At 66.4% G+C, this 60,948-nt stretch overlaps 1 protein-coding gene across 5 annotated transcripts; it reads right to left on the minus strand.

Moving 5' to 3' along the window:
* Positions 1 to 18,212: 18,212 nt before the first annotated feature.
* Positions 18,213 to 60,544, minus strand: KIF26A (kinesin family member 26A). 5 transcript variants are annotated; one of them, XM_082449947.1, is made up of 16 exons: positions 60,382 to 60,544; positions 57,577 to 57,822; positions 44,979 to 45,422; positions 38,212 to 38,402; positions 31,651 to 31,840; positions 27,254 to 27,466; positions 26,620 to 26,713; positions 26,063 to 26,325; positions 25,767 to 25,950; positions 25,469 to 25,631; positions 24,965 to 25,127; positions 21,428 to 24,341; positions 20,272 to 20,477; positions 20,145 to 20,165; positions 19,632 to 19,782; positions 18,213 to 19,457 (listed from the first exon to the last, which is right to left on the minus strand). In XM_082449947.1, exons 1-16 carry the CDS (start codon positions 60,517 to 60,519, stop codon positions 19,282 to 19,284), a joined length of 5,757 nt encoding a protein of 1,918 aa, XP_082306073.1. In that variant the 5' UTR covers positions 60,520 to 60,544; the 3' UTR covers positions 18,213 to 19,281. The 5 variants fall into 5 exon arrangements, with proteins under 5 accessions (XP_082306073.1, XP_082306074.1, XP_082306075.1 ...); XM_082449948.1 differs by lacking the exon at positions 60,382 to 60,544 and adding an exon at positions 58,176 to 58,335; XM_082449949.1 differs by lacking the exon at positions 60,382 to 60,544 and adding an exon at positions 57,964 to 58,013.
* Between the last annotated feature and the right edge of the window lie 404 nt (positions 60,545 to 60,948).

Below are 60,948 nucleotides of genomic sequence, written 5' to 3' on the forward strand. Positions count from 1 at the left end.
TGCCTTGGGGCGCAGACAGCCAGGAGCCCACACTCCCCCCCACCCAGGGCTCCACTCAAGCCCCCGCCCCGCAGTTGCTGATCTGGAAAAGCGTGGCTCCGGCGGGCCCAGTGTTTATATACTTAGCGTTTCACACACAGTTCTCAGCCCGGGCGGCTTATGGCGTGCCATGTGCCGCTCGTGGGACCCCCAGGACGCCCACCCGGCCCCCCGGCCCCGCAGAGGCCTGAGCTCCCCACCCGCCCTTCAGGAGGAGTGGCCCCTTCCTCCACCATCCAGCAGCTTCCATAGCCCGAGTGTCCCAGACCCCTGGCCTCCGCCGTGAGTTCAGGGTCCCGCGTTGTCGGTGCCCCTGCGCTTGACGTGAGCCCCGGGCAGAACGCAGGGACTGGAGGACTGTGGGCCCCTCCTCCGCCCCAGGACTCGTGGATTTTCCCCACAGCTCAGGCCAGCATTACCCACTCGCTCGCCCATCCACTCACCCCACGGCAGCAACAGGGACCCCTCCCGAGGGCGCGCCTCCCCACGAGGGTTCTGGGGGGCAGGGTGGGCCCAAGCCCCCCTCGGCTCCCCCCACCGAGGGCCTGCTCTCCAGCGAGGGCCCCGCCTGTGCGGGAGGGTGCAGAGGAGGGCTCCCCAGGAAAGCCCGCAGCCTAAGAGCCCTGCCAACTGCCGCTCATTATCGATTTGACGAGTGCTAACAGCTTTCCTGGGCAGCCTCTGCAGGGCCAGTTCCAGGAGCAATTAACTGTCATTATCCCCGGGCCCCGCGCCCCCAGCCTGGCCCCAGGCCCACGAAGGAGAAGTCGAGGCTGGGTTACGTGAGGTCCCGCAGGTGGCAGCAGGGGCCTGGTCCGCAGCCTGGCTCCTGCAGGTCCCTGCCCTCTGGGGCCTCAGACAGCCTGTCTGTGGGGGGGGAAAGGGGGGAGGGAGCGGGGTTCCAGAAGGTTCAGGCTAGCTCCCCCCCCCGCCCTTCGCACACCCCCAGCCGGCTCCGCCCAGCACCCCGCCCACGGACCACACGCGGTGCCACACGCGGTGCCAGCTCCCGCCCCACAACCGCCAGTGCTTTCTGTGTCTCAGGGTCCTCCCGCGCCCTCCCTGACCTTGGACTACCTGGAGGGAGGGGGACCTGTTCCCATCTCAGGGAGAATCTGAGGTTGAGGGGCAGCTCCAGGGTGGGGTGGAGCTGGGAGCCAAGCCCTGGCCAAGGTGGCATCAGGCCCGGCCAGGGCTGACCTAGAGGTGGGTCTCTGACTCCCACCCTGACCCAACCCAAAGCGAGAGCTTCTGCCGCCCTGGCACCGCTCAGGGGCCATGGGGGTGGAGGGGGGTCAAGAAGAGAGGCACCCGGTGACCCGGGCTTCCTGGCCTGGACCACGGGTAAACGGTGACCCCTCCGCTGGCACCGGGATCCCAGGCAAAGGATGGGGCAGGCCGGGGGCAGCAATGGTCCTCTTTGGGGTGTGTCGAAACAGAGGGGTGTCCAGGGGACACAGGCAAAGGGCAGCTGGACACCTGATCTGGAGTTTAAACATCAGGACCAGCTGGAGGTGGAGGTGTGGACAGAGGGCACGGGTGAGGCTGTCCCAGCCACGGCAGGCCACGGCGCTGTGTGGGGCAGCACAGGTGGGTGAGGGCAGCAGCAGGGACAGCCGAGGGGACAGTCCGGGGCTGGCCGGACAGGGCTGCGGAAGCTGCTTCCCAGGAAGCCCGGGGCCCGCCCGCCTGTGCTGTCCGCAGAGTGCCCAGGGGTGTGGGGAGATGCCCCCACGTGTCCTGCTTCCCCTCAGACTGCGGGCCGAGGGCAGGGACGCAGGAGACACTGGGGTGGGGCACAGGCTGAGTGAGTGGCGGGGGGGAGCCAGGCCCCTGGGGACGGGGTGGGACCCTCCCCTCGGTCTCCTGTGCAGAAGCAGCTGAGGAGGCTGGAGGCTGGGAGAAGCCAGCTGGACCCAGACACCAAGGCCGGTCAGAGGACCAAGCTGGCCACGAGGATACTGGCATGAGCTGAACTGTGTCCCCCAAGTTCCCATGTCAAAGCCGACCCCCGGCACCTCAGAATGTGACTGCATTTGGAGACAGGGCCTTGAAAGGGGGATTAGGTGAAAACGAGGCCCTTAGGGCAGGTCCTAAACCAGTCTGACTGGTTATAAGAGGAGATTTGGACGCACAGGGAAACACCAGGGGTTCGCAGGCACACAGGAAAGCACAGGGAAACACCAGGGGTTCGCAGGCACACAGGAAAGCCGTGTGAGGACAAAGCAGGAAGACAACCATCCGCAAGCCACGGGGAGAGGCCTCGGGAGAAGCCAGCCCTGCCCACACCTTGATCTCGGACTTCAGCCTCCAGGACTGCGAGAGGATAAATGTCTAAGTCGCCCGGGCTGCGTACTTGGTTCCGGCCGCCCTGAGAAGGCGAACACAGATGTTTTATCCTGAGAAACAAAGCCGAGGCCACAGCGGGGCAGAGGGCAGACAGGTGACCACTCTCAGCCCCTCTCCAGGGCTGCAGAGACACCAGCCCCAGGCCCTGAGCCTGGACTGCCCCCTCCCTTCCCTCACCTCCTGAAAGCCACCCAGGTCCAGGCCTCCTCCTCAGAGCCTCCCCAAGGACCTCACTGTCACTGCTCTGTGTCCTGCCCACCCCACAGCCCAAGAGCCCCTCGGGGAGGAGAAGGTAACCCCTGGAGCCCCCAGCTCAGACCGGCCTCCGCAAGCTGGGGACCAAATCCCCTCCGTTCCCTGACCCACCCCAGACCAGACTCTTGCCAAACAGTCAATAAATTATTCAGTTTGCAAAATGCCATTATGTGCGAGTTTACTTAATTGAATAGAATAATTTATGGTAAAACCTGGGGAAAGGAAGATCGATGAGGAATGGCACAGAAGAATGATTGAGTTTCAGTGAAGGCAATTTGATTTTTATCCCTCATTATAATAATGTTAAGGGGAAAACATCAACTTGGGTCAGAATCAATATTTGCCCATGGCCGGACCATGAATTTTAACTGGAGGTGGCGAGGAGGTGGGCTGGCGCATCAATAATTAATGTCTCCTCGTCTGCCGCCACAAATAATGGCGGGCTTTGCGTCCAGACGCCCGCTGCCCGCAGAGTCATGGGAGATCACAAAAGACAATTTAGGAACCAGTCTGTTCGCGATACGCATGTAACACCCCCGACATGATTCAGGACGCAGCTCCTTGCCGGCTTCACAGCAAATCACCCAGAGACGGATGGCGCGAAGTTTCAGCGCTTTTCCTCGGTGCCCAGCCTCGGTCATCATGATGCCCTCAGCCAGGGCCAGGCCTGGCTCAGCCTGCGTCTGGGCCAGGACCGCCCTGCACCCCTGATGCCCAGGACTAGGCCAGCCCGTCCTGGAGGGCAGCTCAGGGGGACACTCGTGCCGGCCACGAGAGGCACAGGCCAGAGGCTCCGCCACCTGCCACCTGCGGGGACCCCAAGCGCGTCACCCCCGCTAGGAACCTCAGTGCCCTCGCCTGGAAAGCAGAAACGGGGATCCCCGGGTCTGCACAAATGATTGTTCCTGACGCTGCTTCCCCCCACACTGAAAAGAGGTTCCTGATCTGACGTACTCAACCCAGACACCTGCCCCATCCCTGCCCACAGGCGCGTGTGTCGACGCACCCACGGCCCACACCCTCTGCAGGAAACCTCTGGCTTCAGTCCTGCAGGTCCAGGGAGCAGCAGAGAGTTCCGAGGCCCGCAGGAGGGGTTCCCTGAGCGAGAGACCCCAGGGCTTCCTGCCTCTTGGCTCTGGAGCCCCCCGAGCCCCCGGTGGCCCTCCTGTGTCGTCCCCACCACACACACCCATGCGGTCAGCTCCAGCGAGCCCGGGCCGGTGCGCGCACAGGTCCAGAATCGCTGTCCCCAGTTTATAGAGGAGAAAACTGAAGCTCAGGGAGGTCGAGGGACTTGCCAGGGGCCACACACCCGGGTGGCAGAGCCCTCCCTCTTCAGACCACCTGACCACTGCTAGGGGCTGGCCTCGCGCAGGGCTCTGCAGCGGGGACAGGGTGAGACAGACCCGGCACCACGGCCCAGCATAATGACGTATATGCTTCACAAATGGCTCACGAAAGCCCTGAAAACTTAGCAGCTCTCACTGGCCAAGAGGAGCCGGCTCCCAGCATGGTCCCTGCCTCCATACCTGCCTGACATAAATGAATGAACGACTGAACGAACGGACGAATTCTGTGTCTCAGCCCAAAGCTTCCTTCTGGAGCTGCCTGTGGGTCCCCTGGACTGTCTAAAGCATTTCAGACTAAACAGGTTCCCAAAGCCATGTTGGCAATCCTGTAGTCCCGGGGCTCCCACCTCACCAGCCTCCTAAACCAGAAGGGCTGTGGGTGAGGCCGTGGCCAGAGGCCCAGCACGCCGAACACCAGCAGCGTGCTGGGTCCAGCTCCCCATCCACCGGTGGAGGGTCTACGGAGAGACCTGGAGCTGCAGGGCAGGGATGCTGCGAGGGCTGAACGAGGTCTCGGGTGCTCAGTGGACCGCAAGGGAGGTGGCCAGCACTCCGCTTTCCTCCCGAGACCCCATCTCAGCCTGGCCACCCCAGATGGGCCTCCCCTCCCCTGGCAGCCAAGACAGCAATGGAACTGAACTGCCCACCTCGCCATGCACATCCCCTGCAATTACACCTACCATCCTTTCTGCCAGTAGGACACTCACCCCTGCCTGTCTAGTCCTCTCTGCCTTCCAGGATCTCACTAAGTGTCTCCTCTTCCAGGAAGCCTTCCCTGACTACCCCTGCCCCAGAACCTCCCTTCCTCCGAGCCCCCCCACATACGTTCTCTGACTTCTTTCCTGGCCTAGATTGCCTCCCAGACTGCAGGTCACTTGCTAGACCGTATGTCCTGCTTCTGGGGCCTACAGGAGCTCAGCCTGAGCAGCGGTGGGACAGGCACCTCTCCACAAAGGCACAGCATCGCTCCCGTGTTGATTGGGTTTGTGGGGCGGAGGCTGGGTCTCTGTGGAAGGCGCCCCCACCACCCTAGCCTTAGCCCGACCTTGACTGCTCACCGCACAGGGTATGGCGTCCCCCTCGGCCACAGAGCTCCCGGGGGCTGAGCTGAGCAACAGAGGATTCCATGCAAATATTTGTTTCGAGAAAGAGCAGGAGACCCTCAGGTGCGTCCACGAGGAACACATCAGACGGACTGCGAAATCCACTGCAGGATTGGTCGGCTCGACCACGTCAGGAAGCAGCTCAGCAAACAAAGCAATGACCAAAAGCAGACTAAAAAGAGCAGACCAGATTTCACGGGAAATACATGTTGTCTTTTTGAGTGAAATGCTGAGTTGCGAGTACAGAGTACCTTCTGGCCTGTCACTGAGAGACGCCCCCCCTTCCTCCCTCCCCAGGATGGAGACACCTGGGTCTCTCCCGGTCATGCCTGAGAGCCGAGGGTCAGGACTGGTGTGGCCATGGGGTTGGGTTGGAGGTCTCAGGGGGCAGTGGGGAGCCCAGGTCACCCCAGGTTCTGGGAGGAGGATGGAGTTCCCACAGTGGGGCGGAGGGCAGGGTGAGGGGTGGGTTTGAGGGAAGAGAAAACACTGGTTTTGATCCCGCAGGCCTGGGGAGTCCAAGGGGCACAGGGCAGAGGCCAGGGGTGGGGGGTAGGGGCGACAGAATCACAGATCTGGGGGCATGAAGCCACAGGGCGGGGCAAGGTGGTCCTGGGGGAGAGGGGAGAGGGAGGAGGGCCACCAAAAGGACAGAGCAAGGACACCCACAGGGTGGGGCGGCTGAAGAACATCCAGGGAGGAGGGGAAGCACCAAGGGGAGGGGCCCAGATGGCAGGAGGAGTGGCAGCACGTGGCACCTTCCTCTGCAGCCTGTCTGTGACCTCAGAGTGGGGAGGGGAGGCCGGCCGGCCCTGAGCAAGGGGCCCCAACCCCTCCTCAATCTCCCCCGCCGGCCTTGCACTGGGGTGACCTCCGCTAGCAGGGCTGGGTCTCACCCTAGGCCCCGCTCCAGGGCTGTGGGGCCATTTGCAAGTCTAATTGCCCTGCTCCTGCTCTGCCTTTCACACCCCATATATTGGCACCGGAGCCAGAGCCGAGATGCCTGCCTGGGTGAGCTGTGTCTATAAGCTCACAAGTATGGGGGCCCCCTCCTCCCCCGACTTACAGCACAGGAGCCAGGAGGGAGAGCCCCCAAGGGGCATGCAGGAAGGTGTGGGGAGAGGACCTAGGCCAGGCTGGGGCCCAGGGGCCTTCCCGGAGGAGGGGGTTGGGAACACGCAAGGACAGGGCTCTCTCCCCACTCTACTTCCCCACCTCCCGCAGCTCACATTGGGGCCACGCTCCACCCCGCCACCCCCCTTCCCACCCCCTTCCCCATCCCGGCCCCCCCCCAGGCTCCTTCCTGCAGCATCAGCAGGGGAGCGGGGAGAAGAGTCAGAATGTAGGGACTGGGGTTCAGGCAGGGAGCGGGGAGCAGGTGGGGCCTCACTCCCCCAGGGCTAGGAATTGAGAACTTCAAGGTGGCCACAGCTGAGCAAGCGCACAGTGGGGACCCCGAGAGTGGCTCTGGGACCGCATAGGTCTCAGCCCTGCCCCCTCTCCTCCATCCTGCCCGCTCCACCCTGACTTCAGCCCTAGAAGCTTCCCCGCCCCTCCCTCACTGCCCCCTCCCGAGCCCCACACCTGCTGCCTCCATGGGGACCCCTGGCCCACCGCCTTTAGGGATGCCCTTGGGGTCTGGGCCAGTCTGCCCAGAACTCTAGACTGGGAGGCCAGGGGCCCCTGGAGGCCCACCTGCCCCTTGCATGGCCAGCTGGGGCCAATAGAAGCTTCAAACAGAAAATCCTTGTACCAAACTCCAGCTTCCTTCAAGGGAAACTCCAAAGCAGCCCAAAGACCTGAGCTAGACCCTCAGATCCCCAGACCCTCAGATTCCTAAATCCTCCCACCCTCAGATCACAGACCCTGAGACACCTAGAGCCTCATTGCCCCAGACCCCCAGACCCTCAGGCCCCCAGGCCCCCAGGCCCCCATACCTGCGGGCCCTGAGACCCTCAGACCCCCAGACCCCCAGACCGTCACAGGCACAGAGTGCCCCCAGGCCGAGGCAGGAAGGTCTCACTACCCCAGGCGCCACCGAGGAGCAGCTGGGACAGGAGTTGACGGTTTGGGCAGAGCTCAAGCTGAAGGCCTGGAGGAGATGAAAAACTTCTGGAAGCTGCCATCAGCCACCCAAAGGAAAGGCCCCCTCATCTGTGCCTCACTCAGGCCTCACCTACACCTTCCTCCCTGCAAGGCAGGCTGTCCTGACCCCTGCACTGGGCGGGGGGACACAGGGCGCCTGCCAGTCAGGGGGCAGGAGACACTGCCCTGCTGCCCGGGGCCCCGTGTCACGAGGGGGTGCTGATGGGGTTGAGAGGGAGGCACGGAGGCCAGAGCCTCCCAGAGAGCATGGCAGGTGGAGGCTGGCTCTGAGGGGGCGAGGGAGGCAGCCTGAGCCAGAGCAGCCCCCCGACCCCCCCCACCACTGCCCCGACCCCTCCCCTCCTCCCCCTGCCCCATTCCTGGTGCCTGGGGACCTCCAGGAAAGGGGGCCTCCTGGGGAGAAGCCACCTGGTGATCTAAGTGATCTAAGACGCATGGGTCCTGGCTCATGGCACCCAGGGAGGGCCGGGGCCGGTGACCATGGCTTGTGAGGGCACTAAACGGGCCGGGGACAGAGCCCATCATGAGGGACAAAGAGGGAGGGCAGAGGAAGCAGACAAGGGCGGCGGGACAGACAGGACAGGAGAGGGAGGCGATGGAGACCTTCGGGCCTCGGCCCAGTCCTGACCCCGCTAACTGCCTGGGAGACCTTGGCACGACCCCGCCCCCCCCGCCTCAGCTGCCCTCCCCTTGCTGAATGAGGCTGTCCAGACTCTGCCGTTCGGAGCCGACAGCTGGCCCCCCGCCTCCACCAGACCCCAGGAAAGGAGCAGGAACTACAGGAACTGGGGGGCAGCCAGGAGCCAGGCCCCTCTCTGCCGTGGAGCCACAGGGGCTCTGGAGATGAACATTTCTGGAGAAACAAACCCAGAGAAAGGATGAAGAAATCATCATTTTTCAAAGGTGCGTGCCCCGCAAACGGCAACCACCCAGCCCGCCAGATGGCTGCCCTCGCCCTGGACGGTCCTGGGGCCCGAGCGCCCACACCCATCTCCCGCAGCCTCCTTGACCCCTGCTCCTCCCAGCCCCGGGCCCCCAGCCCCTGGGGGGCTCCAAGAAGGAGGGGTTCCCCTGCAGAGCTTCGTCACCTCAGCTTTGACTGCCAGGAGCCTGGACCCCCGCCGGCCCCCACGGGAGACGGAAGGAGGGCTTCTCATCCCACCCGGCCCAGGACCAGCTCAGCTGCTGTCAGCCAGTGTGCCTAACTGGGGGAATTCTTAAATTACACTTAAAGACCCCCATGCAACCCAGCGGGGAGGCTGGTGAGGGGGCAGCTGGTCCACCAGCCCCCACAGACCAAGGTGCCCACTGGGCCCTGCTCTCTCAACCCCAGCGTCAGCCAAGGGCACCTGCCCAGCCGGGCTGCAGCACAGAGTCCCACCCTCTTCCCGGCAGCAGCTCAGGGGCCCTCCTGCTGCCCTGTTGGTCCAGAATCTGGACTCTTCATCCCAACAGCCCCAGGCATCCAGCAGTGCCAAGTTTGGGACACCAGCCCGCCCATCCTCTGCTCAAGTGTCACATGCTCACTGCTTGGACGGTCACCACTCCTGCCACTGAGCCCCTGAGCTGGCCAGCCAGCTGTCCCTCCAGGACCAGGGGCGGTGGGGAAAGAGGCCGAGAGCCGGGCTCCTGGTGGGAAAGACTCCCCCAGCATCGGGATTCCAAGAACTTTGACGTGACAAGCACAGAGCGTTGCGGCCAAACTCCCACGTGTGTGTGTGCACCTGCATGTGTGTGCGTGCATTTAAGTGTGCCCGTGCACGCCAAGTAATAAATCTGTCCTTCTGGGGGAGGCGTGCTTCCCACCAAGCTCATTATCTTCCTCAGCTTATTAACAAATCGCATGGCCTGACACACGTTTCCCCCGGGACTAAATCTCCCCATCCGATCAGCATAATGTGAAATAAGTAAACACTGCGACGCTCCAGCCGCGCTCGGCCAGCGGCCACCTCCCCGCCTGCCACCCACCCGCCCCAGCCCTGGGCCCTGCCCAGGACTGGCTGAGTCTGGACCTTCCCCCGAGGGCTCAGAGCCGTGCCAGATCCCCAGCCCTCTCTGCCTGTCATGGCCCATGGAGGGGCCTGGGGTCCCCGGGACTGTCCCCAGGGCCTCCTGGTTCCCCTCGCACATCTGCCAGCCCTGGGAAACTGTCCCCCCGCCCCTGCGTGAAGCTAACTGGGGGTCTTCAGGGCAGGTCCTCGGGGTCACCGTGGTGTTTATAGGGAAACAGTGAACTGTGGGTAGAAGGGCCCACCCTCGGCTCACACAGGGCTGGAACATGAGGCCAGCCTTGCCCTCCCAGGCCAGGCAGGGGCACCAGCGCACTTGTCCCGCTGCCACTGCTTCCCAGATTCCCGATTCCCTTCTGGCTGATGGAGGAGAAGATGGTTTTCTCTCCAAGGAGGAAAGAGCATGGCAGGGGGGCCAGCAGGGAGATGGTACCGTGAGATGCACCCCCCCACACACACCGGGTGCCTGGGACTCGGAGGAGGGGTCACCTGCCGGGCCGCCCAGCTCACAGCCATCTGCTTTGCTGCTCTGAGCCAACCCCACCCCAGACCTGGGGACCAGGAGGCGTGATTTCGGGGCCTCCCTCAGGCTGGGGTTTCCGGGCCCAAAGGGCTCGAGAACGGGAGTCCCCAGCTGGAGCTCACCAGGCCCTGGGGGCACCTCGGCATCCCCCCAGCACGACACAGCCCAGAACAGTCCATCCTTGGGAGATCCCAGGCCTCCCACTGCCCGGTGCTCCCCTCTGAGTGGACCAGTGCAGGGTCCGGAGGCTTGAGAGACACGTGAACATCTAGGCTCACGTCCCTGAAAGGGTCGGTCCTGCCCGGCCTCCAGGAAAGCCGGGAAACCCCCAGAAGGCCCCAGAAACCCGAGCCCAGAAGCGGATGCAGGGAGCAGAGATGCCAGCCCACAGCTGCCTGAGTGTGGCCCTGAAGCCCAGGCAGGGCTGGGAGGTGCCTGACCTCGAAGGACAGGCTCTGGGTCGCTGAGTGCTGCCTCGGTCCCCCTCACTGCCACCCTGAGGGACGGCCTGTTTGTCCCCTTCACCTTCCCTGTGAGGAGACTGAAGCTCAGGGAGGTGAGGCCACACCCTGCCCAGCAGCACACGGCAGGAAGTGCAGGGACCAGGCCGCAGACCTGGCTCTGTCCTGCTCCAGAAACGGAACTGGGGCAGCACTGTGCTTCCTGGCTGTGGGAGGGATGCCCGCCAGCCCGTGCCTGAGACCAGCCTTTTGTGAAAGGCTCAGCAGATGAGGGTGCTGGCTGAGCCTGGATTCCCCCGGAGGAAAGTCTCAGGCTCAGCCAGAAAGAGCCACCGGCAGACTATCACTTACAGAGGCAAGAGCAGCGCCCCCCTGTCTGCAGGGCGGTTTAGGGACCAGGACCCCAGAATGGGCCACACATGTAGGCAGCGGGTGGTCTTGAAGTCGGGAATGGCCAGCAGGCCTGGGGGCACAGTGGGCCCTGGTCAGCGATCTTCCCTGCAGCCCATCCAGGCAACGGCCACCCAGGTACCCAAAGGGGCTGAGGCTCTTGTCGGGGTTGGAGGCTGGGGGCTTGGTGGGAGCTCAAGGAGGGGTTGGTGAGACAGGCATGGAAGCTCAGGGGATTCCAAATGTGTCCTGCTAGGACAGTCACCGATGCGTGGTGACCAGCAGGGACCGGCAGGTGACATCACAGCTAAGCGGGCCCCCAGGCGGGTCAGTTTCCCATCCCAGGGCTGCCACTGCGCAGCCCCTCGGGAGACCCGCAGGGCCCTCGTCCGAGGCTGACCCTCACGCTGGACCCACCACCCTGCCTCTAGCGCGGCCCCCTCCCTCCACGGGCTGCCCCTCCCCCTCGGCTCCACTCATCCCTGTAGGAGCCCCGGAGCTCGGCACGTCATTAGAACTGTGTCCACTTCTGGGCAAATCAAATCACCCAAAGATGAGCGGCGAGAAATGGAGCCGGGACCTTTGCTCCTGGGAAGGAGGCTGCAGGCTCCCCGGGGGCTGGAGCGACACGGGCAACCCCCCGGGGGAGCCTGGCTTTCGGGGTGTGCTGCGCACCCCGGGTGGATGGGGGCGGGACCGTGAGTCAGCCCTGCCCTGATGTTAGAACAACAGAGGCGGGCGCTTGCTGACACAGGTGAAGAATTGTGCACATGGAGCCCCCGTGACCCGCACTATGGCCTTGTTGCCCTGTTTTGGAGATGGTGAAACCCCAGGTGCAGAGCTGGGATTCACACCCAGGCGTGGCGCCAGAGCCCACCTGTACCCTTGACGCTCTGCCGGCAGCCTTGGGAAGCACAGTGCAGGACGGCCTCCTCACGTCTCCAGGCTCCAGGCCACCACCCACAGATCCCTCCTGCCCCCGCGCCCAGAAAGCCCTGGTTCCCTGCTGCAGGACCTGGGTCCCCATCTTCTGTCCCCCTTGGCTCAGCCCAGCCCAGGGCTGGGCACACAGGGCTTGGAAGTCCCCACCACTGACTGTGTCCCACGCGAATTCCTTCCTGAAGCCACATTGCAAGGACGTGGAGCAAGCACCAGCCTCTTCCCGACCTCAGTCTGGGGCCCAGATGGTGGCTGATCCGGGCCCGGCTCAGGGGACACAGTGTGGCTGGTGGATGGGCAGGCGGGCCCGCCTCAGGGGGCACAGTGTGGCTGGAGGATGGGCAGGCGGGGCCGGCTCAGGGGACACAGTGAGGCTGGTGGATGGGCAGGCGGGGCTGGCTCAGGGGACACAGTGTGGCTGGAGGATGGGCAGGCGGGGCCGGCTCAGGGGACACAGTGTGGCTGCTGGATGGGCAGGCGGGGCCGGCTCAGGGGACACAGTGAGGCTGGTGGATGGGCAGGCGGGGCCGGCTCAGGCTGTAGATCATCCCCGTCCAGCCCCGAGTCCTCAGCCGAGGCTCATCCTGCCTCGTAAAGATGCCAGCGAGCCCGGGGCCAGCACAGGCAGGCCCACAAATCAGCACCAGGCGCTGGATTTAGAGCATCACCCCTCTGCCAGGCGGAACAGCCTCCCCAGGTGGCCACCGAGGCTGCAAGAAATACGGCCCCACGTCTCAGCTGCTGGAGAAACAGGAGAGATTTATTCCAAACCAAAGAGGTCTGTGTCCGCTGTCTGGGAGTCTCAGACGCAGCCCGGCAGTGGCTCCCTCCACTGGAGGGGAAATCAAGGCACAGGAGGGGACCTGCCCGGGGCCCACAGTGCCACGTCTGTCTCAGGCCCCATACCCAGGGGTCCATTCTGGGGGGTGCTCGGGTCACCAGCTGCCCCCAGGTTGGGAGTTTTCTCTCGGTGGAGCACCTAGGTCGTCTTCAGAGGACATTTGAAACCATTTATTAACCTGGACCATGTTTTCCCAAATAGCTGAGAAAAGCAGGAGCCAATGGGGGGAGAGGCTGCCTTCCTCCAGATTGGGGGTGTGGGCAAATGGCTGTCCCTGGAGATGGCTGGAGGCGGTGGGCAGACCAGGTGACCAATGGCAGGAGGCCTGGCTGCCCAGGGGGTGGGGGGCATGTCCCAGCTCACCTCACATTCCCCAAGTGATGAGACCGTGAAGGCGGGTATAGGGTGACCTCACCCTGGAGCCGCCCTGTGGGTCCTCAGGGACGTCACTGCCCCTTCTCCAGCCCCGGGGCCGGGCCGGGTGGCCAGGTCACACCAGCTATTAGACCAGCATCACCGGCACTGAGGCTGCAGCCCCAAGCCCTCGAGCCAGCAGGCCGCCTCCTGGGTCAGCCACTGAGTCCACTGTGAGGCCCAGAGCCTGGCACCCGGCCTTGGAGGAGACGGACCCAGCCTCGGGAACCCCCAAGGACGCCATCACCACTCCCAGGTCTCCAGGGCTGCTCAGAGTTGGGGCCTGGGTGCCTCTGCCTGTCCCCCGGAGCTCCCCTCCGCTCCGGGAGCCCCAGGAGGGGGCCTAGGCTGACTGTTCCCCCCACCTGGGCACTCAGAGACTGCAGCGCCCCCAGGGCCTCAGCCCTCACAGCTGTCATTTCAGGGGCTCGGGGCCTCCCAGTGCTGGAGACCCAGGCCCACGGGCACAGGATGTCCAGTGGGAGGCTGGTGAGGACACTGTGGCCACCGACACAGAGTCAGCAGAAAGGCCAGGCCAGGCGGGGCGGGGCGGGGAGGGCGCCCCGAATTTGCCACTGGATGTCTGGCGGGCCGCCCATTCCAGCCTGGGCCACCTGGGGAGGGCACAAGGGCCTCCATGCAACCATCGAGGACTTTAAAAATGACTCTGGCCAAATGCAAGGGCTCCCAGCGGCCAAAGCTGGAGGGATTTTAGTAACAAAATTAAGTAGTATTGGATTATAACCCAAAGTATAAAATAAATATCCGCAAGTCCATACCAGTAGACGTAAGTGATGGTATAATTAACAGCTCACTTGTGTAGGATAATTCCAAATCATTTACGTAGGTGCCACCGCCCTACCACGGTGTTACCCTGGGTGGGACCCTGGACCAGAAAAAGGACATTAGGGAAAATCTGAACAAAGAATGGACTTCAGTTAATAATAATTATCATTATAACAAACGTACAACACCACATTAATGTAAGATGTTAATATTAGAGGAACCTGCGTATGGGGTATATGGGAACTCTCTCTACTATCTTCTGAATTTTTCTATAAATCTAAGATAAAGTTTATTTTCGAAAGGTGATTCTGAAACAAATACAGGATAGCAGGAGGCTAAGGTTTGGTGCAGCTGGGTGGTGGGTACATAATGAAACTCTGTGCTTGTCTCTGTGGGGGTTGTTTCTCCAAGTAAAGAGGGGGGAGGGGGAGGGGAGAGGAAGGGGGAGGGGAGAGGTGGGGAGGGGGAGGGGAGGGAGGAAGATATACATTCATGAAGGTCTCCAGGTCCGGCTACCAGGTCCGGCTACCAGGCCCGCCTTTGTTTGGAAGGCTGAGCAGAGCATTGGTGGTTTTTAATCTGGGATGAAGTAACCTGGTCAGAAGGAAGTTGGAGGAGGACCCTCTGGCTGCCCAAGGCTGGAGTGGGGCGTGGAGGCAGGTGGCCCCCGGGCAGGGCGGCGGAAACAGAGGGAGGGTCCACAGGGCAGGCTCCAGGTACAGGGTCTGCGGAGGCCCCACCCTGGCTCCCACCCCCTCCCGGAAGACCCCTCCCCGAGACTTCCAACGTCCCTGTGTGCCCATCTGCCCCTGTGCCAGGCCACGCTGGGCTCTGGGGAGGGGGAGACGCAATGCCCCTTGGCCCTTTGCCCCGCTGGCAGGGTGATAGTCCCTGGGCCTGGCCTTAGTGTCCCCAGCCACAAGGGGCTGGGGGAGCACAGGCCTTCCAGGGTCCCCAGCCCTGAGTTCCGAGTGGGGAGGGGCCTCCCTGAGCTCTTGGCTGCTCCATCCCCACCCCCACCCCCACCCCCCACTCTACAGACCTGACCCACAGGAAGCCGGGCTTCTTGGCCAGCCCAGGGAATTCCTTCCCGGCCCCCTCCCAGCCTCCTGGGTTTCCTGTGTGGAAACGGGCCCTGGATCCCGCCTTGGTAAACACAATATCAGGAGGGAGAAGTCACCCTTCGAGCTTCCTGTTTGCTGGGAGCAGACTCCAGGGCCAAGCCCCGGTCCCCAGGGGCTCCGGGCACCCTGTTGGGGCAAGTAGCGGGGTCTCCACCCGTGAGACAAACCCTCCCCCACCCAGGGCTGCAGGGAGATCCCACTGGGGTCCTCGAACTCCCCTGGGACCATGGGGCCAGGGATCCCAAGCGAGTGTCATGCACCCCAAGACAGGTTGTGCATGCACCCCTGGATGGCACCGTGCACCAGGAGGCCGGCCAGGGGTTTTGGCACTGGGGGGAGACCCAGGGGTGGGACAGACGCCCAGCCATGAGCACACAAACGGTGGCATAAACAGAGGCGGGAACCGAGGCCGCTGCGCTCTGCTGCCCCTGCCCCAGACCTCAGGAGAGCACCAGGTGCCCCCCAAGGGGCGGGCGGGCGGCAGGTCACTGCTGTTTATTTAGGACCCATCACTCCACCCCCGCCAGGCCACAGGGCTCAGGCCCAGTGGGAGCCCCACGGGGGCGGCTGACATGACCTCACCCCCATTTCCCAGGGAGGACACAGGTCAGGAGGGGACAAGGCCCCACAGCTGGCGTCACTGGGGCCAGAGCCCAGGAGACAGATGGCCCCACGGGCAGAGAAGGGCCCGAGGCAGGCAAGAAGCCTGCTGCAGCCCGGGCTCCAGAAGGCCCTGGGCCGTCTGCCAGGCTCCCACACCTCTGCTGTCACTGCTCTGACCCCTCCCGCCACCGTCCCCACTGCTGCCACCCTCCCCAGGGCCACGGCTTGGGTGACCACAGGAGGCGGCTCAGAGGACCGGACGCTCGCTCTCGAGAATCCAGACTCTTCCCCTGGCACCTGAAGCACTGGGCGGGGCTCAGCACTCCCCTTGGTCCAGATGAGGCCCAGGAAGGAGGGGGCAAGTCTCTCCCGGGGGCCGCGGGCCCGGTGCTCAGTTCCCGCCCCGCCAGCCCGCCCACCCTCCCTGGCTCAGGCCTGTTCCCAGCCACCGCTGGGCCTGGTGAGCCCCCCGCCCCTGGTCACCCAGCCCAGCCCGACCCCCCCGCCAGCCCCACCTCCCCACGTGGCCTCCTGGTGCTCAGGGCTGGGGCGGGGGGCGGGCAGAGCAGGCCTGAACTCACAGAGTGAGTCAGGCGGGCACCTCGGAGGCCGCAAGAGACCTCGTCTGGGTGGGCTCATGCCCCTGTCCCGAGCGGCCCAGGCAGCCCCCCGCCCTCTGCTTCCACCCCAGACTCGGCTGATCCGGCCCTCCACCGGGCACGCCCCTCTTCCTCCCCTCCCAGGAGGAGGGACCTGCCCACGCTGGGTGTTGGCTTCCCCAGATGTTGAATGAGAAGGATGCCCACAGACCCCTGCCTGCAGCATGACAGGGGGCGGCCCGGGCTTTGCTCAAGGAGCTGGGTCCTGTGCCGCTGCAGCTTTCCCATCCATAAAATGGGCATTCTCGTCCTCACAGCTGCTCCCCCAGCCCGAGTTCCCAGCCTGTAATGACAGGGCTGAGGGCTTTGATGGTCCCGAGGAAAGACCGCCCAGGCTCCCAGGCTAGCCCCAGGACAGGGGCTTCCCGTCCAGAAGAGCAGGCGCTGCCCTCCCGAGCCTCCCCTGGACTGTGGGAAGAGGGCTCTGCTGGCCCCGAAGGTCAACTGCCCCAGCCTGGGCCTGCTCCACAGAGAACCCCCACCCAGGACAGGTGCTGGGGCGGGGGTCCAGGAGGACCAAGGGCAGGAGGGGCCTCCTCGGGGAGAAGCAGGCTCTGGGCCCCTCAGTGACTGGGGGTCAGGTAGGGGAGCAGGGGTTTCTATGCGGAAGAAAGGGACCCACCCAGCATGCCCCACGCACCATCCAATCCCCCGCACGGCCCAGGTGAGATGGTGCAGGGCATGCTGGGAGCAACAGCACAGCCGTCAGAATGGATCCCGGGCTCACAGGCCAGCCCTGGTCCCTGAGCATGGAGCCCTGACCCACCCAGACCCCAGCACCGCCCTGGTCCCTCAGGATGGAAGGGCCACCTAGCCGGGCCAGCACCTCCACACAGCAAGGTCAGACCCTGGATCACCGGATCCACAGACCAGGGGGGCTTCTCAGCCCCTCCTTTCAGATAACAGGCCCTGAAAGGAACTATCTCCCTATCCCACCCTAAGTCCCACCACACCTGTCCCAACCCCCGAGAGCCCCCCAAATTCAGTGACAGAGAAGAAGGCTTGGGAGGCATCAGGCTGGCCTCAGAACAGAGAGGGAGAGCCTGCAGGGTGGGGTGGGGGGTCCAGGGTCCCGGTGCCTCTCGGCCGACGTGCGACCCCGATCCCAGGGGCCCCAAATGCCATCGACAGCAGAGAGCAAGGAGGCAGCCCGGGGCGGGGGTCTCGGTATGGGCGACCCTGGGGCTGGACCACGGGGGCCACACGGCCACACAAAGGACCGGGCCTGCTTGAGGACAGGGAGGGTCCAGGGAAGCATCTTGCAAACTGTTAAGTGCTCTCGGTCTTGGACCTGCTCTGTCCCAGAGGGACGCTCCTTGAGGCAAGGCCTCGTTCACTTGTTCGCTCGTTCATTCATCCAGCATGTGCCCCCGGGGCCCCACTGGGGTCCAGCCCTGTGCCCGATGAGGGGGTGCAGCCATGAATCAGACCCCACCACGCCCCCGAGGGGCCCCTTCGAGGCCGGGAGACGAGCTAAGACCAAACAGGGTGTGACGTGCCGGGTGGATGCAGCACCGGGCAGCCAGGCCACCAAGGAGGGGCCCTGACACTCGCCGCCCGGAGGGGAAGTCCCAGGCATACGTAGAGGCTGCGAGAGGCCCGGCTGGCTGGGAGGGGCCTCGAGGTGCCCGCGTGGGTGCCTGTGGTGGGGACACCCAGATGGGGCGGGGCGGCAGCCAGGGAGTATCCAGGGCCATCGGGCAGGGCGGCCTGAGCACAGCAGAGAGGGGCGGAGTGGGGAGGGTGGCTGTGCTAGGTGGGGACCCCCTCCAGCTCAGGGGGTCCTGAACCTTGACGTGCCCGTGGAGTGTCTGCTCATCTACCTCCTGGAAAGGCAGGTGGGGGTCTCCCGAGGGGTCACCATGGCCGCTGCCAGGATTTCCCCAGCTAACATAACCTCTGGGAAGGGGGCCAGGAGCCCACCAGAAAATGCTGCTTCCCATCAGCCCAGCCCCTGCCCCTGGCTCCCTGCCTCAGGACCCCGAGAGCCGGGCAACTCAAGACAGAGTGGCTGGGGAGGGGGACAGAGAGGAGGTGGGGGCTTGAATCCCAGCCTGCAGGAGGACCTCCTCCCGGTCAGTGCCTTCTCGCCTACAACGCTGGTCCCTGCAGGGGCTGCCGTAGGGTTTGTGGGCAGAGGGAGCGTCCCCTGCTGACCCCGAAGCCCCCGGATCCCGTGGACGCATCCCTCCAACGTCCTGCAGCCCCCTCGCCCCAGGACCCTCAGAGGACTGCACGCCCAGTGAACTCAGGAGCCGCGTGAACAATGGATGCATCTTTTATTCACAAATAAAAGCTGTAGCAAGATATTATCTACACATTTGTACAAAGGTTTGGACAACCCTAGAAAATACATGACGATCAGAACACAGAACCCGTAGTGACGGGAATGTCCCGCTCGTCAGCAAGCTCACCCCTGGTCTACATTTGGCAAGAAGCGCCTCCCGAGGACCCGCGCCCTGCTTGGGGAACCCCCAGAAAGAGTCCGGCCGGAGTGACACCTTCCATAGAAAACCATAAAAACATAGATCATTTGTCTTCAAATTTCGACTGCAAATACCTCATTTATAGGCAAAACGATATAAAAATACAAACCTAACAGAACCTTTACAAAACCCTCCCCCTCCCCCTCCCCCCCATTTCTGTGTGTGTTGGTTTGTTTTTTGCTTGTGGTTTTGGTAAGAATTCCTGCCGTGGAAGAAGGCGCCAGGTGCCTTCAGCTCAGCCCTTGGGCGCCGCCCTCCCGGTGACCTCAGAACAGAACAGGTCCTGGGGAGAGGAGGGTCGGCCATCCCCGCCTGGAAGACCCCACCGGCTCAGTCTGCGCAGAGAACACATGCAGGCCGAGGGTCTGGAGACCACCAAGGCGGGCTCTGCTGAGAGGAAACAGCTATGAAAGAAAAGCAACCCTGAATCCTAAACCAGAGCCCGGCGAGCCCGGGGCTGTCTTGCTACATGGAACTGCTTGGCTGTAAAGAAGGCGCGATCAGATCAAACAGTCGGGCCGGCGGCCCCAGCGCACCGTCTGCTGGTGTCTTGAGTCCTTAGCACCAAACGCGAAAAGGAGAGAAATCCAGTCCAAGGTTAAAGGCACTTGCGTTGCTGTCCGGGGGCGATAGTCTTCCCGTGTCTCGCTCGCTCGCTGCTCCGTCCACGTGCTCGGCCGGCCCCTCCCCTGCCTCACGCTCCATCACCTCCAAGACCCGCGGGTCCCCACTCGACCCTCCGCATCCTCGCCTCTCCAACCCCTGCCACATCCTCGCTCCATCCCACGTCCCGTCCTCGAGCCCCCGACACCCCCGTCCCCTCCCCCGTGTCCCAGTGCCCAGCCTCAGACGTCCACCTCCTGCGGCCCCGGGGCAGCGGTGGCGGCGCTGATGTCGAAGCAGGTGACCATCATGACGCGGGCCTTGCACAGATTCACGCACTGCTCCAGGGCGGCCGTGGCGCGCTCCAGGGCCGCCAGGTACTCGGCCGACTCGGGCTCCAGCTCCGGGTCCACCTCGACTAGGGATGGACGGCAGACCGCTGGTCAGGCCAGGGTCCCCGCAGGGCCCAGGAAATGCTTCTCTCCCTCCCAGCCTCTGGGTCCCCACCTGGGGCGGGGTGAAGTGGCTGGACTGGGGGCGCAGGTGGGGTGCAGGCCTCCCGGGGCGTGGGGGGATGAGCGGGGAGACTCACACTGCTCCAGCCAGCGGCCGGGCTCCACCATCAGCCGGCCCTGGGTCTCAGCCAGCTCCTCGCGGAGCGTCTCACGCTTGGCCCACACCTCCTGCAGCCGCTGCTGCCTACGCTCGGCCAGCCGCAACTTCGCACTGACGCACACCGGGCCCTGGGCGGCGGGGACGGCGGTGGGTGGGCTCAGGCACGGAGGACGGCCTGCTCCCAGGGGCTCCGTGAGCCTCGCTCCAGCCCCGGGGCCCGGGCAGGCGCACAGCAGGACCTCAAAGGCGGGCAGGGGTAGGACCTGGGCCCCTCCTGCCCGAGGGGGCTCACACCACGGGCTCCCAAAGCAGCCCGTGCCTTCTGGAACCCGGGCCCAGGACGAGTGGGCACAGCGGTGGGAAGCATGCCCACACCCCGGCGTAACTCCAGGGCACGAGAGCGGTGGCCTCAGGACCCCTCCAGCCCCCCACTCGGCCCACAAGGGCCATCAGATGCCAGGGGTTCAGGGCCGAGCGGGGCCTTTCCTACCTTCTCTGCATTCTGGGAGGGCTGTGGACAAGAGGGCAGGGTGAGGTCAGTGGGCTGCCCTGCCACACCCCAGGGGCCCACCCTGCCCTCCCAGGACCGCCTGCCCCCGGCCTGCCCCAGCCCCGACCTCGGCCGGGTCCTCCCCCGGGGGCAGGCGGTGCCGCTGCAGGCGCTCCACGTCATCAATCTCGTACACCTTGATCTCGAAGGGTTCCTTCAGCGAGCCAGCCAGGGGCAGCGGCAGGTCCACCCACTGGCCGGGGAGGCTGGGCTTGCGGCCCAGGGCAGCAGCATCGGGCAGCGGGGCCGGGATCAGCCGCCGCCGCTGCAGACCTGCAACAGAGAGCCGGGCGCTGGGTGAGCACAGGCCGGACCCCACCAGCCCCCAGCCCAGGACTGAGAGGGGCGCCGGGCTGCGGTTCTGACAGGCAGAGCCCACGGGGGCCCTCCCAATCCTGAAACGCTCAGCCTAGCGCCGGCCGGAAACCCGGCCACCCCTGCCTGCCCCGTGGAACAGATGGGTTCCTGTCCGCCAGCCCCTCCCCCAGCCGCCTCCCGCCTGGACGGCCACACCCTCCCTACTGGACAGCAGCCTCAAGGTCACACCCGCCAGCCCTGGAGGCAGCCCTCCGACACCCTAAGGGGCCACGCTGCTTCCTAATCGCAACCGTCTCTACCCTGGACAGACTCCCAAGCCAGGCCCACGCTTGTGGCACCACCCACATCTCCCAGCACACCCCTCCCTGCTCCCCACGCCGGCCTCCTGCTTTCCCAGCCCACCTTCAGCCAGGGCGTGCCTCCCCTGCCCCTCCGGAGGACATCAGCCAGTGGCCAAATCCCCCCAGCCACACACAGCATGAGAAACAGGCCCACCCTACCCGGGTCCCCAGAGACAGAAGGTCCAGGAGGCGGAGGCAGGAACGGCACAGCAGGGGGCTCCCAGGCAGCCGGGCACCAGCCCCGGGGGGGAGCCCCAGGCTTGGAGCCCCAGACCCAAGTCCTCGCCCAGCTCCCCCCGCCTCAGCAGGGTGCCCTGTGTGAGCCCACCCCTGCCACCCGCTCCGAGGGGACGGGGACCAGCCTCAGAGGCAGCATGGGGATCAGAGAAGGGCACACGCCGGGCGCGTCCACAGATGGTAGGGGCTGCACACACCTAGAGCCTGAACAGCCCCAGGCACGTCTGTGAAACTGTCGAGGGCCGCGTACACTGGGATCCACGGAGGTGGTGCCCAGCTGTCAAGGGCGGCCGGGCCCGGGCCCTGCGGGGGCTGGGCCACACCCACCTGTGGCCCTCTTCTTGGGGGACTTGAGGCTGCGGGAGCGGGCGCCCGGGGACGCGGCCCCGCTGTCGCTCATGGAGTCGGGGGCCGAGGAGGCGCTGCCGGTGGCCTCGCTGTCGCGCATCATGCTCTCGTAGCCGCTGCTGCCGCCGCTGTGGTAGAAGAGGGCCGTGCGGCCCATGGCGGGCGGGAGCTCCCCGCTCAGCACGCTGCTGTTGTCGCTGCCGTGGCCGCTGCTGTAGCGCTGCGGCCGCCGCGGGGCCGTCACCTTGCTGTACGGAGAGGGCAGCACCGGGCCCACGGGCGGCCGCTCCTCGGACACGTTCACGCCGCTGTCGTTGCCGCTGTCTGAGTCGGCCGAGCCCCACAAGGGGCCACTTCGGCCGTGGCCTCCGCCGGCTGCCAGCTCGTTGACACGGCTGTGGGCGGCCCGGAGAGCCTGCTTGGTGCCCATGATGGTGCCCCGGCTGGCCTTGGCCCCAACGCAAGGCACTGCTCGCGGGGTGACCCTGGGGCCCGTCACCGGGCCCCCAGGGGTCCTGCCCGCCGCAGGGGCCAGCGGCTTCACCGAAGCACCCAGAGCCCTGGACCCGCCTGCCGCCGGGCTGCGGCCCTTGCCCCCGCTGGTGGGGGGCTTGGGGGCCCCCACACCCTTGGCCGGGCTGCTCCTACAGGCAGGAGCGGGCCCAGGCGTGGGGCTGGCAGGCGGCACACCCAACCTGGGCACGGCCCGGGCCGGCCTCCCGGGGCCTTCCCTGGCCTTGCTGCTGCCGTGCGCCAGGCCCTCGCACCGCTCCAGAGACCCGTGAGTGGCGGGACGGCACCCCGCCTCTGCCTTGCCAGCCCGGGCCTTCAGGCTGGACGTGGCCCTGGGGATGGAGTGGTCGGCCCGGCCGCCAGGCCTGGCCTCCCCCTCCCCTCGGAGGAAGGCAGCAGCCCCGGCCCAGGCCAGGCTGCCGGCCTGGGGAGGGGCCGGCGCTGGGCTGTTCTTGTGCTCCAGGCTGGACTTGCGCACCGGCGGGGCCGGGGGGGCCACCCCGCCAGGCCTCGGGCAGAGGTCCCCTTTGGAGGCCACACTCTTCTTGCTGCTGGAGGCGGCCTTTGGGCTGCCCGGGCAGACCGCTGCCTCGGCCGAGGCGTCCCCGAAGGATGTGGAGGGCGTGGTCACGCCCAGCGTGGTGGCCCCCCTCCGCAGCGGTGGGATCTGAGCCACGGCCTCTGGCCTGTGGGCTGCCCTGCCCACCTCACAGCCGTCCACCACCCTCCGGGCACAAGCCAGCATCGGGGCCAGGCTGGGGCCCCTGCTGGTAGAGGCCAGGGGCAGCGGGCCACATTCGTCCGCCCGGAGCAGCCAAGGGTCCTCGAAGAGGCCTCCGGGGCCAGGCGGGCCCGGGGCCAGGCGGGGGCTGCCCACACGACTGGCCGCTGAGGTAGTCCTCGGTTTGCGGGGAAGGCTGGAGTGGATAGTTTGTGCCGGGGCGGCCCCCCGTGGAGACGCGGCGTGGGGCTCCCGGCCAGGTCGGCTGGCAGCTGCCGTGGCCTCCTCCGTGGGACAAGGCCTCTGGGCAGGGCCGGGACTGTCGGGTCTGTCACGCTCTGAGAACTGAAAGCTGCCGTCCTCCAAGGGGCCGTCCAGGGTCGGGGAGCCCAGAGGGTCAGGCCCCGCAGGCCAGTCGGGGCCGGAGGGGTCTGGGCTGGCCTGCGAGGGAGGCCGCGGGGCGGGGCCGGGGCTGTCGGCCGCGCACACGCTGACCTGGCTGAGCCACGAGCTGATGGAGGAGCCGCGGCTGCTGCCAGCCCCGGCCGCCCCATCCAGGGCCGCCCCGTCCAGGGCCGCCCCGTCCAGGGCCGCCGCGCCCAGGGCCGCCCCGGGGGCCTGCGAGGTGCACGCATCGAACTCGTCGTTAATGCTGCTGATGATGCTGACTGGCCTCGAACCCGAGGCCAGGGCCTGCAGGGAGCAGTTGCTGCTGAGGCTGGCCAGGCTGGAGGGGCGCCCGGGGCCAGCCAGCCCCCCCAGGGACAGCTCCTCCACCAGCGTGAACACCAGCTCGTCCTCGCCGTTGAGCTCCACGGGCTGCTGCAAGGTCACCGTGGTGGTCAGCAGGCCCCGCTCCAGACGGCGGCCGCGTGCGGATGGGCGGGGGCAGCCCTCCTGCCCACTCCTGCCCACGGGGGGTGTCCGCACCACACCCACACCGTCGGCTCCCCCAGGCTCCTCTGCGGCCCCGCCAGCTTCCAGCTGCCGAGGCAGTGGGGGGGCCGGGCTGGGCAGCGGCCTCCTGCCTCTGCCCCCCGTGGCCTTATCCGGCACAGGCAGCTCAGGCCTGGCACTGCCGTCCTCTCTCTGGTCACCACCAGCCTTGGAGGGCTCCGGGGCCCCCCGGAGGGTATCCGGGCCGGGGCTGCCGCGAGGCGTGCTGGCGGCCAGTGGGGAGCCCACGGCTTTCCTGGGGGCCGCGGCCTCGGGCAGCGAGGGCTTCCTGCCCCCGCGGGCCGGGCTAGCCTGGGGTCCGCTGGTGCCACCCAGGCCTCCTTGGGGGCCCTCGCTGCCGTGGATGCACTCCAGCCGCTCCTGCAGCTCCGCAAAGGTGCTGCAGCGGAAGTGGTCAGCATCACGCGGGCCCTGGGAGGGGCGGCGGCGGCTCAGGGAGGGGATGATGGGCACAAAGTCGGGGGGGCCCTCGCTGTCCGTGAGCTCGCGGTCCGACAGCGCCGCCCCCCCCGGCCCCACATAGATGACGGTGTCGCCGGACTGCTCGCTGCTGGACGAGTAGTCGGGGTCGCCGGGCGAGCTGGCGGCCAGGCGCTCGGGGTCTGGGGCTGCCGAGCGCGGGTGGAAGGGTCGCAGGCGCGGGGGGCGGCGGGCACGGCCTTCCTCGCAGGAGCTGTCCCCCCCCGAGGAGCTGGACGCGTACTGGGGACAGAGCAGGCCCACCTGAGCGGCCTCCTCGCCTGCCCCCCCTTCCCCTGCACCCCAGCCGCACACACCGCGCTCCAGTGAAGGAAGTGACAGCGCAGCCACCAGCCGTGTCCCATCAAGCACTGGACCGGCACGAAAGGTCTCAGGCCCCGAACATAACCGGACCTCCTCAGCAACTTCCAAGGAAGCGTTAAGCCGAGTCACAGGGAGGTGAGAACACGTGCCCTCAGCACACGGCGAGTAAGTGCAAACCCAGGATTCAGACCCAGGGCACCCCGGGGCGCCCCTAACTCCACCCTCCGGCCCGACGGAGGGCTGCCTGGGGCATGCTCTGCTGGACCAGGCCTGGGACGGGTACGGGCCACGGGCATCCCACCAGGCTGCCCTGAGCACACACCTACCCCTGGGCCAGGCGGACAGAGGCCAGGCAACCACAGCCCCCAGTGCCATCAGGTCCGGTTCTGCTTGGGGCGACCTCAAGCGTGGGCCCCGCCGCCTCTGGGCAAGGCCATGTGGGCACAGCCCTGTGAGCCCAGGGCACGCGGGGCCCCAGCACCCCCACCATGCAGGCAGGGGCCCTCGGGGAGAGGGAGGGGCAGGCGGGAGGCGGAGCCAACCTTGACCTTCTTCCTACGCAGGCGGTGGAGGTGGGCGGCCAGCTGCACGGTGCTGAGCGTCTCGGCGTGGCGGGCAGGCGCATCGGAGACGTGGGCGATCATGGTGGTGCGGCAGTTGGCGGTGGCCAGGGTCTCCCGCAGCAGCATGGTGAGCCTGTGCTCCCTGGGGGCCGGGGAGGGGCGGGGGTCAGGGGCTGAGGGCCCAGGAGGGATGCCAGGTGGCAGGCCGGGCGTGTGGGCTGCCGCAGGGCTGGAGGGAGGGAGGTGGGCCTCTTGCTGGACCAGGGCCAGGCCTGGAGCCTCAGGGTCAGGGCTGACCCCCACCTCTGTTCCCCATGCCCTGGGCGCCAGGACCCCTCCCCCAGCCCTCAGGCAGCAAAGCCCGTCAGGTGATGGAGGAGCAAAGAACTGAGGGGCTCAGGGGCCACAGACACACTGGACACGCCTGACGTGGGCTGGGCTGGGCTGGGTCCCCAGGGCCCCGGCCAGGAGTCCACCACTCACCTGTAGGGCACGTGCTTGGCTCCGCTGACCAGGGCCAAGATGACGCTGCCCAAGGCCGACAAGGACAGATATGGCGGGCCCCCGGGGGCCTCCCCACCCCTACCGGGTGCCCCCTCACAGCTGCCGAAGTCGATGAGGTGCAGGCGGCTGCGGCCTCCAGACACTGAAACCACAGGGCAGGAGGGTGAAGGCTCGGCCGCAGGGCACGCAGACCCTGCCCCGTGGCCCACGCCCGGGACAGTCCTGCCGAGAGGGAGGGCGGCCGGACCCACACCACGCAGGCGCCACAGCCACCTACTTCCACCCCTGCCGCACTTCTCCACACGGTACTGGTACACGTGCAGCGTGAAGAGCATGTGCGAGCTGCCCAGGGCGTCCTCGCCGCCGCCGGCCCGGCTGGTGCTGCGCGCAGCCAGCGCCGCGTCCAGGTAGAAGGCCGCCTTCTCAGCCGTGGGCGCCCGCAGCTCGCTCTGGTTCTGGAGCTGCCGACAGACGGACAGCGGGGACGGCGCCTGAGCGGCTCGGGGCCGAGCCGCCGCCCCGCGCGGGCCCCGAGCCCGCGGCCCTGCTCCCCGCGCGGCGGCCTCGGCGTACCTGCGCCCCGCAGACGGGGTCTTCCCGCAGGTGCACCCCCGGGGACTGGGCATCCTGCAGGCTGCTGGAGGCCACCTCGGCCAGCAGGTCCCGCAGGCTCTGGTCCCGGCCGCACACCTCCACGGCCGAGACGCGGACGGAGAAGCGGGCGCCCACCCTCTCCTTGCGCTCGTCAATGAGCCTGAAGAGCCAGGAGATGGCGCAGGGCACAATGCCCAGGCTCTGGGGCGAGCTGTCCTTCCCGATCATGGTGTAGGACTTGCCTGGGGGCCAGCGTGACAAGCCCTCAGAGCCCAGCCAGACCCGGCAGCTGCTTCCCTGGCCCTGCCCGGGGCCCTCAGGGCCAACCTGGGGCCACTGAGGCCCCGGGGGCCTCTTCTGACCCACTCCATGGCTCTACCTTCTAGGCCTACAGGGTTTCAGCTTCCTCTCCACAAGACCCCGCCCCAGGTGCCCACCTGCTGCCCATATGGGATATGCCCACCCCCCACCCCACCCCACCCCACCCAGAAATGGCACGCAGCGACTGCAGAGAGGGGATGGTAAGGGGCGTTTACCAAGGCTCGTGTGGCCGAAGGAAAAAATGCAGCCATCGGCCCCGCTGACCACCGACTGGAGCACGTCGGCCACTGTCCCCGAGCAGACCTCGGCCTGGGGGAGGGGCACAGAGTCAGGCGGCCACCCGGCCTCCCACCACTTCTGTCTCATCACACGCAGACAGCGAGTCCACGAGGTGGCCGGGAGGGCACCCAAGACAAAGGACACAAATATCTCCACGTGGACACACGACACACACAGACCGGACACGGACACACACACACAGCGTGAACCAGCCAGACACAGCTGACAGGCACACGCAGTGTACACGCACACACACGGAAGTCACAGTGCCCTCGCGGCCACGCCGGGCACAGACCACGCCGCACGCATGCACGGCACACACGGGACGCGTGGAGGAGCATCTCTGGGAAACAAACCACCACTCGGAAAGCTTCCATGGGGCATGGGCTCTGAAAAAGCTGGCCTGAGAAGCAGGCCAGGAGCTGGGTGGAGACACCACGAGGGCCGGGGAGGCCAGCGAGGAAGGGGAAACCCAGCCGGCCTCCTCTCAGCGCCTCCCCCCCACCCCCCAGCCCTGGCTCTGCACGAGAAGGCCCCGCCCCCGCCCGAGGCCGCCACTGCCACCCTCACCTGCTCCGAGTCCTGGGGGAAGACGGCATCGAAGGCAAACATCTTGGGAACGGCAGCCGTGGTGGCGTGTCGGGGGCCCGCGCTGCCTGGGGGCCCCGTGGCCGGGTCATAGAGGGTCACCTGCTTCTTCCTCGGGTCCACCTTCAGGAAGGACGTGCACTCGGCCGAGCGCCGGGCCCCCTGCGCAGGCCAGATCCGCAGCGTGACCTTCACCTGGGGAGGCGGGCGGGGCGGGCATCTGAGCGGCTGCGACGTGCAGGGCAGGAGGAGCCTCACGCGCGTCAGGACAGTGGGCCAGGCCCCGGCATGGGGTCCCCGCCGCAGGAACGCGGCGCCGGCACCCCAGCTCCCGGCCAGAGCGCCTCCCATACGAGGTCAGCCAGGCGGGGAGAAAACGAGGGCCAGCGAGAGGAGGGGCTGGCCGGGAACAGAGCACGTCAGCACAGAACCGGGAGCACGGGGAGGGGGGCACAGGACGGAGGGAGGGCGGGACAGAGGGAGCGGACTCCAGCTGCCCCCATGAGCACAGAGACAGAAGGACGAGGACGGTACCCCGAGCGCACCCCCCCTCGACGTGGGGCTCCTCCACACCCTCTCGCTGACTCCGAGGCAGAGCCAGCACCAAAGGAGCTGAACCCAAACACACAGGCCTCTGAGAGCAGGGTCACCCCACACAGGCACACCCCAGGCCCGCCAGCTCCCCGCTGGACCAGCCATCATGGCGACCCACCCCCCAGGCCCGCACAGGCTTCAGAAGGGGGAAGGAAACACACTCAGAGAGGTCGACTGTCTCACCCGCGTCACACAGCCTGCCAGTGGGTCTCCTGAAATCCCAAACCCCAAATCTGAGGGCGGAGAGAGAGGGGCAAGCAGATCGGGGCAGCAAGACCCGGCCCAACCAGATAGGAAGGCACAGGCCCCGGCCCCTCCCACAGGGTCCCCTCAGAGCCCCACGCACCCTCCTCTGAGGGCGTGTCCTCCACCCCTGATGCGGAGGACAGGGGCTGCCTCAGAGCCGGGGCCTCCCCACACCCCCCGACTCCCGACCTCGGGCTCCACACACAGCAAGGTGCAGCCCTGAGGAAAGACAGCCGTGCACCGCGGCCGGGCAGGCCCCGCGAGCAGCTGACTCCCTGCTGAGGGGAGGGACAAGTGCCCCACACCCCGGCCCCCCACGTGTCCGTCCAGCCTCACCTCCTCCAGGGGGCCCTTCCTCCCAGCTCCCAGCCCCAAGCCAGAGGCCTCCAGGGCCCTGGGCGCCTCCTCACGTGTCTGCACCCCAGGCGCGGGGCAGGCAGGAGTGTGTGGAGTGAAGGAAGGACGAACGCACGGAGGGGCACGGGCCTGATGCCTGCGGTGCCCTCGGGGAGAAACGGGATCTGGTGCTTCCGACCCCAGAGCCGCTGGGAACCCCAAGGACACCTGGGGAGACTCAAACCCCACGGACACCTGTGGCAGGCCTCCGGGTCAGCAGGACGCCAGAGGCAATCCCACCGGCACAAAACCCGGGAGGAAGAGGGCAGGATGATCCCAGAGGAGATGGGGATTCTGAATCCCCAGGGCAGGGGAGATGGTGGAGAGACGGAGGCTGGGGTGGCACGGGGGCCCGGGGTGGCGACAGGGCTGGGCTGAGCTCAGGGCCCGACAGGCCACCAGGCAGCCTCTGCGAGTCCCCCAAACACAAAAAAAGATGCAAGGCTTGCCCGTGCTCCCCACCCACGTTCATGCCAGCTCCGGCGGCTGGACCACCAGCCCCAAGGCCCTCAAGGGTACAGAAGGCTCAGAGGGGAGGGGGGCCAGGAACCAAGATGCAGGAGCCCAGAACAAGCTACACTGCAAACACCCCAAAACCCGCACAGAGAACAAACACCCTGGGCCACGCATCTTGTGTGTGGCCAAGGGGGGGCCGAGTGCTGACAGGGCAAGCCACCCTGGGGGAGGGCCCCTCCCAGGAGAAGGCACCAGACTCCGGTTTCCGCTGGAGGACACCGCCCTCCGCTCTCCGGTGAAATCTCCGATTTCTCCACTACAGTGTAAATCAAATTACCAGCCTCATCTCAGAGCCAATATTTTTCACGGGTTTAATTGTAAGTGACAGATACATAACTCCGGCGAAATTGGTTTACCGTGGGTAGTTCACACGAGGCACCATCTACGTCCCTTCGGCATGTGGCAAATTGACATGCAAAATCGCGCCGCGTAAGGAGAGGGGGTCCTCCGGGGAGATGCGGAAAGACATACTTTTCTATTGAGCTCCTCCAAACCTGGGCTCCATTAGGCGAGAATCGATTCTCTTATTCCCCGACAACATGAACAAAACTATTTCATTTCCAAACGCCACTGCCAAGCAGATGAAAATGTGCACTTCCCAGTAATTTTGGGCAATTTTTTTTCAGCGTGAACTCCTGGCCGCTTCAGGAGCCAAATGGGTTCTGCGGATTGGAGAGCGTTCCTGGCGGGGAGGGGACATCGCGTGCGCCAGCCCCACGCCACGCGCCACCATCCCAGTTAAACGCCCGGGTCACTGTCTGCGAGAATCCTTTCATTCCCGCAGGGAAATGACAGGGTCTTCGCGCCACACAAGCATGTCTCCCCCCACTAAATGTTCAGATATTGCAAAGCCCCACTGAATAGCTGCCAGGTAGGGAAAAAATACATTTTGCATAAAAAGGGGCTTCCATTCCTAAGAGACGGCCCAGGCAGTCGTGGGGGGAGGGGCCGTCATACCGCAAGATGATGAATTATCTTAAGTGGCACATTAATGTCAGGAATCGAGTATAATCTAACTTTCTTCTCTCTGACAATATTAAATGCCTTTCAGGAGGCATTTCTAACTATGTGCTATTCGTGCAAATAACATCCAGGGAGCTGGGGAGGGGGCTCTGGGGGACACGGTGAGAGGACCAGGACGGGTGGCCACGGGCTCCCTGCCGCAGGGGACCAGGGCACAGCGGTGGTCTGCCGGAGAGAAGGGAGGAGCGCCCGCCCTGGAATACTTGGGTGGGGGGGCCTGACCCCAGGGGGACGGGGAGGCCTGCTGGAGCCCCAGGTAACACGGCGGCAGTAAGAAAGCAGGGTCTGTGCCACGAGGCTCCTCAACCCTCCAGCCACCCAGGCCTACCCCGACGGGCCGAGTGGCCAGGCCCAGAGCTGCTTAGAGCCCCTTCCCCACAGCCAGCTCGCGGTGTCCTCCCTCTGGCCCCGGCACTCCCACCGCCCGAGCAGGGCCCAGATTCCCCACTTCAGCAAGCTCCCGAGGGACACGTCTACCTCCGTCTCAGGGTGTGTGGGTGACGGGGTGAGGGAAGGCTTCCTGGACGTCCGGACACAGGGACTGACCTCCGGGAGGCCGAGCACAGAGGCTACAGCGGGAGGGCCAGGGGGAGGGTGGGGTGGGGGCCTGGGGAGCAGCTCGGGCCCGGGCAGGGTGCCCCCTGCAGACCCGTCGCTAGGAGCAGAAGCCCCCTGGGGCGTGTCCTAGGCGGCAGGACAGACTGAGTCCAGGGGTGCGTGGAACCCGCCCCCCCAACTCTGCAGGGGTTGGGCCTCTGGGCGCTGGAAAGGCTGGACCCGGTGCCCGGCGGGCGGCCGCCCCTCTCGGGGGGCAGAGCGGGCAGAAGGCCAGGGAAACGCGACGGGGTGCACGCTCAGGGCTGGGGTCCAGTCGTCACCCCAGAGCCGTGTGGCCCTGGTGACAGGCCCAACCCCGCTGTGCCTTGGTCTCGCACCCTCCAGAGGCACAGAATCCCCCCACTAATGCACTCACACAGAGCCGCACACGCAGGCCCCGACCCAGACTTGGGGGGCAGTCACAGGCAACCCAGATGGGGCCAGGACAGAAACCCGGTCTCAGCCGAAGGCCACAGGAGCCAGGAGGCAGCCAGCCCGTGACTGGGCGAGGCCCTCCTCCACTCTGGGCCTGCTTCCCCGCCTGAACCCGGGTAGCATCCTGACTCAACTCCCCCACTTCTCACGTCAGGCTGCGGCTGGGGTTTGCCGGGACTCTGGAGAGCTGACGGATCCCACCCCTGCCCCCCGGACCCCCTGAGGGCAGCATACCAACAAAGACGAGGCAAGGGGGCTCCTGGGGCCAGACCCCACCCCTGAGTCCCGGGAAGCCCTGGCCGTCCCGCCCCACACTGAGACCAGCCCGTGCCCCTGGGACCCCCCCACCCACTCCTTGTAGGCCCACCACAGTCTCCCAGGCTCCCTGCCGCCACCTGGAGCCGTCAAGGTGGGCCTGGGCCTCCGTCGCCCCATCTGTACGCTCACCAGCCTGGTCCAGCCCAGGAGAAGGAAGCTTCCCCTCCATCTCCCGCTCCCCATCCCACACCTGCCCGGACACCCCAGCCTCGTGCCACCCCCCAGGGTCACCCCCAAGTCAGGGCAGGGCCTACCTTTCCGACACTGCTGGGGTTGTCCTTGGCCTTGGAGGTGGTCCTGAGCAGGCAGGGGGGCACAGGGGGCGGCCACAGCTGCAGGACCCCACTGAAGTCCGTGGGGTAGGCGGAGGCTCCGCGGGTGGCGGGGGCCGGCGGCGGGTGGGGCTTCTTGCGCTTGGAGGCCAGGCTGAGCTTCTGGGCAGCCCTGGGGAGGGGAGGGGAGGAGAGGGCAGGGGCGGGAGGCGCGTGGGGAGGGGAGGAGAGGCGGGCAGGCGCTCAGAGCTGTCCTGCCACCTGCCCCGCCCTAAATGCGGCTACACGGCCACAGGTCATTCCCCCCCAGCCAAGCAGGGGCCCCCGGGGCTGGGGCCGCCACGTCCAGCCCCTGGCAGCTCTGCCAGTACAGGCCAGGCGACAGAGGCCCCAGGCAGACACGGGACCCCGGCCCCTCTCCACACCCCGCACTGAGGACATCCCCTTCTCCCCACCCTCCGCCACCCCAAGTCCCCAACTCAGCAGCTGGGGCAGGACGGCACATGCTGGGGTCAGCCACTCACAGGCTGTATGACCCACACGTGGTGACTTAGCCTTAGTTAAGCCTCTGTGCCTCGGTTTCCCCATCTCTAACATGGGATGACATGACTACCAGAAGCCCTCATGTATAGCCCTGAGGAGCGAATGCATTCAAGGCACCCAGCAGAGGTGACACAGACGGGCCTGGGTCCAGATGGCCCTGGGTCCAGATGGCCCAGGCCTTCGTCCGCCCCCCACCCCGCCCGCCTTCCCGGCGAAAGGGGCTGGAGGCCAGAGTAGGGCCGGCTCAGGGCTGAAAGAACCTGCCCACCAGGCCTGCAGGCAGCCCCCCCGCCGCCCCGCCCAGCTGCCCCTCTCCTGGTCCTGCTGCGGCTGCCCTCCTTCTCCCAAAGCCCCCAGGCCCCTGAGTCTCACCTGTGCTCCTCAAAGGGGCCCCACAGGAGGGCCTGCACCCTCCGGGCACACGGCCCCTCAGCCCTCCTCCCACTCGGAGGAGTTACCGGCATTTTGCTTAACTCCTCTCATCTTTCACAGGAGTTGTCTTTTAAGAGACCCCAGGGACCGCTTTCCTCCTAGCGAGGTGTCATCAAGGAAAATAAAAGTAATCTACGGTGCGGGGCGGACCCTTACTAACGCAGTGGGGCGGCTGGTGCACGCCTGGAGGGGGCGGGGGCCTGAGAACGGAACCCACGAGCTGCCCAGACAACTCGGGCCGGGGCCCTCAGCCGGAGACGCGGCCCCGATTCCTGCCTGAGCCCATGCGCCCTAAACCCAAAACCGCCTGAACAGAAGTCCTGCGTCCTGGCCCCCATCCCCACGGCGCCCAAGGATCGCACAAGGGGCAGAACGGGCACTGATACTGTCCCCCAGGCACAGGGTGAAGGGCCGGGGGCAGAGGAACTCAGAAGGAAAGGCCAGGGGAGGCAGCTAGAGCGGGCAGGATGGGGACCAGGGGACGAGCTCCGCTCCTGGGGCTCCTCCTGCCCCGCCCACTCCCAGCCCGGCCGGCTGCCCGGTACCCCGGCCATCCTGGGTTAGGCCACAGCTTGCCGCCAACCACTCCCACGGGAAGAAGCTGCAGCCCGACTTGGAGGACCTGGAGGATGTTAGGGTCCAGCAGGCAGCCCCATCCCCGGGCGCTGCCCCAGGGCGGGGACACCCAGGGCAGGTGGGCTGGCCCTCAGCCTACCTGGGCGGGGCGGGCTGGGGAAGCGGGGACACGGACTGGCGCCTGTAAAGGCGGAGGAGGCCCGGTGGACCGGGCTCCCCAGCTCCACATGTGCGCAGCGGTGCTGCCCCCAGGACGTGGGGGAAGGGGGGCAGCACAGGGCCTGCCCGGCACCAGCCTGTCCTGGGGGGCACCGGCTGGGCCCTCAGGGTGACTGGATAGGTCAGCAGACCCCCATGGCCGAGGTGTGTCCCCCGCTCCCGTCACAGCTGCCTCCCTGCTCCTCCTTAGGTCGGGCAGGGCCACCCAGGGTCCCCGAGGCTGGGGGGGCCACCCTGAACCCCCCAAGGCTCAGAGGGACGTGAAGGCCAGGACGATGGGTAAGGCGCTGGGGGAGACAGGACAACATCGGGCTGCAGAGGCCACGACCAGAAGGCAGTGCTTTGCCTGGTACTCAAGGCCACAGACGGCTCTGCACCCTCTGTGACCCTCTCAGGAACCAGGGTGTCCGGCACAGACCTCAGCCCCCTCCATCCCCCTCAGGTCCCAGCAGCAGAGCACCGGGAGGTGTCCTTCCCCGCTGGACATGCCCAGGTCTCGCCTGGACGGAGGTTGGGCCCGGAGCCGTCTGAGGTCCCGCCAGCCCCCCGAGGCTGGACCGGTACTGGCCGGGCATCTCTGCCCCGTGGTCTGACCTAACTCGGGGAACCCCGTCCTCCCTCCCTCGCCCTGGGTCAGCCCCCGCAGGGCTGGGAGCTGAGAAGCTGCGCCCAGCCTGCCCAGCCCTCCAGGTCTCTGCTCTTACAGGCTTGCCTCACCGGGCATGACTCGGAGGCCTCGGGACAGCACTGTCTCCTGTGATGAAATCCAGCTCCCTTCAAAACCAGGACAAGCCCGTCAGCCACTCGGCAACTACACCTCAGCTCACACGGTCTGGGGGTGGTCTCGGGAGGGTCCCAGCCTTCTGGGTGCACAGACCTGGTTTCCAGGCAGTGGGGGTGGGGGAGGAAGTGATGCCAGGCTTCACAGAGGCTAAGAGAACACACAGGCACCACGCTCAGGGCCACGAACACCCACTGCATTGTTGGGGAGCAGGGATGGGGTGCGGGGTGCTCAAGGCAGAACCCGCAGGGGGCATGTGGGCACGTCTGAGTGCTCTGGCTCTAAAGGGGAGACTTGGAAAAGCAGGAACTTCACCTGCACGCGCAGCTCTCCTCGTCCTCAGAGGACACCTCCCCCGGGAAGCGTGCCCTGATGCCCCCACACTGGGCTTCCCCAAACCCTGTGCCTGCTGCTGCCACGGGAACCATTCCACGCCCTGAGCCACAGGTTTACACGGCTGTGTCCCATCAGGTGGGGGCTCTGGAGGGCAGGGGTTTGCCAAGCCCAGGCCTAGAACACAGGGAAGCTCAGGATGCGGCCGTGAGGGAGGGAAGGAGGGAGGGAGTGAGGGAGAGAATGAGTGAGGGACCGAGCTCCTCCAACCTCCCTCTGAGCCCCCAGCCCTCTCACCTAATCCCAGAGGCCTTTCCCCAGGCTCACTGGCCCGGGTAATTAATTCACGTAAACAGAAAGGAAAACATTTGCCTTTTTACAAAGAAAAATTGCCTCTTCCAAACAAGAAGGTAATTTCACAGGCAGTTGGCCTTGATGGTGAGGCCCTTAATCACCCTGAGGCGACACACGGGCCTGTTTGGGTGTGGGTGGGGGTCAGTTACGGCCAACCCAGGGCTTCCTGCCTGGGCCGCCAGGAGGCCAGCGGACCAGGCCACATGCCGCATGCCACGCCCCACGCCTGCATCCCCCCACCTCGGAGCTGCCTGCTAAGGGGGCCTACGCCTCCGAGGCCGAGGCCCACGGTCCTAGCAGCCCTGACCTGGACCCCTGCTCCCTGCCATGGCCTGCTCGCATTTTCCACGTCACCTGGGAACTTCACGCTGAGGCTACGAAGCTGCCTCGCGCACCCTGCAGGTGAGGGACACCTCTCCACGGGGCCCTCCTGCCCGTGCGCCTCTGGGCAGCACCCGCTCTGGCTCTGGGCCTCTGCCAGGCGCCACACCTCACGTTCCGTGGCCTGGGCACCCGGGCAGACGTGGGAAAGGGGGCTCCGCTGAGGCTGCAATGGGGCGGCGGGGGTGCCTATGAGTGCAGGGGGCTCCTGCCGCCGAAGGAACCCACCACGCCCCCTGCCCTGCACCTGCCCAGAAGACCCCCAGCAGTTCTTCCCACGCCATCTAGATTCAGGGGTCCAGGAGGTGAGCCCCGGAAAGGCCCAGAAGCGCGGGGAGGAGAGAGCGCTAATGGACGCATCTCGGGGGAGGGGAGGCTGCAGAGACGGGAAGGACAGCGACATCACACAGCGGGGAGTGGGAGGACTCGGGAAGGGGGAGTCAAGGTCACCAGAGCCTCCGGAGAAAATGTAATTACCGGCGGCCCGGCCTTTTCAGGACTCTGGTGGGGGATGGCACGCTGAGCTCCCGGTCACAGCCGTGGTCGCAACGCCCGAGCGACCCACCCAGCCCAGCAGAGGGGTGCAGGGTGCCGGGCCTCACCCCTGTGCCCTACGCCCCGTAACAAGACCCTGGGCACCAAGCCACCCACAGAATCACCCCCACCTTGGCTTGCCCCCAGCGGGGCGAGGGGCTCGGAGTGGGTCGGGAAGGCCCGCGGCTAGCGTGCCCGCAGGGAGTGCTCGGGGCCAGTGGAGAGACCAGCTCCTGACCCCACCCTATCCCGCCTCCACTTGGCAAACACCGGACTCCTACTCAACCCTCAAAGCCTGTGTCCTGCGACACTGCTCGGCCCCTTCAAAGGTTCCATGCTGCCGTCAAAGGCTGACAGACCCCACCCCGACCCCCGACTACCAGAAACTTCCGAGGGGCAGGGCACGGGCTGGGTGTCAGCTTTGCCCTCCAGATGCCCAGTGAGGGATGCAGGTGGAAGCACGGAACATGCGCTCAGCTCGTGCCCGAGGCCCCCCAGGGTCCGGCAGCTCCTGGTCTGTGGGGACTCTGGACAAGCCCCTTCCCCCTCTGAGCCGCAGCCCCACAAAACAAAGAAGGGCGCATACAGCTGAGAGCACCCCACCTCACCCCACCAGTGAAGGGCGCCACAGCCCCAAAGAGCAGAGGGTCTCGGGCCCAAATCAGGCACGAGCTGGAGACGGTGTTCCATCAGCAACACCCGCCCCACGACGTGGCCCATGACCCTCCGGAAGCCGCTGTGACTGGGGGGATCCAACAGGCTGGAGGTAACGGCAGCCGGCAGTCCCCGCCCCCCGCCCCACGCCTTGTAAACCAGCCCCCAGCCCCCAGCCTGAGCGCTTGTTTCTATGGTAACTTCCCAAGGTCAGTGGAGGCAGCCTAGCTCGGCTGGAGACAAAAGGCGCACCCCTCCTGCGGGCCCTGGGTCGCTAACGAGCCAGTGTGGCCCCCAGACCCCCGGAGCTGGTCTTCCTCGTCAGAGGGTCTCAGGCTTGAAATCCCCCTGCGAGCACGGCCCAATAGAGCGCGGCCGCTGCCCAAAGCCCAGGGGCAGAGACTACCCGGGCCAGGACACCTCCCGAGGCCCACTTTGCCCCTCTCGTCCCCTCCACAGGGCTCCCGGGCCCTCCAGGAAGGCCCCACCCGCCCCGCAGCCAGAGTCCCAGCCGGGCTCTCTGCATCTAACTGGGGCGGTGAGCCCGCACCGGGCCACGATGCTGAGCTCACCAGCCCGGCGCCCCCCAACGCCCCACCGCGTGCCCGCCACTGGGCCAAGCGGACGCGGACGCGGCGCAGGCTCCTGGGACCCGGGGACCAGCTCATCAGCGCCCGCAGGGGCTGCTAACAGGGCAGTGACCCGTGCTGGGCCAGCCATCACCGCTCATTACCACCGTCACATCCTGCATTCCCCGCACCGCAGGGGGAAGCTCGGAGCCCAAGGGCATCGCCGGGGGGCGCGCAGGTGGGAGAAGGGACCCCCTGCTCCCACGCTCCACTCCCCCCCACCCCGCACCTTGCTCACGCAGCGCCCTGGCCTGCCAGGCCTCGTCCACGCCAGCCGACGGCCCAGAACCTGGTGTCTGCGGGGCCACGCAAGGCATCCCGGGGAGGCGGACAGAGCAAACGCTGGGCTCCGGTCGGCCCCACGCACTGGAGCTCGGGCCTGGGACGGGGACCCACTCGGCTCCTGCTGACGGTGGAGTCGGATCTGACAGCAGAGCCGTGAGGGGATGTGCCAGCAGCTCCCCAGGAGGGGGAGCCCGGCAGGCGGGGTGTGGGTACAGCCAGCCCCCAGGACAGCCTCCCCAGCTCACCCCAACCTCCTCGGTCGCCCAGGGACGCTCCCCCGGGGCCCGTTCACCCCTGTGCTCCCCGACTGCAGGGACAGCTGCCCTGAGACCTGCCTCGTCTGCCTCCCATCCATGGCCACCCTCTCCCTCCCGCCGGCGCTGGCTCAGGGCCGCCCGAGGACATCCACCGTCCACAGCTGAGCGTCCGCCCGCTGGGCCAGCGTCCTCTCAGGGCCTCACAGACATCAGCGCACTGCACCTCTGAGGAAACTGAGGCACAGAGAGGACAGAGAGGTTACGTGAGTTGCCCAGGGTTGCACAGCTCGGAGGGGCAGAGTTCAAACCTTGGCTGTACCCCGCCCCCAGGGCGAGAGGCCTCCACTCACACTGCCGTCGATGTGGCGCCCTGAGAGGCCGGCCGGACGGAAGGACGGCTGCGAGCTCCCCTTCCGCTCGACTGCCGGCAGCGCGAGGCCACAGATCTCCCCGGGGAAGGCCCGCAGGCCGCCAGGCCGGGGGCTGAGGTCCCCAGGCCCCCTCACGCTGTCCGCGTCCAAGCTGCCCCCAGGCCAGGCCCCGGCCCTGCCCCAGGAGGACGTACCTGAGGAAGAAGGAGGCTGCAGCTGATGGGCCCGTGGAGGCCCCCGCTGGGGTGCCCGGGGCTGGGGTGACCAGGGCCGTTGTGCAGGCCCCGCCGCGGCTCCACGTCTTCGACGCGCCATCAGGGCCCGCGGAAGGGGGGCCGTCCCGGACCGTGTCTGCCACCGCCACCGCGGCCACCGCTGCTTCAGCCTGGAGGGAAGCAGGGAGCCCGCATGAGGGACAGGCACCTGTCCCTCACCGGGGCGCCGGGGAAGCAGGCCCGTGCACCCCGGAGCCCAGCAAGCTCCCTGGGCCCTGCGCGCACGGGACCAGCCGGCTCAGAGAGTGGCCGGAGCACAGGTGGGCACAGACGCCCGCCCAGGGCCTGGACTTCCCAGCCCCTCCCCCTTCCAGTTCCAGAAACACAGTGACCACAGTGGTCAGGACCGATGGACAGGGACCCCCCCCACCCCTGGGCCATCTGTCTGGGAGCACCCAGAGGCAAGACTGAGAAAAACCACAATAAATATTTGTCACGAGCACTGATCGCCCCATGTATGATAATACATCGTCTTCCCATCATCTGAAATACTACTCTGGCATTTCCAACTAATTAGTTAAAGTAAATTCCGGAAAGGGAGACAGCCTCCTAACGAAGCACAAAGGTAATTAAACGCTCCCCGGGACGGCGCTGGCAAACTTGAGATCCGGCCACTGTATATTACGTTCATGCGCGTGTGTCGGGCCCTGGACCCCCAGGGCAGACCTGGCCCTGGAGGGGGGTGGACGTCGGCCACCGCAGCCCCATCCCCTTCCCCAAGGGCCCCAGCCTCCAAGGCTCCCCAGGCACCACAGCCCGGTCCCTGGGGCTTCTGGCTTCACTTGGCCCTGAGCCCTGTCCGAGGCGTCCTCTGTACCTGGATGAAAGGACAGGGGTCTGTCTGGTGACCCTGCCCGTGAGGGAGCAGCCACACTCTAGAGGGCCTGGCGTCCTCGGGGTCTCCCAAGCGACACGGCCACAAGCCAGGGTGGCGCTTCGGCAGAATAAGCCATCACGGGCCCCAGGAGGAATGTTCTGGCAGGAGGTCCTGCCGCCTCACGGCGGCATCTCTCCTCACCACGGCAGAGGGTCTCACCCCACCCAGTCCGTGGTCAGCACCAGCTCCCAAAACCCCCCTAGGGACACAGCAAAACCATGTCTGCAAAGGAAGTTCAAAGGGAGCCCCAAACCTTAGGCTGGACGGACGCCAAGCACCCCCACCTGGCCCCCCTGCAGCACCAGCAGCACCCCCAAGGCTGCAAGGACAGGTCAGTGGCAGAGATGGGCCAACCTGGAATAGTCCAGGCCCTCACCACGCACTGTGCTAGCGCACCACACCCTGCCACCTGCCTTGCATCTGCCTATAGGGCAGGAACTCCTATGCATCCCTCAGAACCCAGCCCGGCCAGCCCTCTCCTTCTCCAGGCCACTCCCTGTGCCTGCCCTGACCTCCCCCAGCTTCCCCCAGTCTACCTAGTGCTGCCCACTCACAGAGAAACAAGGCCAGGCTCAACTACACAGCACCATATTCTCCCATCCCCCAAGCTTGCATGAGCACCTAGTGCATGCCAGGAATCAGGAGGCCCCGGAGGGAGTCTCTACACCTGCCCGGTCTCCTCCACATCCATGGCACCTTGCCTGGCACATAGTAGGTGTTCAGTAAATCTGTCCTCCAGAAGCACAAGGCATGGTAGGGACACGCAGAGCTCATGGCCAGGAGGTGGGCCCTGCGCCCCAGAGGAAGGGGGGGCTGCAGGAGCAGAGGGGCACCCGCTCACGGGGAACATTTCACAAGCGGGGGGGTGGTCAGCCAGGCCTAGACCTGGGCAATGGGAACCAGACGCTGCTTCTCCTCCAGGCAGCTGTGGAGCTCAAGGCAAATGTGAGTGACGCAGGGCAGCCAAGGTCCCGACAGCCTGGACGCTGCCTGCTTCCCCTGCGGCCTTACACGCACGTGACGTGCGATGCTCCCTCACCTCAAACGTCAGTCCCCTTTCTGTCACTTAACATACGTGCTCCCCATGAGAGATCTAAACTCCTTTGTCGAGCAGAGCGGTGGAGGACAGGACTGATGTTAAAAGCTGCGTCACCCACAGGGCCTGGCCTGGGTCTGGCTGAGCACACCCCCTGGGAGCAGCACACGGCCGGGGGCTCCCGGGGGCCGGGGCAGGGCTCACCCCCGCAACGCCCCTGGTACCCGCTGCTCCACCCGGCCCGAGGCGGGGCCCGCGTCCAGCGGCCCAGGCTGCCCCGGCTACGCTGGCCAGCAAGGCCGCCTGGACGGCAGGGGACAGGGCTGCGAGGTCACGGCCCCACACGGCCCTCCACCCACTCCCTCGGGGCCCAATCATCCCACCTCCCACGCCGGCATCTCTGCCTTCAGCCAGAACGTCCGGCCCCACCAGCAACGGTGCAGGCCACCCAGCCTGCCTACGGCCGGCCGAGCCCCACACTGACCTGTCGGGGGTCCCGCACGCGCCTCGGCTCCGCCGGCCCACGAGCTGCCGAGACCCGGCTCCGGCCACCGGGAGGCCGCTGCCGATTCCTGCCGGAAGCAGAGCCCAGACGCGCCAAAAGAAGCCGAGGGGGCGGGGGAGGGCGGCGGGAGGGAAGACCACGACACGACACAACACGGGGACGGCAGACAGGGGGCGAGGGCAGGTGTGGGCGGGCGGCCAAACAGAAAACGTGATGGAGGCGCCACAGCAGCAACGAAAGAAAAGCATGAAGAGAGGAGAGCGTGAGGAGGGCCCACCGTCCCGGGAGGCCCCTGCAGGAGGCTCCAGATCTCTCTACAGGGTGCCCATGACAGGGCGCCAGGGTTCCAAGGAGCACGGTTTGGGAAACACCAAGCTAACCCATTCCTTAGGAGCCCTCTGGGCCTGAATTCCGTATCTGCAAGATTGTGGCCCGTGAAGGACAGCGTTCCCCAGCTCCTCAGGATAAATACCTCTCCGGGGGCTATTTCGTGCCCAGAGGAAAGGTGGGGAGGCAGAGGAGGAGGTGGCTAAGGGGCGGCCAGAGCTGAATCTTGCCCTGCAGGGGGGCACGGGTGGCATCGTTCACTGGGCATGTGCCGGGCCCCCTTGAAGCTCTGCCTGGTCACCCAGAGGGCCCCGGGCTGGGACTGTCCAAGCCTCTGCAGGTGCCTTGTCCCGCCCCCATGTCACAGAAGCAGCCTCACATGGAAGTGGGGGGCCATCTGTCCAACTTCCACTCCACAGGTGGGTAAACTGAGGCCCAGAGGGGGTACCAGCAACGGGTTAGCCAGGTCAGAGAGACAAAGCTCCCTCCATCCCACATCATTTCGGCCTTGTCCCCGAGGACAGGTGAGCACCCACCAGGGACCCCGCCAGGGTTCACGGGAAGTGGGGGGAGGCAAGCAGGCTGGCACAGAGGCAGCAGGAGCAAGGTCCCCAAGCCGGGGCCACCCAGCCTCCATGGACAGAGGGAAATCCTGGCTCCACCAAAAATGACCTCACCTCCCACTCAAAGCAGCGTGCAGCACCTCCTCCAGGAAGCCCTCCATCCTCCCTGTCCAGGCCGAGCCTCCGCTGCCCCAGCCCCTGCGGCAGGCTGGGAACCCTCTGCTCCAGGTCCTCCTCCACGAACTGTGGGACCCTGGGTAGGGCCCGGCCCGTGTCTACAAGACTAGGGAAGGTTCGCACAGGCTCTGCTAGCCTGGACCCAAGGTAGCTGCACCCTTCACCCAGTTACTCAGTCCCGCCCTCGGCCGCCCCAGGCGGTGCTACCTCTAGCCTACCGTGGGGTCAGGAGGCCAAAGCCTCAATCTCTTGGCATCTGGATGTAAAATGAGTGCAGATGTCCTGTGAACATCTGACGGGGCCCTGCCAACATGGGGGAGACACCACGGTTCACAGCTGTGTGCCCGTGGAGCAGGCCAGGGCAGAGCACCTGGGGTGGCCCACGGGCACCTCCATCCCCCACGGTGGCAGGAATGCCTCTGCCTGACACAGTCTGCAAAGCAACTGCCCGACTGCCCCGCTGGGCGGCTCCCACTGCCGGGAATCATCACCGGACACTCGGCAGGTTAATGACCCGGAAAGGGCCGAGCTCTGTGCTCTGGACGGGGAAGTGGGCTGCAGTCTCGACAACAGCGTGGCTGGCCGAGGGCTGCTCCATCCGGACACTAGATAGCCACGCGCACAGAATGACCCCCGGCAGCCCACGGCGCAGGCTCCCAGCCACAGCGCCTAGAACATGCCAGGCCCTCTCCGCCCACCTCGCCCGCCCAGATCCAAGTCTGCCTAGAGACCATGGCACCCAGGGCCGCTGATGGGCTGTGGTGGAGATTCACGGCACGTCTCTCAAGAAGTATTTAATTCTAGAGCCTAACATGCAGTATTTTAACATTCCAGGGCCACCTCTAATGATCAATGCCCCGGTTCAGGGGAAATTACCTCATCTGAGTCCAAAGGTTCTATTTATGGTTCTAATAATCTCTCTATTGATTGCCAGGACTGTTGTCTAATTATAAATCCACTCCCACCCACCCTGAATGCAATCAATGCACACATAAAACCAACAAGGAGCCTTAAATGCTCACGTTTTATGGTGTGCAGGCCGCCGGCGGGGCTGCCCAGCAAGAGGCCAGTGACCCCACCAAAGCGCAGGGAGGCTGCACCAAGGCACTGTGCCATCCCGCCCTCTCCCACCTCCGCTCACCCCACTCCTCCACCTCCTGGAGCCCTCAGAGCCGCGGCCAACCCCTCTCTCCACCTGCAAGACTGCGCTCAGCTCCCTCCCAGGTGAGGAGCCCCCTGGCTATTCCCATCAGCCTCCTCTGCCCCCATACGCTTCTCGCTGGGCCCACTATCTCTGACACTTCCCTCCAGTCCCAGCTCAATGCCACCTCCTCCAGGAAGCCGCCCAGCTCTCTCGAGCCCCTCGGCACATTCCTCCCGGGCAGCCCAGCTCTCGGGCCAGGAGGCATCATGGGACTGGCACGGCAGAGGCTGGCCTCCCACTTCTTGGCCTCACTCAGGACTTAACAAATGCAGGAGTCGGAAGCAGTGAGGCCACACCCAGGGTGCGTTGTCACACCAACTGGAGGCTAGTTCAGACCCAGAAGTTCTTCCCGGGAGCCCCCTCTGCACCCCAGGCTACTGAGGGCCAGGGAGGCCCCAAGGACAGGGCAGCCTCAGGCGGACCAGCTCCAGCAGCGAGTCACAGGGGGCCAGCTCCCACCAAGGGCAGGGTCTCGCCAAGGGCCACCCTGGAGGCGGCAACGTCCAGCCAGCACATCTCAGTGCCTTCAGAGGGGACAGCAAGCCCAGAGGCGGGGGCAGGGCGGGGGTCAGTCCCGCCCGGGGGCTGTACGGACTTCGCCCCAAGAGCTGGGGGCCCTCCTCGTGCCTCCCTGTCCCACAGCCCCACGGGGCACGGAGACCCCAGGAGACGTCTGCCTCGTGCTCTGTTTCAGAGACACTTGCTGGGCGAGTTGGTGCGGCTGGCGCTGTGGCGACTGGAAAGGCTTTCACAGCCACCTACCCGTCTCCCTGCCCCTGGGGCTCCACGGGGGGCAGACGACACAGCCACAAACGCTTGTGCCACACCGCCACCTGCTCGCCGCCGGCCGTGACCCCACCCCCAGCTCTGTCTCCCAGTAAGGCCTCCCCACCTCCGTGCCCACAGACCAGTCCCTCTGCTTACAGGGTCCCTTCTACTTTGTCGCCTGGTGAGCCCCTGTTCTGGGCACGGCTGGGCCCCCAGGAGAAGGCACCCCACCCCCCCAGGTCGTGCAGGGCTTGGGCCTCCTGGGGAAAGGCCCTCCCGGCGCCCAGAACACCTAGTCCCACGTACCACCAAACCCAAACCAACTCCCTCCAGCGTCCCAGGAAACCCCCGATCCAATAACCCACCCTCTCCCGACCCCCTACCCTGGTACGCCTTCTCTTAGAAGGAAGACTGGGGGGGCACAGAGGACACTTGGGAGAAACTCCCACCAGCGAAGCCCTGTGACCAAGGCGGGGCCGGGCCCCCAGCTCCGCCCTCCGGAGCTGGGGTCATCTCAGGCCGCGGGGCCCTCCCTGAGCACACCCAGCCCGGGTCCGTGGCACCCCCAGCACCCCTGGTGCCCAGAGCTGGTTCCACGGAAGCCATGCCACTGCTGTGGGTGACAATCTGGTGGGCCTGAGGAGGGGAGCCCTGGAGCGGGGAGGGGGGTATCCTGCAGTCACCCAAAAAGAGGCGGCTCCTGAGAGGCCAGGCCCCGTGTAAGTGGGAACGGGGTCCCCGCCACCTGCAGGCCTCCCGCTACCCTCCGGGCTCTGTCACCTGTCCACGGGGCAAGGCTGTGTCGCCCAGGGCTGCTGCACTCCAGGCAGGAGAGCCTGGACGGGGAGTCACCAGGGGGAGACGTTGGATGACGGTCTGATCTTGTCCCAGCAGCCCACAGGGCCCTTCCGTCAGCCCACGGCGCCACGCGTGCTCTCAGAGTGGCCAAACCTTCCCCAACCACATGCCTGTGCCAGGTGGAAGCGAAGCTCCAGGGGACACAAGAGGACCCTGCCCCCCAGGGACCTTGTAGCCTGACTTGACGAGGGTCTTGGGAATGTCTGGGGCCTCCTACAAAAGGCGCAGCCCCCCTGCTCTAGGGGGAGCCCTGCTGCAGGGCACCCACTGAGCTGGGCACTCAGTCCCGGAGAGCGCCCAGCCCTGACCGGCTGTAAGAGTCCTGCCTGGTGTCCCGGGGGTCCACAGCCCACTGCGCCCCAGGCACTCACCAGGCACGTCGGTGGCAGGAAGCTGTTGACCCTCGAGACGCTCCACATGCCCTCTAGGCACTGCTGGGCCTGGATGGTGACCGTGCTCAGTGCCCCGCCCAGGCCAGCGGGTGCCACCGACACCTGGACGCTGGGCCCGGACGCCCAGCCCAGCCCCTTCCTCCTGTCTGGCCCCGCTCGGCCCAGCTGCCGCCCCACCGGGCCCACTGGGCCCACCGGCGCCGGTCCATCCCTCAGGCTGGTGGCGGCGCCTGGGCTGGGGGGCATGAGTCCAGGGCCTCCATGGGGGGCGTCAGGGTCCTCGCGGCTGGCGGGCGCCTGCAGCAGCCGCAGGGCCTCCCGTGTGAGCTGGGTCAGGTGCGTGGTACAGACGTCACAGCGGCGCTCAGCCTCCGGGCGACACGCAGGCAGCTCGTCAAGAAGCAGAGCGGAGAGGCACGGGTCCTGGGGGAACAGGGGACAAAGGGACAAAGGGATCAGTGCCTGGGTGCCCTTGACAACTGCCCAGCTCCTCCTGCCGTCATCACCACGCTCGCTCACGGCTAATGAGGCATTCGCACGCTCCCCGACGTGCAGCCAGCGGCCAAGGCCAAGGCCGCCCGGCCGAGGAGCAGCCAGGGGGCCGGCAGAACAAGGCATCCACGGCAGGCTGGGGGCAGCCAGCACCAGGGCCCCGGCCGGAAGCAACGTCTACTCCAGAGCCAGTGGAGGTGGGGCTGGGGGGCTGGAGACCCTCTCCCTGCCTTTGCGGCATCTCCGGCCCTGCTCCACAGGGCCGAGCTGGCGATTCCAGGTCCACGGGAAGACAGAGGCCGAGCGTGGCCAGCAGAGACAGGAGGCAAGGCTCGATGGCCTCCACGCTCCATCCCAGGTGTGGACTTGGTCCCTGCAGCCCACCCCCTGCCTTGCACTGAGGGGGACACACGGGTCTAACTGCGAGCCTGGTAACCAGAGAGGGCTAAGAAGAGGAGCTACGGGAGCCCAGAGGAGGCCCTCGCCTAGCCTGGAGGTCAGGGAGGGCTTCCTGGAGGAGCTGACATCTCTGGAAGAAAGAAGAGGAGGAGAGAGCCAATCCTCAGAAGGAAACTCACTGGAGGGAAGCTATCAAGAGTCCCATTCCCAGGGCCCAGCCCCTGCACCTCGACCACCCACCAGGCTCTGCCTCAGCCCCTCCCCGGGGCAGCCCCGCAGGGCTCCGGGTCTGTGCTGGGACCAGCCCCTCAGCATCTTTGCCCCTTCCCCGAGGGGCAAGCCCCAACCACAGGTGCCTGGCTGGGACATCCCCTCAGCAGAGCATGAGCCCAGCCCGGCTGTGGCTGTGACCACCCAGGACTTTCCCAGTGCCACCTGACAGAGCAAACCCCAAATGCGGGCCTGGGTCTCCAATTCGGCCAGCTGGTGGACTCGGCCGGCCCCATCCCTCCCCATCACCACAGCCTGGACCCGCTGCAAATCTGCAGAGCCGGGGCCTGCCTCCCTCCCTGGCCACACTTCTCCCAAAAGGTTCTAGGCAAGGCCCGGCTCCGGTCCAGCAGCCCTCTTGGCCAAAAAAGGCCTACGACCTCTCCAAACCCTCAGATGCAGAAGCCGTAAGCACCGTGCAGATGGGGCGTCTCATTCATCCCAGCAGGGTTCCCCGAGCCTGACCTGCGGCCGGCCTGACCAGTGTCCACAGACGCCGGGGAGGGCTCCAGGGGGTGACAGCTGAGACAGAGTGGCCTTGCCATGAAAGTACACTCTGCTGGTCCAGCATCAGCAGGCCATCGCTCTGCTTCTGTGTCCCCAGGACAGGCAGACCTCGGAGATATTTCAGTTTCGGTCCAGATCACCGCAATAAAGGGAGTATTGAAATAAAGCGAGTCACATGAGTTTTTTGGTTTCCCAATTATAAGAGCTATGTTTACACTACACTGTAATCTGTTCAGCGTGCAATAGCATTGTGTCTAAAAAAAAAACAATTTAACGTTAAAAAACAGCACGGATTAAAAAATGACGCTGTCAGAAAAACAGCGCTGACAGACTCGCTGGACACAGGCTTGCCACAAGCCCTCGGCTCGCAGAACACACCGCACCTGTGAAGCGCAGTAAAGCAAAGCACGTCCAGCCGGGTGTGCCTGTGCCATCCCACGCTCCCGGCAGCCTCGGCCATAGAGCTGCCCCTCACGTGCCCCCTGGGCAGGCCAGGTCGAATGACAGCGCGACCCCAGCCAGGCCAGGCCTTGCCAGCTACCTGATTTACGGGCCACTCCGGAAGGTCTGGCTTTTCTCCAGCTGGGGCTGGCAGGCCCCAGAGCCTCGGAAGCGCCCAGGATGTCTGGTCCCCATCAGCGACACCACCCCCGCCTGCTGCTCCCCCGTGGGGCCCCGGGGAGGCCCGGAAACGCCGCAGGGACCCCACTCGTGTCGCCCGTGGGCCACACATGGAATCCAGACGGCGGCCCAGCCACGCCTGGCTCACACGGGCCGGCTGTCACTCCATCCCCCACCCCCAACCCTGCCAGTTTTCCAGGCCCGGCCCTGATGACTCTGGTTTTTCCACTCAGCAGGAGACAGCTAATGGTGGGCTGGTGAGAGGGCAAGGGAGGGCCGCCCGCTAGAGCCATTAACCCGACTTGAAAGGCGGCCCAGGCCCCGCCCGCCCCAGGCCCAGCCGCCCATTGTTCTAGGGCCTCTGCTTCCGGGGAGCCACCCTGACATCCCCTCCACGGCCTTCACGGGAGGCGGCGGAAGGAAAGTGGGAAGCGCAGAGCGTGGGGGGCTGCTGACGGCCCTGGGCCCGCACCAGACCCCCACCACGCAGCCACGGCAGCCCCCCGCCCGAGCCCCGCCCCCAGCCGGTCCCAAGGAATTCAGGTGGGGCGCCAGGGAGGCCCCAGCGGCCCCAGGCCTCAGGCCCTGAGCATCAAAGCCCCACGTGGGAACCACAGGGGTCTGCTCTGGGGGGAGAGAGCCCCCCGAGCTCAAGCACCCCCCGCACAGGGAGACAAGCCCAGGGCTGCCCGGTCACCTGCTCGGTGAGCCAACTGCAGGGGTTTCTGCGCTCGTGGCCCCCCCAGGCCACAGTCTCCCGAGTCCTGCTTCACAAGTTCCCAGGAAGGCCAGGCCCAACACACCCGGGCCCACCCCATGGCCAAAGCCCCCTTGAGGGGCCAAGTACCCCCTTGCAGCGCTGGCAGCCGAGCCCACCCCTTGGGGGACCCTCACATCATCACTGCCGAAGGGCTGGCTGATCCCCTGGGCCTCGAGGGGCTCCCGGCGTGGGGCAAGCCCGTCTCTCCAACCTCTGTCTCCTGTCACACACGTGAGATGGCAAAGGCCAACAAGGAGGAGGGACGCGCCTGGGGTGACCACACGGAGAGCCCAGTGGACCCTGAGCCCCTCAGACAGGCCAGGCAGCACCGGCTGGGCCAGCGCAGGGGCCAAAGCGGCTGCTCGGGCGGCAGTGGGCCACTGAGCAGCCTGGGACAGTCACTGCACGCTGGTCACTCAGAACCACAGCCCACACTGGAGGGAACAGCCTGGGGACCGCAAGTTTTGGGCAGGACAGGCCTAGAGCCCGGATCCCCGCCCCCAGCACCCTGGCCCGGAGCTCGGGGCTCCAGGGAGGGGGCTTCTCCTGGGAGCTGGCACGGGCCACTCCCAGGATGGGCACCCTGGACCCCAGAAGGTGAGGGGTGACGGCACCTTCCACACCACCTGCCGACCCCTGGGCAGCCCTCGGGGAGACAAAGGCCCCTCCCCACTCCTCAGCCACCCCCTCCCCCCAGTACAGCCAACAATCCTCAGGCCCCAGGACAGGGCGGGGAGCTGGGGGAGGCCCGGGAGGTGCAGCCCTCCCTTCCCGGGGCCTGGTCTCCTCTCCCAGCCCTGGGGCAGCTCCTGGCAGCTCCAGGGTCCACAGGCCCGAGCCCCCAAGGGGTCACAGCCCCAAGTTCCAGAATTTTAATCCCTGAAAGCCCCGGCCACCGTGCAGCCTGGCACCCACCCTTCCCCTCCGGAGCCCAGCACCTGCAGAAAGACAGTAGTTTCCCTGCTGCAAAATATTACTTTTAGTTTCCTCTTTGTGGTCTAATTAAACAGATATTTTACTTGCATTTGGGAAATGTTTTTCTTAATTTGATTCAATTTCACATTGTGCACCACCTACCCTGCATGCTGCCTGGCTTTCAGGGAGCCTCCCCGCACTTAAAAATGATGACTTCTCATTCTTCGCTTTGTTTCTGGGTCTCCAAGTTGCTTTAAGTAATCCTTCCATTTGCTCCTGTGAGGGAGTCCTGGAGGGGGCCGCGCTGCACCACCATCACCACCGGGAGAGGCTTCCCCAGCCCGGCTGGCCAGGCCCCCCCGCAGCGCAGGAGAGGAGCCGACCAGAAGCCCCCCACCCCACCGCCACGGATGCCCCCCTGGGAGGGGGTGGGAAGGGGCTCTATTCTCCAATTCAGAAAAGCCCCCAGGCCGCAGGGCTATGAGATGACCCTCTCTGAGCCCCCATCACCCCGTCTTTTAAAAGGGCGCCCTGGCACCCACTGGCAGGGCGGCTAGGAGAGCACACGGGCCCAGAGGCCAGCCTCATGGTCAAGCTCGACAAGCAGGCGCTGAGCAAGGTCCCACCAGCCACAGCTCCCTCCGCCCCATCCTCCCTTCTCTCCACAAACAAAGCAGCTGGGCCGTGACCCCGCGTGGCCCCCTTTTCCGGAGTTGACAACAGGTCCAGGAAGGGACCCCTGGCTGCCGGGCCAGGCGCTGCCCTCCCAGGCTCTGCTGTCGAGGACATTCCCAGGTCCTGTGCAGCGGGCTCGGTTTCCAGCCACACCGCAGCCATCCCAGGCCCTCCCTCCCACCCACCCAGCCAGAGCCTCACCAGGAGCCCGGCCCCCAGCCCCAGGCCCCACCACCTGCTGGGTCCAGTGGGATGCCTGGAGACCCAAACCCGACCCTCCCTCTGCCAGCCAGGCCGCCAGAGACCACCCCGGGCTGCAGGTCTGCAGCTCTGAGGCCCCAAGCTGACACGGGGGGAGGGGCAGGGGGGCCACAGTCTGGCCCACTCAGCGCTGCCCGGCACCCATCCCCAAGGCCCTGTGCCAGGCACTGGCCAGCTGGGCAGCTCGGGGCACACACTAGCTCATTGAGACCTCCTCCCCTCAATGGCCCCCCTATCCTCCACACGAGGCCACACAAGGGTGGCGGGGGCGCCGGGGGCTAAAGGCCAGACAGGCAGGACGGCCTCAGCGGGTGAGGGTGGTGGAGAAGCAGCCGCGGGGTGGGAGGGGGTGCCTGGAGCGCAGCCAGACACGACCTTCAGTCCGACTGTCCACCTCCGGACGCGAGCACAGCCTGTGGACCTCAGTTTCCTCATCTGGACAACGGGCCGTGGCAGATCACACCCCGCAAGCCCAGCCACGGCCAGGGCCCCCAACGCCACTTGCGGGGGCTCTGAGCCCCGGCAAAAGGGGCAGGTGCAGAAGCCGAATGGGGCCCCTGCCCCCAGGTGGCCCCAGGTACCGTGTTCTCCTGCACACAGGGCCACCCCCGCCCGCCAGCCCCTCCGACAGAAGAGCCCGGAACTACGGCTGTTTATCAGAGAGCTTCCCAGGACACCCCAGGCCCCACTTCTACTCCAGGGCTGGAGCACAACTGCACTCCACCCCACCTCCCGACCTTCGACCTCATCCTGCTTTCCCCTCGTCACCCTACAGGGCCCCCAAGACACAGTCTCCACACGTGCTCCGGGCGTCCCCATCCTCGAGCTCTTGATGCTCCACCCCTGGAGACCCTCACCCCATCTCTGGGCCAATTCCAGCCCAGAGCAAATATCACCTCCTCCAGGAGGTCCTCCTGGGTGCCCCTTTCCAGAGCCCTCCCTCCCAGGACACTTTGGTTAAGAGCACAGACTTCGGGGGCGGGGAAGCCAGGGTGCGTGGCCTCGGGCAAGTCACTCACACCCGTGTGTCCGCTATTTCCTCCCCTGGCGCATGGGGTGGTGAAGCTAAGCACATAATTCCCAGAGGCCTGCTCACTGGTGACGGGTTTTGAACAGGCCAAGTATGTGGGGCTGACGGGGATTCCAGGAAGCAAAACTGGGCTGTGGCCTTGCACCGAGGCTGTGTGGGGGAGGATGGGGACGGGGAGCCTAGGACAGGACAGTTAGGAAGGAGCCGACCCTGCAGCCCACACCCCCGAGCAGGGCACGGGGCAGGGCCAGCGCCCGGCACGCTCCACCCGGAAACAGAGGCAGTTGCGCGGGCCAGCCGTCCATCACACGGGATCAGAGGTGAACGCACACGGCGGTGTAAGGACATCCACCCGAGGCGGACACAGCAGCCTGTCGCTGGGCCGTGTAGGACCGTAAATCCGCCAGCCCCAGGCGCCCAGCTGAGCCCACCCACCCCTGCCCCAGCCCAGCGCCCACAGCCGAAGCCTGGGATGCTGCCCAGGGGGGCAGGGACCAGACCAGATGACCCCAGGAGCCCTGCAGTCCACGTGGGTCCCTTGGCCACAAAACGTAGCACCAGAAGCGAAAGCGCCCCTTCACCCGGAGGGGGCCAGAGTGGCTACTCAGCCCAAGGACGCTGTTCCCAGACAGGGCAGCTGAGGCCCTGCCAAGAAGCGACCACGCCACAGGAGCTGGGGCCACAGGAGCTGGGGCCACAGGAGATGGGGGAGAGAGGCTTGTCCACCACGCGTCCACCCAGTGGGAAGGGAGATCATGGGGCTCAGAGGTCAGGGCTCAGGGGTGGATGACCAGAGAGCGGCTCCCAGCCAGCCCAGACTGGCTGCTTCCAGAAACCTGACAGGGGACAGCCTGGCCCTGAATGCCACCCCCCACCACACAGGCTCCCTGTCCCCAGGAAGCAGACGAGTGGACAGAGGCCAGACGCACTGAGGGACACTCGATCCACTTCTATCCTGTTTATTTATTCATACCCCACACTTTTCTTGTACAAAAACTGCGGTGGCTTCCAGGAACTACTCGGCATAAATTGGAAGCAAAACCACGTGGCTAGAGACAGTCATGTTAGAGCAGCCAGGAACGATCAGTTCCCACAGACGTGTGAGAAAGGGCCCATGTGGTTGGCGGAAGCTGAAGACTGCGTTTGCTGTGAGCTTCCTGGCAGGCAAAGGAAAAAGGAAAATAGACTTTCCTTGCCATTGAAGACAACAACCAGCTCTTCCAACTCCCAAGTAAAAGATCCCTTCAGGACACTCAAGGGAGCCTTGAGAAGGCCCCAGACCCCCTCCTTTAAGCCATGCCAGACCAAGACAAGCCCCCGGCAAGGCACTGAGCAGCCCGAGGTACAGGGGTGACACCCTGACCCTCCCCTTTTCAGCAGAGAGGCAGTGAGGAAAGTCACCACAACTCACTCCCCTGCTCAGCCCCAGTGCTGACTGCAACTGAACTCCCCTCAAGAAGCTCCCTCCTGCAAGACACAGAGCTCCCTACCCCAGACCCCGGCCAGCCCCCAAAGCCCCATCTCCGCTCTGGCTGACGTTCAGAGGGCAGGTGTTCAGGACCCGAAGCTCAGTCCCGCCTCCCACTGCCCACCCTCACTCCCCGAAACCCCAGACCAGCAAGGACCCAAGACGGGCACACGGATGGGACCAAAGGAGGTTCTCAGGGACAGCAGGGGACACCAGCTAGACCACCGCCCACCTAGGGAGGAGGGGGCCAGGGCAGGGTGTGGAGGGGCCGGCCGAGGTCTCGCAGAGGCCAGGCGGCAAGGCCAGGCCTGACCGGCCTCCTCCCTCCTCCGGCCCAGGCTTGGTCCCCGCGGCCTGATCCCTCCCCCGCTGAGTCATCAGTCCCCTACCAGCTGGGCGAGCGCCCAGCAGCCCGCCCCAGGGAGCCCCCGCCCCTCTCACACCTCCCGGCTGCCTCTGGAGCCTGCCAACACCTGGCTCAGCTGGAGAATGCCGCTGACACCAGGTGCCCCGCCCCGGGGAGCCCCCCCCAGAAGCCGGTGGAGCTCAGGCCAGGCCCCAAACAGCATGGGGGACAGGGGCCCAGGGACTGTGACTCCAGGTGGCGAATGTCCAGCACCAGCCGGGCTAAGCCCCTGCCCCCCCGGGACCCCACCACGGCACACCAGTGCGGTCAGAGCTGGGGGCGGTGGGGACAGACCACGCAGGCTTCCTGGGGGTGGTGACAGAGGCCCACCACCCCCGAGCCAGGCCCCAGAGAGAGATGGGAGGGTCTCCAGGCCTCTAGCCTTAGGAGCCTGGTCACGTCACCCCGAGCTGTGCCCGGGGGGAGCCCACGGCCTCCCAGCAGCCTTCGGACTCACTGTCCAGCTTGGTGAAAAACACGAACCGGTGCGGGGGCTGCAAGGGTGGGCAGTGGTCCTGGAATTCGCAGGGCCGGGGAGGACGAGACCCCACTGCCCGGGTGAGCGAGAGATTCGCAAGGTCGAAAGGAGAACTGATCACTTTCCCCATCCGAGCACTAATCAATTCAGTGCCGTATTGACACGTGGAAGTCACGGGTTCCAGAAGAGTCACCACCTCCACGCGATGCATCTGGGCGGCAGCTGGAGCAGATCCCCAAGCAGGATCCCTGCCCCCCACGGCTGCAAGGGGCTGGGGACCGCCATCCTCCACAAGGGCCTCATATGGGGCGGGGGGGAGAGCCAAGATCCAGTCCAGCAGCCCTTGGGGTGAACACAGCAGGGTGTGGGAGGCAAGGTCTGGTCACTCAGTCGTTCAACAAACGTTTCTGGGTGACCCAGACTCCATGCCTGTGGGAAGGGCTGAGAAAAGGCGGGGCCAGGTGACAGCAGGGGTGGCCTCGGGGAGGACGGTGGAGATGTGGGGGAGGGAAAGCTCGGGGGAGGGGAGGGGAGGTTCACTGCACACGGAGGGCCGCCAGGCTCTGTGCCAGGAGCTCAAAGTGAGGCCACTCTGTGCGGTCTGAGTCCCCCACCACCGTCAGCTGCCCAGGCGGGGCTCAGGGCAACTCAGGCTGTACGGTTCCACCTAATGAGCATGGGAGGAGGGGGGGAGTCTGCCAAATGAGCACGGGGTGGGGGGAGGTCTGCCAAAGGGGCGCTGTGGCAGACCACCATGCAATGAAGAAGGGGCACCGTGCCCAGGGGCTGTGCCTTTCGGGGGGCCTCGGTCTGGCCTCAGTCTGGCAGGGCCCAGCTGGACAGCAGGACCCAGGACTGGCCGGGGACCCTCCTGAGGGCTCCACGGTTCAGAGAGTCCCCTCTGGCCGCCCTGAGGGTGGGCAGCTGTGGGTGGGCTGGGCTGCGGGACAATGAAAGGGGCCTGCAGGAACTTGGTGACCAGTTTGCCAGGGAAGGCTGGGGCCTCAGGTTCTGCCTCGGGGGATAGAGTGGCCAGTGCTAAGCTGGAGGGCGCTCAGTCGTGGAGGAGAGGAAGGCCTGGCTTCGGTCCCTGGGTGGGGGGCTCTGGGAGCTCCCAGCAGAGGCCTCTCAGAGGCAGGGAACCGGCAGGACCACGCGGGGAGGTCGGGGCGGGGGGTGGGGGTCTGGGGAGAAGCAGGGCATCTGCAGCGGGGCCCACGGGAGGAGCGGCCCATGGAGGCCACAGGACAGTCCGAAGGGCATGCTCCAGGCCACGCAGGGGTCCGAAGAGGTCACTCAGAGACAAGGCCCTGGACCCTGGTGAGGGCAGAGGTGGCTCCGTGGAGGCCCAGAGGCCCCAGCCTGGCATCCCCTCCACAACCAGGCCCACCGCCCCTCTCAGTTCAGGCAGGACGGTCTCTGGGCTCCAAGCTGGGCAGGCAGAGCACGTTCCCTCCCCCACGGCCCCCAGGGGCTCGAAAGCAGGGGGCACAGTCCTATCTGCTCCGCGTGGATGAGGTCCCTGGGCGGGAACCACGGTCATCCTCACTGCCCAGATGGGGAAGCTGAGGCAGGTGCAGGGAGAAGGGAGCAGAGACAGCAAGCGGGAGGCGGGCCCTCCACCCAGGCCGCCCGCGCACCTCCCATGGGCACCAAAGACCTGGGTACAGCATGACCCCCGAGCCCACATCCCAGCAAAAGCAGCAAGGGCTGAGGCACACGGGCCAGCCTGTGCCAGACGCGGCCCAACACGCCTGTGAAAGGGGCGCGAAGCTGGTCCCAGGTACAGAGAGGGAAACCGAGGCCACGAGCTCTCAGCAAACCTGCCCAAGGTCCCACAGCCCGGAGCTGTCAGCTGGCAGGAGGGTGGGCAAGAAGCCAGCGGGGAGTCGAGCCCCGGCAGGGATGCCTCGGGCAGAGGATGGGGTGGCCGTGAGCTGGCTAAAAGATCACGTCCCTCGACCCTTGCAAGCCTCCCTCCCACCTGAGACCAGGCAGGGACCCCCCAGGGGCAAGGGCCTCTCGGCCAGGCTGGGGTCCCAGCTCCACCCTCACCCCAGGCCATGGGAGCCCAGCAAGCCACCTCCGGTCCTGGGCCTCCCCAGATGCCCCAATCATGGGACTAAGTGAGATGACAGCCAGCAAAGTTCTCTGTAAACTGTGAAGTGCCGTTCTCACAAAGCTCATCTCCTCACGATGAGAAACAAAAAAGGGCCCCCTAGGGTAAATTCTAGAACACAAACTCTACATTCCAGTGCCTTGTCAGCCTCAGAGCAGAGCCCAGTGCCCCTGGACCATCGGGCCAGACTCCTGGGAGGACCCCCTGGGGCTCACCCAGAGCCGGGCACACACGGGTCCCCCCGGCTGCCCCAGCCTCCCTCCCAAACTAAAAGCAGAAGCAGCTGCACAAGCCCATCCCGGGCACCATCTCCCCAGCCTGCCCTGCAGGAAGCTCTGGGGCAGGCCGGGTGAGGCTGCAGGCTGTGCGCGAATCAGCCTGGGTCACACAGGACAGTGACACCCGCCAAGGCCCCAACCACTTTGTCCCATGTCCCACGGCCCGGGTGGCTCAGCCCAAGGGCCTGAAGTCCCCTTGGGCCCATTCCCACCCTCTCTGGAGAAACAGTGGATGATGGGGCCCTCCCTTCCTCAGGCACAGCACCCTACAGGTTGGACAGCACCCCAGAAGGGCCCCTGGAGGCTACCCCCATCTGACAAAGGAGGAAGAAACGCAGCGGGGGAAGAGAGGCCAAAAGAGACCAACAAGGCCAGAGACCCTGGTTTGCTGCGTGAACAGGCCGCTGGGTGCCAGAGACAGCTGGGGAAGGGGGTGAGCCCTCCCCTGGCACTGAGGGGTACCCAGTGTCAAACGCCAAACTCGGGGAGGCCAGGAGAGGTGGGAGGTGAGCACTCTGGGTGGTCCAGGGCCTTCCCTGATGGGCTGTCTGCAGGAAGAGACCACTGAGACCTCCCAGGTGAGGGACCCCGAATCCACCAGCGACCGGTGTGACCTGCAGCTCTCTCCACCAGGATCCCCTGTCCACCTGCGACCCACCGGCCACATGTCCAGCACCACCAGGCAAAGCCCAGCTCAGTCACTGAGGTCTCTCCTCTCTCTGGCCTCAATTTCCTCTAACGGGGTAGTAAGATGGCCCTGTGGCCCTGTCAGGCCCCCAGGAGTCTAGCCCAAAACACCCCCTCCTGGGGCCCTGAAGGTCTTCTCATGTCTTTTCAACCAGATTCAGGCCATCTGGGGCACAGAGCGTGGCAAGGGGGCACCCTGCTCAGGGCAGCAGATGCAGGAGCGTCCAGCCCCACCCCAGGACGGGCCACAGGTCCCCTCCCCTGACCGCAGAGCGAGGGTGCCCAGGACACAAACCAGACTCACATCCCCACTCCCAATGCCACGGGGAACACCGCTGGACCCGGGAGGCCAGGGTCTCGCCCGGACCGCAGGGCCTCCTCGAAGAACTATATTTAGATTCAATGGGGATTATGCAGCCTTACTTCCCAGGACAGCTTTCAGAAAGGCTGCAGGTCAGGCGGGAAGGGCTTCCTCTGGAGACCACCCCCCCCCCCCAGCCCCCAGCTTCCCAGGCTGTGCAAACTTCCAGAGCGCATTGTTCCTGGAACAATGGTCCCCGCTCCTTCCAAGACCAGGGCAAGCCCACTGGCTGCAGAATTCGGCAGAGCCCCCTCCCCTGGCCAACACCTTGGCAGCTGGGGCTGGAGCCTGGGGAACCAGATGGGTGGCCACTGCCTAAAGTGGCAGAGCTCCAGGCTGTGGGCCATACGCAACTCTTATCCATGGCCCTGGGAGGGACCAGGGAGAGGGCCCCCCCTCACAGCAGCTGGCCCACCCTCTGGTCTTCCAAGCCCTCCTGCCCCAGGTGTGCAGTTTCCAGACACTTGGCTGAGGGCCCAGGTGCCCCAAGGGCGACAACGCACCAAATAACCTCTTGCTGCTGGCAAGGCAGGAGCTGTCTCGCCCAGGGTGGAGGCCCTGCCATCTCCCCCTCTCCTCCCCCTCCCAAACACACACTAGGCTTCCAGCTGTGGGACATCTGCAGCAGAAACGCTTGCCCAACCCCCTCCGATCAGACACTGGGACCCTCTTAGGATGAAATGCTCCACCTCACACACAAGGTGTTACAGACGCAAAACCCGAGGCCCAGAGAAGGGAAGGGATTGGCCAAAAATCCACGGTGGAACCTCGCCTCCCTCCGGGCCCCAAAGACTCCCAAGTTCCAGCATGGGCCCCGTCCCAGGGGCCGGCCTGAGGAAGGGTCACTTACCCGGAGGGGTGTCCCGGGCCCGCCGACCAGCTTCCACGCCTGTCTCTTGAGCTCGGCGAGCTTCGTGTGGCAGTGGCGGCACCAGCCGCCTCCACCGGCGGAGTGGCCCTGCTCCGCGCCCGCCCCGGCGCCCTCGGGCGCAGGGCGGCTGCCGCATGGGTCCTGCTCGGGCCCGGCTGTCAGCCTCTTGCGGGGGGGCACCTCCAGCAGCTGCAGCGGCTCGCGGGCCGGGCCGCCCTCTGCCACCTGGTGGGGGAGGCAGAAGGGGACAGTGAGCTTGGGCCGCTGGGCGGCGCCACCCCGGTACCCAGCACCGGAGACTCCAGACCTCAGAGCGACCCAGACCGAGTGACGCACTCGACAAAGTTACGAGCGCTGGGCGCGAACCTGCAGCGCACCGTGTTCTTTCATCCCGGGAGGTCTTCATTGCCCGCCCCCCCCCCCCAGCAGGAGGCCCGTCGCCACCCGCGCTCCGCTCCAGGCCCGGCCCCCAGGGGGCGCCGCGCACTCTGCCAGTGTCCTCTGCGTCCCGGGCTCGGTCCCGGGCCGTCCGCCGGCCCCTAGTCGCCCGCCTCCCTCTCGTGCCCCGCTGCGCGTACCGCGGGTTGCGCCGCACACAGGGGGGCGCCGCGGCTGCCCATGGCCGGGACGCAGGAAGGGCTGGGCCGTCGCTTCGGGGCCACGAGGGCTCTCCGGGGGCGCCGCGGCTACGTGATCCGGCCTGGGGACGCCCCCATGGCCCGGCCGGCCGCTCCGAAGTTCGCGGCGCAGGCAAGTGGCTGAGAGCGCGCGGTGGCTGCGGCGGCGAGCGCGCTCGGAAACGGGGGCGGGGCCGGGGACTCCGGGGGCGGGGAGGGGCGGGGCTCCGGGAGAGCTGTCCCGCCCCGCCCAAGCCCTCGCTCTGCAGTGTGTGGGGGAGGGGGTCCCGCAGCGCCGCGCGGCCGCACCCACTCCGAGGCCCCCAACCTGTTAGGCGAGTCCCAGCCCGAGGGAGGGGCGCTGGGGGCCGCGGTGAGATACCCCGTACACGGGCGCGTATGCGCCTTCCTGCTCCTCTCCTGGGACACTGGGGTCTCCTGGGAGGCCCCAACCCACTCGTCACTTTACAGGCGAGAAAACTGAGGCCGCGGAGGGGAAGGTCTTGCCCAAGGTCACACAACGAAGTGGCAGCGAACCCCGGCCCCCAGGCTCCCGATCGCTTTTTCCTGAAAATCCAGCGCACTCCGCGTGTCGGTGGCCACACTTTGGGTCTGTCACGCGTGGGTGAGTATCGCCGGGCTCTGCGTCTCGGAACGTGCAGCGCCCATGCCAGTGTATCTGTGCCTAGGCGTGTCTGCAAACGGCACGCGAGTTTTTGCAGCCGCGCGTGTGCAAGAAGGCCGATGTGCGTGCCGTGCGCCCGGGAAGAGGGAGGAGGTGGCCCTGGGGGTGTGCGCGGGACCTGTTGTCAGCCGGCCTGGCAGATGGGAACTTAGCTCCGGAATTAATTGCCTGTTAGTCTCCGGCTGGGAGGTCGCCCCCCTTCTCCGGCGACCAGTTGCTCCCGCTCCAGCTCAGCCCTAAGTGTCGCCGCTATCCGAGGCGGCAGGCGGCTCCGGGTCCGGCTCTGGGTCAACCAGAAATCCAGGGTCGGGCTCCGCGGGCACGGCCACCCGGTTTCTCGCGACGCGAGCGCCCCCTGCTGGCCGCCGCGCACCCGCCGCCGCGAGGCTCGGAAGAGGCCCCGCGCCACACGTCCGGGGCGAAGAGGCGCGCCGGGGGGGCGGCTAGAAGGAGCGGAGCCAAAGCAGAGGGCGGCTGGAAAACCGCGGCCCGGGCGGAGACCCCAACCGCAGCTCCCCGGCACGCAGTGAGACCCTCACACAGATTCAAGCCGCTCCCCGCCTCTCCTGAGCCCCTCAAAGCGACTCCTTCTTTATGTTTTGCCCACCCTCCCTTTCACTTGAAAGGTCCTCTCCACGTACGCACTCACTCCCCAGAAAAGAGTGGAGCGTGGTGATCTGCCCCTCCTGGCTCTCCCAGTCGTTCCTGGCCTGCAAAGCGGCGAGGGGAGCATAAAGTGGGCAGAGGGTCCCCACTCTCACTCCACGGTCCCACGTCGTCCAGCCCCTTTCCACTCGGCCTGGAGGCCGAAGCTCTTCCCCTTTCCTAGCTCCTCGAAGCCTCCTGAAGGAAAGGGGCGTCACCCCCGTCCGGATCTGGGTACCGCGGGACATCGCAGCCCCCGCCCCTCAACTGCTCTGGGACACAGACACACGCATACGCAGGCCCGGGAAGCGCGACTCTATAGCACGCTGACGCTCACATTCCTCACCTGCACCTCCAGAAACACATCGGCCCCAGGAGCCCTTGTCCTATGCCCGGGGCCGGCCACACCCGCAACTTCGTTTGTCCGCACGGCTGCGGCGCTTCCAGAAGCACACGCTCACACCCTACACCCGGGTTCCCGGGGACGGCCAGACACAGCCCCGCGGAACCTGGACCACCTCGGGACTCAGGATCAGCCGCGAGACCCCCGGCCGCCTGCCTCGCCCTCCCCAGCAAGGCGCGCGGTGGGACTCGGAGTCCCTGCGCTGCGCTCTCCTCCCTCGCCCACAGTCCCCCGCTCAGGACGCCGCGCTGAGGGGAGGGAGAGAGAGAGAGATGGGGCAGCACTAAGGGGGAAAAGTGCGGCCCGGCCTGCGCGACGCTGCTCGGGACCTGCCGCCTCTTTCCCGGCGCCGCACCCCAAGCCGCGGGAGCCGCGCCGCAAAGTCGCGGGACGGCGCCTCTGCCGCCAGCCGGGTCCGGCCGCCCGACCCTCACCTTGGCTCGGCGCCGCAGGAGGTGGCTGGTGAACCCCAGGATGATCTCCGAGTCCAGGCAGAGCGCCCCCATCTCCAGCAGGCTGGACGCCTTGCGGGGCGCGCCGCGGGGCGGCTCGGGCGGCCCCGGCAGCGCCATGGAAGAGCGGAGCGCGGGGAGCGCAGCGCGGGGAGCGGCCCCGAGCTCCTCCCGCCGCCGCCGCCGCCGCCTCCCCGCCCGCGCGCTCACTGGCCGCGCGCCCGCCTCCGCCGCGCCCCGCACCGCGCAGGGCAGCCCGCCAGGTCCCCAGTCCTCCGCGGCCCGCGCCGGCGGCCCCTGCGCTAGCTCCGCGCCGCGCGCCCCCGCGCTCCGGCCCCGCCCGCACGCCCGCGCCGACAGCGCCCCCTCCGCCGGAGCGGCGAGCCAGACTCCCGGACACGCACACCCGAGGAGGAGGGGCGGGGGGCGAGTACTCTGCTGGCCCTGGGGCGGAGGATGGGGGCCAGGACCCGGCCTGGGTCCGCACCCCCTTGCTTCGCGCGCCTCCTACCGGGTGCTCTGGCCGGGAAGCACAGGGTCCGGGCGGCA

This window comes from Balaenoptera physalus (assembly GCF_965194825.1).
Source record: "Balaenoptera physalus genome assembly, chromosome: 2".
NCBI lineage: Eukaryota > Metazoa > Chordata > Mammalia > Artiodactyla > Balaenopteridae > Balaenoptera > Balaenoptera physalus.

Bases quoted from the DNA above. Each gene is read 5' to 3' on its own strand.
- KIF26A (XM_082449947.1), bottom strand. From the start codon at position 60,519: ATGGCGCTGCCGGGGCCGCCCGAGCCGCCCCGCGGCGCGCCCCGCAAG. The intron at 20,166-20,271 runs GTCGGGGCTGGG...TCTTGTCCACAG, and splicing joins CGGGGGAGGACCCGGCCGAG to CCCTCCCAGAATGCAGAGAA. The intron at 19,458-19,631 runs GTGAGTCTCCCC...GTCCATCCCTAG, and splicing joins CGGCCGCTGGCTGGAGCAGT to TCGAGGTGGACCCGGAGCTG.